The sequence below is a fragment of the Rhipicephalus microplus genome, chromosome 2, assembly GCF_043290135.1.
Source record: "Rhipicephalus microplus isolate Deutch F79 chromosome 2, USDA_Rmic, whole genome shotgun sequence".
In the NCBI taxonomy this organism is placed as follows: Eukaryota; Metazoa; Arthropoda; class Arachnida; order Ixodida; family Ixodidae; genus Rhipicephalus; species Rhipicephalus microplus.
Window position 1 is genome coordinate 74199624 of NC_134701.1, and position 72089 is coordinate 74271712.

General features: G+C 44.9%; 1 protein-coding gene and 1 long non-coding RNA gene across 3 annotated transcripts; both read left to right on the forward strand.

The window, feature by feature from the left end:
* The first annotated feature begins 7337 nt into the window (after positions 1 to 7337).
* LOC142784995 (uncharacterized) lies at positions 7338 to 9458 on the forward strand. The gene is made up of 3 exons (XR_012888809.1): positions 7338 to 7477; positions 8795 to 8880; positions 9245 to 9458. It is a non-coding gene; the product is annotated as an uncharacterized LOC142784995 (long non-coding RNA).
* A 19989-nt stretch (positions 9459 to 29447) lies between these two features.
* Positions 29448 to 40019, forward strand: LOC119169462 (uncharacterized). 2 transcript variants are annotated; one of them, XM_075886562.1, is made up of 4 exons: positions 29448 to 29631; positions 32373 to 32643; positions 34508 to 34658; positions 39094 to 40019. In XM_075886562.1, the coding sequence occupies exons 1-4, from the start codon at positions 29477 to 29479 to the stop codon at positions 39222 to 39224; spliced, it is 708 nt and encodes a 235-aa protein (XP_075742677.1). In that variant the 5' UTR covers positions 29448 to 29476; the 3' UTR covers positions 39225 to 40019. The 2 variants fall into 2 exon arrangements, with proteins under 2 accessions (XP_075742677.1, XP_037276422.2); XM_037420525.2 differs by having other exon boundaries at positions 29449 to 29631; positions 34449 to 34658.
* The last annotated feature ends 32070 nt before the right edge of the window (positions 40020 to 72089 follow it).

Below are 72089 nucleotides of genomic sequence, written 5' to 3' on the forward strand. Positions count from 1 at the left end.
GCGTGTCCATAACGGCGAATGTCAGAAACTTTAAGATGGGGCCGTGGGAGCAATGCAGCTCCCCTCTGGTCAGTGTGTGGTGCCTATAGTCTGACACCAGTCGTGACCAGCGTTTGTCGGCACGGCCCGACGGAGACCGGCGCGAAATGCGACATACTGCATTTCGTGCTGATGCCATAAAGTAACATTACTCTATGCCGATGCGTTACCCAAACAGTGCGATCCCAACTTTTCGTGACGAGGGGACGCCGGACGCGCTGAAACGCGCATGCGTCAAAGCAATGCAGCAAGGCACGCGCCAGCGAGTACATGGCAGAACCAGCGCCTGATGTGGCAACGCCGGCGTGACGCGACGAAGTGAACGCAGGCGAGCATGCGCACCGCGTCATGTCGAAATGTATTGTGACCTTGACTGTGGCGAGTAGTCATGTTTTCACATGACACGCATCTCATGATTATTATGTTTGCATCAGTCGCATACCATCGTCATGATTTGGCGTCGTTTAATACCAAATTTGGCATTTATGAAGCTAGCAAAACCACAGCGAGTGCATCATGAGTGTGGCATGTGGTCATGTTGTTACATGACACGCATCTCGTGAGTATTATGTTTGGATGTGCCATTTACTTATGTCGTCTATTCGCGTCGCGTAATATTGAGTTTGGTACATGTGGCGCTATCGAAATGGTGGCGGGCGCAGCATGAGCGTTTCATGTAGTCATGGTGTTACATGACACGCATGTCTTGCTTTTCATGTTAGCGTCTGTCGCTTGTGTTGGCCATGCAATCATGTCATACCATAGCAGTTTTGCAACATGCCTAGTGATCAAAACCACCGCAAGAGCTGCAAGACTATGAAATGTAAATCATGACATACATGTCACGATTTTCATGTTATGACTAGTCAAGTACGTTCATCGTACAGTCATGCTATGCCCTACCGAGTTTGGTATTGATACCATTATTGAAACGGCCAGGAGAGCTACATGTCATAGGTGGCTAGATAGATAGATAGATAGATAGATGGATGGATAGATAGATAGATAGATAGATAGATAGATAGATAGATGCGCTCAAACTCGCCGAAGTTCGCTAAGAAATGTTTCGCATTTGAAAAGTGTGTCGCATGTTTCATATGCAAAGAAGCTGCCACGTAACGTTCACCGCATCAAACGCCTAACCGTCACACTGGCACCATCACATTCACGAGTTGAACTCGGACCTTCTCAGAATCAACGAGTTTGTATCGCAGTTAACGCGTCCATCAGTTTGATTGACAGAAGGCCGCGGCAAATGTCAAGTCCACCCACCACTTTCGCTCTGCCGAGGAGCAGTGCTCACGCCACAACGCCAGAAGCGCACGGTTCATCTACCAGCTTTATCGAGCAGACTGTGCACACACGCACGCAGTAATAAAGGTTATGTCACCATGCAGCGACTATAAGGGAGGTTTAGAATAGCGCACCACGAGCCTTCGCGGTGCGGTCGCTGCCACTAAGCATGCGTCGTAACGTGTGTCGCCGTTCGCATTCGCGGCGCGTCCACAGAAAACCCGAAATGTCAGAGTTATAGAATAGCGCACCGCGAGCCTTTGCCGTGTGGTTGCTGTCACTGCGCATGCCTCTTAACGCGAGTTGGCGTTCGCGTGCACTGCCCGCGCGTAGAAAATCTGAAATAGCGTGTGGCGATCGCGGCCCGCATGTGCCAGCAAACACTGGATTAGAGGCTACGGTGTCGCTGCGATCGTGTGATGCGGTTTGCAGCAGGGCAAACGCTATTCTGAAATTCATATGGCACCCGCAACACCCGCAGTGCTTGGAGATGGTATTCTACAACTCCCTATTGTGTGGCGATCGCGGCCCGCGAGGTCCTTAAAGTGTTTTGTGTAGTTTCCGTGCATTTGGCTTTGCGGCCGGGGCGAAAGTTCCAAGACTTTTTCCTAGGGGTAGCAAACACTATTCTGAAACTCATATGTCGCCAGCAGCTAAAGCAATGCCCGCAACACCTGCGAACGGTATTCTAAACCCTCTATGTCTACAATTCAATTTCACCACGCTCACGTCATATTCAATCACAGTCGCTTTGCCGACTAGATGCGAGTGCCCCTGGTAACCACGTGTCTTTACATTTATCCGCAGTACTTGATAGAAGTGAAACTAGCAGCATGAGAGTGCTGCGTACGCAGCCTCGCTGCTTTGGAGATCGCTTTGCCGACTAGATGCGAGCGCCCCTGGTAACCACGTGTCCTTACATTTATACGCAGTACTTGATAGAAGCGAAACGAGCAGCATGAGAGTGCGGCGTGCGCAGCCTCGCTGATTTGGAGAATGGTAATTTCCACAAAAGTGGCGATATGGGCTTGTTGGTGAAACATTTGCTAAGAAAGTGTTCCGATATGTAGATGATTTTATTAATTTCATTGACAGCTCGGGGGAAAGTTTGCAAAGTGAGAGTACTAGTGTGTTGAATGTGTTTCGTGATGGTCTTAAGCGCCTTGAAGTGACAGTAGAACGGCCTAGCGACGGACGAATAAGGTTTTTAGATTTAAGTGTTCAGTGTTTTGACAACCAGCTATGCTGGTGCTATGATCCGCGTCCTCAGAAAGTTTTACTCCCATTTCCTTCCGGTCATTCCAAACTAACCAAGAGAGCCATTGCGACAACTTGCCTCAAAAACGCATTGAACAAGTCATGTGCACACCTTATGAAGCAGAGCTTCCATAATCAGATCAGACGTTTGCAAGGATCGGGCTTTCCAGATCATGTTTTAGTTTCAGTTACAGAAAAAAAGTTGAATAGGATTCGTGCAAGGTCAAGCCAATCTAATGTTTATGTCGATTCACCGGCAAAATGAAGTCGCATGGCCATAATTCCTTATGTTCACCAGCTATCACATAAACTTAAGAAAGTGGCACCTCGGGACAATATTAGGGTGCTCTTTTCAGTACGTGATAAACTTGGGAAGTTGTGTGTGCTGACGAATCCGTCACGTGGGGAAAGGGTGTTGTGCACAAAAAGGCATACACACAAATTTGTAGGGTGCATTTCGTTCGTCATTTATCTCATTCTGTTCACATGTGGGAAAAAATATGTCGGCCAAACCAGTAGGTGTGTGAATGAGCGATTGAGAGAACACAATTACAAGGCGGATAAGCTGCCGCCAGAAGGTTTTCTCGCTCTTAACATTCACGCGTGTCGGTGCCGGCCTTTGTTCCAGAGTACAATCATTGTTGGTCGGCATAAGGATCAGATGACTCGGTTGATCATAGAAGCCGAACCTATTGATGCTCTTGGAGATGTATGTATTAGCAAGCCTTCAATTGCCTTGTCACCCAAGGAACTGGCGTTCCTGCGTACGCAGTGATACGTGATTTTAACCGTGTGATTTTTTGTTGTCCTATTTATCGTTTTTTTGTAGATAGATGACATTTTTGTGCATTTATTTGAGTACACGTGCTTATCTGCTTGCTCGCCTGACGATTACGGCTTAAAAACGGCTTGGAGGTTGAAGATAAACATGTTGTTGCTAGTAGCGCTCTGTCCTCTCAGTCTATTCTTTCCTGTGTTCGTTTTTTCGCCTCGCGCTACATAAATTCCTTTCAAAGGTAATTTCCATGCTGCAGGTGGAACGAAAGAACTTGTGTGAAAGAGGACACACGCCCACGAACACGCCTGTAGAAGGCGTGCGCTGAGCTGGCAAAAATGCAGCACGACAATCACGCTGACGTCGCGGCACTGCTAAAATGTTGAGCGAGTGGAGGCACTGACGTGCTCGCGCGTGGTGTTTCTATGATAACCGCCGCAAAAGTCTCACGTGCGTTTCCAACGCTACGCGCGTTCGTGTAGCTATTTTTATCAACGCTGCTATCACACGCTCCGCACTGTATTCATGCCATGGCCACCGCAAGCTAGCTTGGACGATGGCACCTATACTCTCTTTCTCCACTTTCGTTTAGCACTACTAAAGTTACGGGGTGTGAGAAAGCTGCCCGTTTGCGCAGTGACACATAGTCCAAAATATAAGTGTCTCGAAATTGTCAGGATTCTCCGAAATTGCCGTTTGTTTGGTGTGTGTTACGTCACATCAATACACGATACGTTTTTCTTCGTCGCATTTATTTCCTACTCTATTAAATATTTGTGTCGGTTGCCGGTGGCAACTACGGTTACAAATCAACATGGCAGCACCCATGCAGAAGTGAGCGCCCGCTTCGATCCGAACTTGCTCCTACTAAACGCCTACAGCACTGACGCTAACAATTAAATGTTGAAATCAGCCATCTATTTCTTTCATCTTACTCTGAGGATGAAGAATCAGGTACGTTTGGTCGTTAAGCGAGATATGCTGCTTGCGCATACCTCTATATGATAGCAGGCATTGGAAAAGCCTAACGCACCGAAGCAATGGCTTGGATTGTGTAGCCAGACTGAGAACGCTGCATAGGTCGTGCTCCAAATAATGGACATGCAACCTCGCACAGTGTTCCGCATGCACCCGATGCTCCAACGGTGAAACAAAAAAATATAGAGAAGAAGCATTAAAGTGAGAGACGGGAAGGAACACGCCGACAAAGTAGCAGTCATGCCAGAGCCATGAACAGCGATGGAGAGCCACAAAGTAAAGTCATTCACTGGCATGAGCGTCTACCGATCTTCCGTAGAGCCACAAATCATATTGTAAAGATGCAAAACTTCCTGAGGTTGAAGGGTAATGACTTGTTTGAAAGCTTTACTTATTTTCGAAAAATTAGCAAACTACCCATGTTACATGCGATGAGAGTGCAAGGACAATTCAGCTAGCACACGCCGTGAAGACGGTGAGCAGACGACACGGCGTGGATGAATAGATGCGGAGGGGTTAAGCACAATTCTTATTGGCTGAGGGACCCTGTAGCCTCTACAGTGCAGAAGCTTCGGAAACAGAATATAGATAATGTAAGAACTTCTGGAACAGAATATAGATTACTGCAGGCCTGCTCGCTGTGTCGGCCACGGGCTCTGACGTCACTTCGTTTTGACCAGTGTGTTTCACTGCACAGACGTGCCTACCTTTTCTCTCGTCATTCGACAGACATGAATTACCAAGCCCTACGAATGTTTTCGTGGCGTGCTAGTCTTCCTACTGGCGACTTAAGAAGACCATCTTTTTCTTTGTCTGTGAACCGCAGCGTGGACATGTGATGCGTTTTGTGCACTGGATATTTCCAATTTGTACAGCAGGAAATTGGAACGGTTGGGGGATGCTGCGTGGTGAATTGTCGCGGCAAAGGGACCGATGCTGCGAGTGTTCTTGTTTCCCAAAGACAACCGAAGAACGAAATGTGAGCGTGTCGTTCGTCACGCTTACATTGGCATCCGTTTTCTTCGTGACCTGAAGGTACACAGTAAAAATTTTTGCACCCAAAAGGGTGTAAAAAGGGTGCTTTTACGAGAAAGCACCCTTTGCAACACCCTTTAACACCCATAAATGGTCGATTGAAAAAAAAAGCACCCCTTTGTTTGGGTGCTTGCCTCGATAGCACCCTAAAATAGGCTCTAAGGGTGCTTTTGTGCCTGAGAAGGGTGTAGGTGCCGATTCATCAGATGGAATATGCAGCATAAGAAGAACACATAATTATAATATTTGGGATTTTACGTCTCAAAAACCTCGATATGATTATGAGGGCCGTCGTAGTGGAAAGCTGCAGAGATTTTCACCATTTGGTGTTCTTTAATGAGCGCTCATATCGCACAGTGCAAAGGCTTCTACCTTTTCGCCTCCGCCTTAATTCGACTGCCACGGCCGGCATCGAACCCGCGACCTTCGGATTGGCGGCCGAGCAGCGCAGCTACTGCACGAATATGTGGACCTTGCGTTAAATGACGGCCTAATTGACTTAGAATGTGTGAAGGTGCTCTCCGAATACAGCAGAATGTCAGCAGAAGCAAATCGCGTTTCATCTATAATGGCAATTAACTGCAATCCATGTTACGAAAGCTTTCCTTAGCGTTGGTTATAAGCTGCATGTTTGCTGTGGATTATATACACACAAATAATGTTCGCTCGAGTATGGGTGTGTGTGCGTGTAAGCGCGATTGTGTGTACACCCGTGCATGTGTGCGTGTAAGCGCGATTGTGCGAGTCCGTGCTTGTGTTAAGCGTGCCTGTGCACATGTGTACGCCCATGCATGCGTGAGTTTACGGTCGCGTGTGTGTGTGGCCGCTTGTGTGTATACGTGTATGTGTGTGCGCCTGTGAATAAGTATGCGTGTGCATCAGCCCGTGCGCCCTCAAATTTCGTGTGTGTGTGCGGGGGGGGCACTGCTTCTTAGTGTTTAAGGTCCCACACCTGTTCAGACTGGGAGCCTATATGGGAGGTGGCTTAAGAAATGGTGGTGGTCAAGGCACTGCACACTAACTATTCAGTACATGGAAAACAGCAGCACATTTTCGTACCTCATCATTGCTTACGAACTTGCTGTGGTAACTGATTAGCTCCGTTGAGGCGCTTCTACGCTCGAAAACGTGGGTTATGACCAATTCACACGGAAAGCTGTCACTGCACTTATGCACAACCATCGTTTATATTAACAACGTTTGAAAAGAACGTGCCCTGCCTTTGCTACAGGTGCTTAGCTAGCTCATTGGGCAACCATATGGAATTATGTGCTGATCATGTGGTCAGCAAAAAGTTTGTTATAACAACCTCGGCACGTTTCGTGGTGCATGACAAGCCTTCTAAACATCCGCTACTGTGGATTAATTTGTTCCAGCTTCGACTACGCATTCAGTGTTTGCGGCACCATACGCGGAATCGCCTGACACAGACAATGCAAAAAGAAATTTCTCTGGAAAAAGGTGTAGCGATGCTCTCCCGCTAATGCCACCGAGGACGAAATAATTATTGTTTCTGGCCATTCCATGGTGCACTTTGTTTTGCGCAAGTTTTGCTTCACTATTTTTTGCCCACTGCAATCGCATTCCGTCAAAATACTCAAAGAACCCGAGGCTGGTAAATAACCTGCGTCGCTGTGCGACTGGCTGGAAGGAGAGTGGCCGTTTACAAGGAGTTATTCCGCGTTGAACGGCCGTCCGCCGTATGCGCCATAGCGTTTGCCTTTCGGCGCCGTCCTGGCGGGTTTCCCGCTCCCCCCCCCCCCCCCCCGCCGCTCAACCCGGCCAGCGTTGCTTCCACAACGGCGGCGTAGATAAGCGAAGAGTTGCGTCACCGAACACCTGCGTCGACAGCTGCGGCGCCGCCACGCCGCCGCCAGTGCCTCCTCCTTCTCTCTCTCACTGTTGCCTTCTCTGTCTCATCAGTCTTTCAAATGCGTTGCCTTGGTCGGGGGTCTTGGTCGGGGGTCTTGGTCGCTGTGTGTGTTCTAGCGAACAGGCGCATAGTCAATGGTGGTCACGCATGACACCGTGTTCGAAGTGACGCTCGGATTAAGGAATATTCATGGAGTGGCGGACACGGACAACGTGGGCCTGTTAACGGTGAGTGTACTGTTTTCGTAGGTAGTAATCATACAGCGCTAGGTGGGCGCCTGCAGCAGCTCTGCCGAAGTAGGCTGCCAGCCATTTACAACAGCATGCGTTCGCGGGCCTGTTGCAGATGCCCGATTAAACGTGGGACTTAACGAGTTCACACTGCTATGCGCGATGTTGTGTAAGTGCCTGCATCACTCATACAGTGAGTGATGTGATCACTTAACAAGGGCGGGATTAGTTGCTGATCGCACATTGTCTCTACACTGCGCAAAGTGATTGATATTGTTTTAAGATGTGCTTTGGGCTACATCGTAATAACATTTCTATTAATACTCAAATGTGCAACGTGCTTCTGTAGGTGTAAGCGCAAAAAAAGAAAGAAAAAGCAAAAATTATGTACAGAGGCGCACTGTACGAAATGGCTTTTTTTTTTTCTTGAAGACGGTATAGTTGGAGGTGCTGATATGCCGCGATGCTCCCAGCACGTGCGCCTCGGTCTTTTAAGCTATTTAGGACAAGTGCCACCAGCAACAGGGAAAGATCTAGCAGACTTCCAAAGGCGCGTTGTTGTGGCCATCGCCGTGCGTTGTTTTCCCTCGTTTCTGTTTGCTGTTTTCGTGCTTCGCTTTCATCTGCGATAATGTTCGGCGTTATAACAGAATCGAGAGAGTATACGTGACTGTTGGAGCTATGTGTGGTTGCTCTAGCATAAGTCATGGCTGCTGCAACGTAGTCGGCGCCCGCGCGCGTTGGTGTCGTTCGAGCGCTCTTACTTGCGTGATTGTGTTTAACTGAGTATTTAGGCACGGGTTACGTTTGTAAATCTCGTAGTCAATAATCGCTAATAGCGTGCCCCTGATTGCCATCAGAGGATGGGCTTGGTTGTCGAAATATGCCAGACGCTTTTTCTGAAAGCAAGCTTTAAATTTTTTTTTAAAAGAAGTACTTTCATACGTGCAAGGCAGTGCCTATTGCAGGCCCGCAACTCTTTATAAACTGGACGAGCTATCACATCTTTTATCAAATTACAATGAATTAAGATGATTGAATTATAGATGACGAATTTCTGTGCTAGATTAGGTGCACAAAACACATGTTCGCAGCCCTACGTCTAGAAAGCAGGCAAATAGGAAGCACAGCGTCAAATTTGGATTAGATTCCATTGACGGAGCGTCTTGTGAGTGTAGAAAGAACGAGAAAATTGTTCATTTTTGATGCCCTTATAGAGGCAGTCAGAATTGCACTGATTGGTGACTTGTAACAATTCCTCAGATTGTTAGAGGCGTGATTTAAGTAAGTAAATCTTTTGCTTTTTTTTTGCAGACCTCTTCGCTAGTGCCACGCCCAAGATCATTTGTTCTCATGTAAAAGAGAAAGCAGAGATGTCTTCACTGTTTGTACATGAAGAGGTAAGTTTCTTGTGCGTTTTTCTTAATGCTACATGTTCTAAACGTTGTACTTTAAGAATTGTTTTTCACACTGGCTCACTACCCTAGAAGGAATTTGATTCTTAAGTGAGTTCAGGCTTTCGTAAGTGCCGTTTTTGAGCTGTAGTCTTACACTTCACCTGATTTCGGGAATTCGCTGTATGCTGGAAAACTCTTATCTTTATCATACGAAATTATTGGAATGTATAGGTTGTATGCTTCGAGTTCAGTGTAATGTCAATTACACGCCATCTCGAAGGATACACACTACACACTCTTTATATATGGTGCTGCCAGAACAGCACGAAAATTTTTTTATGAGAAGTCATATTTGCTCTTATTACAGGATGAGAGGGTGCCGCTGACGTCCTGCGTAGTCTACCCTGGACTCAGCCTAGAGCAAGCCTACTTCCTGAACCTCCACATGGATAACCGAAAAATCTTCCGTGTCAGTAATGACGAAGAAGGAAGGAGTGACAGCACTGATGAGTTGATTTTTTTTTTATTTTCAACATTGTCTACGGCCGCAAGGCCTTTAACAACCACCGTGATTGAGCGGCTTTTTCTCGGCGTGAGGTTGGAGTTTATCAAAGAAGTTGTTCAGGCAGTACGACGCTGAAAATTTAAGTGTCACAATGCCTGAACAACTTCTTCTAGTGTGGTCATGGTAGATGAACAAATATTGTTATTTGTGTAAGTTATTTTGCTTAAATATAGCTGGACCATTCCATGCCAAACGTCCCAGCCACTTTGGCGACCATCTGAATTGTATTTGAAAAAAAAATGTGCTGACTTACTGCGTTGAAAACAGTGAACTGCTAGAATACTTCAGTGAGAAAAAAAGTTTTGTTCATGTGGCTGGCTTATAACTTCCTGGCATAATGCCGTCTGTGTGCTGTTTGTGGAAAATTTTGTTTTAAAACTACCGCTTATTTTTTCTAAAGCAAATTCGGTCTACCTGTTAAGTAAATGTGCTTCTGTAAGATATTTGAAGCTCAATAACAATAGTGCAATTTTTTGCCACATTCGCTTCCAAGAATAAAGCCAAAATGTGTTATGTATGCATTTTTCATTGCAATATTGCACTTTGTATGAATATCTGAGCAGTGAATACTTACTCCACAGAAGGTATATTCTGAGGAAAAAATATCTTTATACCTCTCAAGCTGCTGAAATATACGAGAAAATATCACGAATTTCACAAAATCGTGAATTTTGTACGTATTGAGATGCAATTTGCTCCGTGTTGTGATACAATGAAAACTCATCATTATACCTAAACTGTAAGAAAATGAAATTCTTTTCCGTAATAAAAATCTTATCGCAAAAAGGACAGGAAAGGGCGCTGTCAACTGAATTTTATTGAAGGTGCTACGAGCGTTTTTATACTGAGCACAAGACCAGGGTTCATCTGCAACAACACATGTGTGACCATGACAAAATAATTTTAACCGAGAAAAGAATACTCTTTTTCGGAAAAGATAAATGAAGGTGTACTGATGCATTGATCTTTGGCCTTCCTGATAAAGAGTTCTAAAATCTCTCATTTTTCTGCTTGCTTTTTTTTCAAAAACCGTGTTTTATGAAACCTAGGACTACACTTACATTCTTTACGGTGTCTGGCCATGAGACTACTATAGCCCTTCTTAACATTTGAAGCATGCTGTCTTGCTTGATCATTGAAGCATTGCCCAGTTTGTCCTATGTTTACTTTTCCACGTGTTAGCGGTATCTCATACACATTAGATTGGCATTCAGTAAACCTATTCTATTGACGAATGGTGCAAGATTGACTATTCCTGTTGCTGTAAGTACATGCACTTTTGAAAGCTTGCAAGGGGTGGAAAACAACAATGTCATATCTGCTGGCTCTTTTCCTAAAATTGTGAGACACCTTATGTACGTAGTACCATGTGACATGCAAAGGTGATTGGTCATTCTCTGTTTCTTTTGGTCCTGTTTCCTTTAACTTCACTTTCTGCAGGAGGGTTTCGCAAACAAGTGTGATGATGCTGTTGGGGTATTGGCTGGTGCTATCAGCCCAGGAGTGCTAAGAATGTTCTGCCTTTTGATAGTGGGCATTCAAAATTAATAGAAAGAGGAATTGATACCACATGTATTCAGGCCACCCTTCAGAAGTCATATTAGCACAAGGGTGAGGTCAGGCTTAAAAACCAGATTAAAAGACTAAAAGATGCTGGGTATCCCAACAGAATCTTCACACCCGTTCGCAAAACCCTTCTGCAGAAAGTAAAGTTAAAGAAGACAGGACCAACAAAAAACAATGACCAAAACCTTTGCATGTTATACCACATCACGTGTCTCACAACTAGAAAAATAGCCAGCAGATATGATATTAGCGTGTTGTTTTCCACCCCTTGCAAGCTTTCAAAAGGGTGTGTACTAAACAGCAACAGGAATAGTCAATCTTGCCCCATTCGTCACGAGAATAGGTTTACTTAATGCAAATTTAACGTTTGTAGAAATATTTTTTATCAGGTAAACCAATGATCAGTGCATCACTACACGTTCACTTATCCTTTCCGAGAGGGAGTATTCTTTTCACAGTTAAAATTATTTTGTAGTGCTCACACGTGTCGTCGCGCATGAACACGGTTCTTGTACTCCGTATAAAAGCGCTCGTAGCACATTCATTAAATTCAGTTGACAGTCTGTGCTCTTTCCTGTCCTTTCTGTCTCTTCCTAAAGTTGTCGCGCTGTGACTAGCACACAACCACGATGAACCAACTCTCCCAAATTAAGCTCTTGTTACGTAACACGTAGACCAAGTTTCGTATGGAAAGAAGGAGCGGTGCTTTTAAAATAAAATTTTTCACATACAACACCTAGACGGCATTCCAGAAAGTTCAGAAGGCAGCCACGTGACCAAATATTTTTCCTCTCCTAAATATTCCAGAAGTTCACTATTTTCAATGCAGCACGAGTTTTTCGAATACATTTGAGATGGTTGCCAAAATGGCTGGGACATTTGGCATAAAGTGACCCAGCTGTGTCATTAGCCATAATTATGCATTACCTCTTTTGTTTTTTGTGTGTCCTGACTCAGTTTTGTGTTCGTTTTTAGAATATTGTGTTTCTGATCATTGTATTGGTTTCTTAAGTATTCGCTAAAGTTATATGTGCGAAAACCCGTATATGTTTGCATGTACATCATTTCTCATAACCAATTGTTATACATCCAGGAATACAAAGCTTAAACCACAGTGATTGTATACATTTGAAAACACTATCCATATATATTTTTGTGTGCATCACTTCTTGGGAACGATTGTGTACATGAAGGCGTATATAGTGAAATCATGGTGATTGTATATATTTGAAAGAATCATAAGTATATATTTGCCTGTATTTCATTCCTATTAACCAATTGTGTACACGAAGGAGTATTAAACTGGAAACCACTGGGATTGTAGATACTTGAAAGAATTATAGGGATATATTAGTATGTATTTCATTTGTAGTCTCTATGTACTTGAAGCAGTATACTAAACTGAAACCAGTGTAATTGTATGTTGCAAAGATTTGTCAATAAAGTGAAACTGAAAAAATATAATAAACATTTCAGGTGTTGCATGTGTAGTGTACGTATACATGAACGTATATCTGGTGAAAAAGTTGTGTGGCAGAAGAAAAGTTTATGTTTTATTTGCCTAATAAATAAACGCAATATGCAAGGGCAGCAAGGCTTCATTTTCTGTAACGCGCATTATGCATATACACTGAAGTATATATAGATCCAGCACAAGTTCATACACGATTGTACGCGTTTATATTTTTGCCCACACGCAATGAATGGAGCTCGACAGGTGGTGCACCATCGATAATCAGGACCACTTTCTTCAAGTAGTGTTTAATCAGTGCATGCTGATATCTAGGTGGCAGTATTCGCCACCCCTGCCATGGGCACTCAACACCCTTGTGCACCCTTCTCGCACCCTCCTCAGAGGGTGCTAAAAAAGTGATGGACATCGAAGGCACCCTTCCTTAAGGGTGTTTTTTTAACACCCTACAGTTTTTTTACATGTACACCCTATTCTAAGGGTGCATGGTAAAGCACCCTTTTGGAAGGTGCTGAATTAACACCCTCAGGGTGTCGTCCACGGGACAAGCTCATTTACACCCTTCTGGGTGTAAAATTTTTTACTGTGTACGTGTGTCCGTGCTACATATTTTTAGGGGCGGAGCTCCTTAAAGCGGCACAATTTCGTTCCTCGTTGTCGTAGTCGTAGTCGTAGTGTGTAACCAGAGTTACATTTTGATCTGCAAGGTGGTGCCGGTGGGAGATTTTTCCTGTGCTTTGTTGAACAATAAAAATTTCGCGGCGTGCGCGTTAATTAAAAGTCGAATGCTCCTGTCTCTCATTCCCCATTAGCAGCCATTGGCATGTACATTGAGCACTATCTGACAAGAAAGAATTGCTACGTTATACTGGCTGGGTGTAACCTCCTTGGTTTTAGACAGGTATAGCGAGCATCGGGCCGCAGTGCCATGAATATAGTGAACTAGTATATACCATGAACTCGAGGTGGTTAAAGGTGGGAAATAGACACGAAGCACAAGCCGTAAGAAAGTGTGCGTGTACCTCCTCTCGTTCAGTCCTTGAAATGTCTGCTGGATGGCGGTGTTTCTATATGAGAAATATATGATGAAAGATGCGAGATGGTGGTACTTGGAGTGTTGAATAGGTGGACGAACGGACACACAGATATATGCATGGACGGACGCACGGATGGCTGCACGGGCGGATGAACGCATGGACGGACGCAGGAGCGGATGCATGGACGCACGGATGGCCACACAGGCGCACGCATGGACGGACAGAAACAAGAACGAATGGGCGGACGTATGCTTCGCCCCACTCTCTATCATTCACTCCGTGGATATTCTGCCATTTTTAAGCCGTTCCAACGGCACCATCGCCACTAAGTTTCTTTTTGCTGCAAAATTAAGGTGTTATGTTTGCTTCTGACGTGTTGGCATAGGCTTTGACATGAAATAATAAATGTGCGTAGGAAAACTTTTTCAGAACAGCCATTTTTTCTTCAGGTTCAGTAAACATTTTGCAATTGGTGATCAGCGCCGCGGACTTGTATTACCTCTGTTCATGGGGGTGATAAAAATTGAAAGAATGCTCTTGCTTTATTTAGTGCCTCAGTTTTGTGCATAGTATTTTCGTGCCGGTGTTTATATCGTGTAATCGAAGTATTATTGTGGTCAGCACCTAGTCTAATATACTTTCTTGAAATTTAGAAGCGTGTAGACACTTACGATGAAGTGCTTTTTTAATTGGTTTTCAGGTGTGTAATCCCTACTTCAGCTTGAAAAAATCGGCAGATCCTACGTACAGTGGGGATCGATGATATGCGAGGCACGAATGAGAAAGGTTGATATTTCACTTTTAGGTCAGCCCAACGTTACAAACTGAAGGTAAATGATGCCGTACATGACTTCCGTGTCATGACTATTATGTTTGGATGCGTCGTTTACCTTCAACACCTAATCACGTCAGGTGTGACCAATCGTAGTACATGTGGAGCTAGCGAAGCGGCTGCAAGCACGCGACGAGCATGGTATGTTGTCGTGTTCTTACATGACATTTGTGTCATGATTATCATGTTTGCACCAGTCATAAACTTTGTCATTCATTACGTCAGATAACACAAAATTTGGTAGATGTGGAACTAGCAAAACGGCCACGAGCGCATCATGAAGGGCCCAATTTACTCTAATGTAGCACTGACGCGTGCGCACGCTGGAAACCGCGACGCTATGCGTTATCAAAACGCGAGCCCTCTATAGTCTGACGCCAAGCGCGACCGGCGTGACCAGCGTTCATCGGCGCGGCCCGACGGCAACCGGCGCGAAATGCGACATGCTGCATTTCGCGCCAATGCGTTACCAAGACAACACTGCGTCTCCTTTTTTTCGTGACGGAGGGATGCCGGACGCGCTTAAACGCACATGCATCGAAGCAACGCAGGGCGGTATGCACCTTCGAGGAATATTTATGGCAGGACCGGCGCCTGGCGTGGCAACGCCGGCGTGACGCGACAAAATGAAATTCTGGGAGCAGACGCACCACCTCACGTCGAAATGTATTGGCGCCTTGACTGTAGCATGTAGTCATGTTCTCACAAGACACGCATCTTATGATTATCATGTTCGTACCAGTGACATACCTTCGCCATCCAATGGCGTCCCGTAATACCAAATTTGGCATATGTGAAGCTAGCAAAACCACCGCGAGCGCATCATGGGTGTGGCATGTAGTAATGTTACATGACACACACGTCGTTATTATCATGTTTGGATGTGTCGTTTACATTTGTCGTTCATTTGCGTTGCGTAATACCGAGTTTGGTACATATGAAGCTAGCAAAACGGCCGCGAGCGCATCATGAGCGTAGCATGTAGTCATGTTGTTACATCTCACGCATGACATGTTTATCATGCTCGCACTAGTATCATACCTTCGTCATTCATCGCGTACCGTATTGCGAAATTTGGTATATGTAACGCTAGCGAAACGGCCGCGAGCGCATCATGAGCGTGGCATGTAGTCATGTTGTTACATGACACGAGTGTGATAATTTTCATGTTAGGGTTTGTCGCTTGTGTTCACCATGCAATCATGTCATAACATAACAGTTTCGCAACATGACATGTGAACGAAACCACCGCAAGAGCTGCAGAACCTTGAAAAGCAAATCATGCAATTCATGACAGACAATTCATGATTTTCATGTTATGACTAGTCAAATATGTTCTTTTACAGTCATGTTATTCCATACCAAGTTTGGTATTGATACCATTATCGAAACGGCCAGGAGAGCTAAAAGTCGTAGGCAGCTGGATAGATAGATAGATAGATAGATAGATAGATAGATAGATAGATAGATAGATAGATAGATAGATAGATAGATAGATAGATAGATAGATACGACCAAAGTCGCTGAAGTTCGCACAGAAATGCTTCACATTTAAAATAAGAACCACTACCAAAAATATAGAGGAGGAGAAGTGAACAACAAGAGAGAAGGCAGGGAAGTTAACCAGGCAAAAATTATAGCAATACAAGAACCGGCAGTGTGGTGTAAATGTCAACGCAAGGTACATGGTTTAATATAGACTCAGTACTAACAATTCTCCCAGGCCCTAAGTCACATTACCGACTACGCACCACTGCAAGCGGGGCCAGAGCAAAAGAGGAAACGCTGCTTCTTGTGTCGGTGACAAGAGATTTTTGGTAAATGAGAAGTTTTATTTTCTCTTGAAATGGTCATCGGCCTGCATGATAAGGTGCTGAATGCCATACTTGTGGCAGCAGCACGCACTCTCCTCAATAACTACTAGTCTATAAAGACAGATGGGGAGAACAGTGCAAATAAAACCGCAGAAACTTTGCAATTGAGTAAGGAACAGTTTTTCTGCATGCTATAGATACTGTGTGTGTACGTGCGTGTTTAATAAATAAAGAACAAATAAAATTTTTCCGCATTTCCTTTTTTCAATTTGTTGGTCCATCAAAGTTGGCTCCTGTAGGTCAACCAGACATTTGATAACTTGATTCTTTGGCTTGTTTGTGGTAGAAATCGCTCACAGGTGAGCCTCCGAATGCTTTAAAGCGCAGTTCATTACATAAACCAGTGCCCTTTATTACGCAAAATGCATATAAAGCTGGTAAGCATGTAACACGTTTTATTCCTTAAAGAGAAACGATTGTGGCAATGAACGCACAGACTCCCGTAAACGCACTCACTCGGACAAAACGAGTGATGTCACGGTGGCTGTGAGCAGGCCTGATAATCTTCTAGGTGGCATTGCCTCGGAGCCAACTCGGCTGCGCGAGAAGCTCGGGCCATCCTGCATTGAACCCCAGGGCTTTGTGGTTGTAAAGTGAAATATGGTGACTTTAAACACATCTATTTTTAAAACCACTATCCCTCAAGAGGAAGGTATATAACAGCTGCATCTTGCCGGTACTTAGCTACGGAGCAGAAACCTGGAGGCTCACAAAGAGGGTTCAGCTTAAATTGAGGACAATGCAGTGAGCAGTGGAAAGAAAAATGGTAGGTGTAACCTTAAGAGACAAGAATAGAGCAGAGTGGATTAGGTAACAAACGGGGTTTGAGGATATCATAGTTGAAATCAACAAGAGGAAATGGATATGGGCCCGGCATGTAGTGCGTAGACAGAATAACCGCTAGTCAATAAGAATAATTAACTACATTCCCAGAGAAGGCAAGCGGGTTCGGGGGAGACAGAAGGTTCGGTGGGCAGATGAGATTAATGAGTTTGCGGGTCTAAATTGCAGCAGCCAGCACAGGACCGAGTTAACTGGCAGAACATGGGAGAGGCCTTTGACCTGCAGTGGACGTGGTCAGTCTGATGATAATGATGATGATGAATTATTTAACCATGTTAGTGGAAGTTATTATTGTGAAACTTACATACAACAATTACGTATTAGTTACAGTGCATAAACTGTCCAATAGCAAACGTTTGCGCTCGTGATACACATCACCACATTGCTCTTGAAGGGCCACCGTATGCGTATTGAAAACTTTGGAAGATCCCACATAATAAAAATTGCCGAATATTGCATTGCAGCACCAGAAGTAACTCCGCCCATGTTTTCACAAGAAAGCAGATTGAACTACCCTTTATCGTCTTCTTTTTCTAGCTCCATTAAGCACCATTATTAAATTTTATAAAACGAATTAAAATTCTTTGGAAAGATATCTTGACTATGATAACAAAAATCGGGAGCTTCTACAAAAGTTACACATCTGCATTTCAAAGGACATGAAGATTGTTCACATCTGCGGGCAATACGCTAGTGTTAGAGAAGACCAACTTTTTAAACAGCAAGTTAGACATCTTAGATACAACAGAAAAATACAATAGCCACGGATCTAATAGCCAGTAAGGTGTCATTCAATTTTTTGTGGTGGCGAGTGTCATCATTATCGCAATCCGCTATTTTGTTTTGTTCTTTGCATCGCACTAAAGAAGACGACGACGAAAAACTTACAACCTATGCTTGCGCTGGTGTATTGAGGAACGTTCGAACACCTTTTTCAGTTTCTGGCTTCATTATGTCCCATTTGGCAGCTAAGCTTCTTCATGTCCTCTTTATAGGACGCGAGGCCGAAGGGTTAATTTCTGCAGTTTGTGAGACCCTATTACAGTACATAAATCGTGAGCAAACAGAAAAAAATTTTTGTAGAAAATAGATAAGGTGCATTTGCACGTTATGCCATACGTTTACAAAATTTTGCATAACCTACAGATCTGCGTCAACGCATGGCATTCAAGTTGTACACACTGTTCGCGCCGTGCAAGCTCTAAAGGTTATGTGGCATGATGAACAGCGTTAAGCGCCATGGCTGCACAACCACTCACAAGAGCAGGTTCACTGAGTGCATTTACAAAGTAGTGAGTAGGATTATTTTGAGTTTCAAGTTGTACACTCGAAAAACTGGCTGGTGTTTTAATGAAAGGGTGACGGAGCATGACTATTGTGTACTTAATACGACCAGAGGCTCTCTGGCTGACCACTACAGGTGTTGCGACTACCTTCCTGACTTTCGCTGCACAAAGTTTCTATTAATGGCAAGGGATAAGTTATAGTGTGAGAATATTGAGGCTTTTTCATTCATCAAGCAGGTGACAAATTCGTGAGCAAGCCCTCCATAACATTGTCTGACGCTGAACTTATGTATTTTAGAGGTTTTCTTTGTGGATTCTTATCCTCTGTGCTCATGTTTAATCGTAGACGTGTTTCTCATTCATCACGCATGCTTGAGTTCCTTGACTTTTTTTATTATTTTTATCGTTTTCAGTTTACTATTTTCTTTCACGGTTAAAACCAGCCTTGTTATCTTGCTTTTATATCCGTCACAATCACGTGTCTCCATTTTTTTGCAGCACATATATATGCACAGGTGACGGCAACGAAAGATCAGTTGTTAGTGAGTGCTCTCGGTCTCTTATTCCTTGTGTTGTTGCGCAGCACTTTTCAAAATGTGATTGATTGATTGATTGATATGTGGGGTTTAACGTCCCAAAACCACCATATTGTCACAAAGACAGAGGTACGCAGGTACAAAATAGGGCATTCACTTTCGTAACCTAAGGGCCAGAAACGCGAACACCAGAGCACGCGCACATAGAACTACTTCGTTGTCCTCCTCAGAGGCTGGCTACTATAGTTGCCAGCCTACCTTGCGTCAATTCCCCTCTTTCAAGAGCGACCGTCCCGGTCGATTGACTGAGATGCTAGAGGTGGCCATGAAAAAAAATGATCATGTCCACGAAAAAAAGCCCACGCTGTTGTGAATAATAATAAAAAAATTCGAAGTGTTCATAACTCGCGGACGTGGTACTGTTTCATCCGTACCACATGGACTACCTCTGGACGTGGACGTCTTCGGTTTAAACTGGTGTCGGAGCTTTGGGGAACTACCTCGTAATTCACATCACTGAGGCAGCGCACAACTTCGTAAGGGCCAAAGTAGCGTCGCAATAGCTTATCCGAAAGCCCACAATGTCGAACTGATGTCCACACCCATGTGTAGTCACCTGGTTGATAGTGGACGTTCCTTCGGCTTTGGTTGCAACGGCGAGCGTCGATATCTTGCTGCGCTCGAATGCGGTTTCGTGAAAGCTGGCGGGCTCCCTCGGCTTTCTCGACGAAGCCGTGAACGCTGTCATTTCCGCTGGTGTCCTGGACTACGGGGAGCATAGCGTCTCACGGCGTTGCGACGCGACGGCCATAAACAAGCTCGAATGGTGTTAGGTCTGCGGTCTCTTGCACAGCGGTGTTATAAGCAAACGTGACGTACGGCAAAATTTCATCCCACGTTTTGTGCTCCACATCAACATACATAGATAGCCCGTCGGCCAGTGTTTTGTTTAACCTCTCCGTCAAGCCGTTCGTTTGGGGATGGTAAGCCGTTGTTTTCGGTAGTTGGTGTGCATCAGCTTGGTGGCTTGTAATGAGAACAGCAGGTGCACCATGACGCAAAACAATGTCGTGGACAAAGAATCTGGCGACTTCAACTGCAGTTCCGTTGGGCACAGCTTTGGTTTCTGCATAGCGAGTCAGATAGTCGGTTGCGACGATTATCTACTTATTTTCTGAGGATGACGTAGGGAAGGGACCAAGAAGATCCATTCCCACTTGCTGAAAGGAATACAGCTGTAGCCAGTAGTACTTCTGTCGGATGCGCGCTCAGGTCCTAGCAAAGCCTACGTGACCGGCCGAAGGATCGTCGTGGCACGCCTTCAAAACTTCCTCACGCAGTGCCGTTGGAAATGTGAGGAGGAAAGTTTCCTGGCTGCTCTCAAGATTTCTCTTGTAGAGAACATTGTTGCGCAGGCAATACGTCGTTAAACCACGCGAGAGCCGGCCTGGAACGATAACGTCTTCTCCTTGAAGATGATTTATGACAGGGAGTAGCTCAGTGTCCGCCTGTTCAAGCTCAGACATCCGCAACACATTGACGATGCCATGAAATGGTAAATCTTGTTCGGTGTCAGAAGACGTCGGGGAAATAGGAGCACAAGACAGGCAGTCAGCTTCTGTATGCTTATCTCCTGATCGGTAGACCACCGTTATGTCGTACTCTTGAAGGGGGATGCTCCAGCGGGCGAGGCGGCCTGGTGGATCCCATAGATTGGCAAGCCAACAGAGCGAACGGTGGTCACTGACCGCTCGAAATGGCCGGCCGTATAGGTAGGCTCGAAACTTGCTAATGGCCCAAACGACTGCTAGGCACTTTTTTTCGGTGGTATAGTAATTAGCCTCTGCTTTTGTGAGACTGCGGCTTACGTAAGCAATCACACGCTCATCGCCGTTCTGCCATTGAACTAGAATGGCTCCGATTCCTACGTTGCTGGCGTCTGTGTGGATCTCGGTGTAGGCATTGTTGTCGAAATGTGCCAGCACTGGAGCGGTCTGCAGTCGATTGCGTAGCTCTACGAAGGCTTGTTGTTGTTCTTCTGTCCTTAAGAAAAGCACATCTGGCCATGTCAGTCTTGCAAGAGGTTCCGCAATTTTCGGAAATTCTTCGACAAAACGGCGGTAGCACACACAGAGTTCCAGGAATCGCCGAACAGCCTTTTTGTCTCCAGGACGAGAGAAATCGGCAACGGCAGCCAAAGTTTACGGATCCGGTCGAACACCCCCCGGGCTCACCACGTGCCCGAGAAACTTGAGTTCCTGATAGCCGAAGTAGCACTTTTCGGGCTTGATAGTAAGGTTCGCTCTCCTTAATGCAGTGAGGACCCTTTTTAGCCTTGAAAGATGCTCGTCAAACGAGCTTGAAAACAAAACGACATCATCCAAGTATACAAGACACGTCTGCCACTTTAGTCCAGCTAGTACAGTGTCCATCATGCGTTGAAACGTGGCGGGAGTGGAACAGAGACCAAAAGGCAGCACTTTAAATTCAGAGAGCCCGTCAGGCGTCACGAAGGCGGTATTCTTACGGTCACCCTCGTCAACCTCAGTTTACCAGTACCCTCACTTGAGATATAATGATATAAAAAACTGGGCGTGGCGTAAATGGTCTAAGGCGTCATCAATCCGTGGCAGGGGGTAAACGTCGCATTCTGTGACTTTGTTAAGCCGTCAATAGTCGACGCAGAAGCTTGGTGTTTTGTCTTTTTTTTAATAAGACAACAAGTGACGCCCGCGGACTTGTCGAAAGTTGAATGCCGTCATCATTCAGCATTTCTTCAACTTTACGCTTAATCACCTCCCTTTCGTTCAGGGACACACGGTATGGATGTTGGCGAAGAGACCGTGCCGACTCCTCCGTAACAATGCGGTCTTTGTAACGGTGGTACGCTCAACTTTCGATGCTGTTAAGAAGCAGTCCGAGAATTCCCTCACAAGGTTTAGCAGCCGCTCTTTTCATGAATCTAGCAAGCCTGGAATACTTCCATTTTTTCTTCGTCGTCCACAGTTACCGCAATGTTTGATGTCACCACTCTTCGTACCACATTTGACTGAGTCTGTACATCTTTTTGCTGCCGTCGCTGTCGTCGGAGTGGAGGATCTTCCGTAGAGTCAGCGTCAGCGGCCTCACCTCCGGAGGTCGCTGAACTCAGTTTTCCCGACTTGCAGGACTGGGTGAATGGCGTCTCGGGGCGCCGCGTGAATAGGCTGGGCTCGGTGACCTGTAGCGAGCAGGCGACGACGAGCGAGGCTCTTGCGACCAATGTTCGATGCTGCGACGATTCGAGGTGAAACTCTTTATTTCCAGTGGTCGCTCGCCAGGTCGTGGACGAGGGGCATTAGGCGAAAATCCGCGGAGACCCACACGACGGTATGGACATGTTCGGTAGACGTGTCCGGCTTACCCGCAGTGGAAACAAAGGGGGCCTGTGGTCAGGTGTACGCCAGATGTCACTCTTTCTCGGTCTTGCTTCGGCGATCAACGGTGAGCTGTGAGGACGGAAGCCTACCTCTATTTGCTGAGCGTGTCGCTCACTGGGATAAAATACGCTGGTTGAACTGCACGATGGAGATCGTCGCACTCCTTCCGCGTAGCTCATCTCGACGCAGTGCCTCTGTTGTGGCACCTCCTCGGACGGTTGGGAAGCGTGAACGGCTTGCCGCAGCTCGGCGCGTACCATCTCCGCAATGGAGAGCTGCTGTACAGGTGAAGCAGCCACCTGCATCTTTTGTAGCTCTTCCTTAAGGAGAGCTCTGATAAGCTCTCGCAACGCGCTGATGTCATTGCCGAAAGTGACAGAAGTGACCTCACTTGGGTGTACACCACGGTTACACTGCCTGGCACGCTGTTGAAGGGCCCTCTCCATGGCAATAGCTTCCTCTTGGAACTCCGCAAGTGTCGCAGGCGGGTTTAGAATCAGGCCGGCAGAAATCTCTTCTTTAACACCACGCATTAGGTGGTGAACTTTCTTGGATTCGAACATAGAGGGCTCCACAAGCCTGAAAAGTTGATCCATGTCCTCTATGTAGGTCGGCATCCTTTCGTTGGGGCCTTGAACCCTTGCCTCTATTGCACGCTCCGCTGTCTCTTTCCTGTCCTCTAGGGCAAACGCCTTGAGGAACTGCCGGTGAAACTCATCCCATGGCGTAAGCGCTGCTTCATGGTTCTCAAACCACGTTTTTGTGGAGTCCTCCAGGAAGCAGTACACATAGCGTAGCCTACGCTCTGTGGTCCAATAGTTGATGATGGCAACCCGATCGAAATGCTCGAGCCAGTCGTCGGCATCTTCAAAAGCAGCTCCGTGAAATGTCTTCGGCGTCTTGGGCTGGTTGATAACCAGGTGCGCTGGTGCGGGCGTGGTGACGTTAGGCGGTGTTTGATTCATAGCCCTCTGACGTTCAGGCAGTTAAACGTGCTGTGGCTCGAGTCCCTGGAGACGACGGCTTGAACGTACGTGCAAAGAGGTAAGCTCGGCTGAGCTATTCGATGGACTTGCGTCAGGGGTGCTCTCAGGGGACTGTATTATCTACCGTACCCCGCACCTCCTCCAGAAAACGTCACAAAGACACAGGTACGCAGGTACAAAATAGGGCGTTTACTTTCGTAACCCAAGGGCCAGAAAAGTGAACACCAGAGCACGCGCACACAGAACTACTTCGTTGTCCTCCTCAGAGGCTAGCTACTAAAGTTGCCAGCGTACCTTGCGTCAATATAATTATGAGAGACGCCGTAGTGGAGGCCTCCGGAAATTTCGACCACCTGGAGTTCTTTAACGTACATCCAAATCTGAACACACGGCCTACAACATTTCCACCTCCATCAGAAGTGCAGCCGCTGCAGCCGGGATTTGATCCCGCGACCTGCGGGGCACTTTTCAAAATGTGTTTTTCTGTATCTAAAGTTATTCAACGTCTAAACTACGCGAAACAAGTTCATTTCACCTTGCCTTTTGTTATTTCTTTCTCAACTCTCCACGTGTTGAATCCGAAGGCTTCATACTTGGTCAATACCCCGTAGTGGGTAAACATGAATGAGTGAGGGGCAAGCGGGTAGACAAGCGCTCGTGTAGATTTGTGGTGTTGGCTAATTTTCCTATGTTGTGTACGCCACACTCACAATGGTCCCTATGTTACCACTTCAGTCATTGAAGAATTCGTATATTTTGTAAAAGTGAATTCGAGGATAAGGGAGCAGAAAAGGAGCTAGCGTACTAAAGTTTGTAGAAATAAACAATGAGTGAAAACCTGATGTGCTTCTTTTATGGCCCCTCTCGAAATAAACCAAAATTTGGTGTTTTACATTCACGATTGGGCTTCATATCATATTACAGAACTATGGTTCCTCAATCGCGGTCGTATTTTACACAGTGCGCAGTTTACGTTTAGGAGTCGTACGGTATATAAATAATAAACCACGAAATATTTGCTTCAGCGCAAGATACATGCTGAAGAAGAAGAAGAAGATTAAAGGGTTGTCGCTCGCAATTGCTGTTCTAGGGAGATCGGCTTCAATTTAATTCGATATTCTATCGCAGCGTATGAATTTTCGGAGCAAGTTACGTTAGATACAGCACCTTGCTATGGCGTACTCACCATCTGACAGTTCGGGGCGGCGCAACAGCTCCATCAGTCCAGTGATTAGCAACTTCGTGCTGACACCCGAGGAGGTAAGAGCTTTCCAACTGGTGCATTCACTTCCGGTGTGCCACTGTAGCTTAGGCGAGGTTGCTATTTCACAGCCGTGTGCAATGTTTTGCGGCACTTGACGCTGTAACTTCTAGCTCAATCATAAAAACGTACCACCAACAAACAATGCGGTTGGAAGTCACATTTAAAATAAAGAGTTTCGGGTGCATTCGGCCGATACAGCCATCTCCAGGATCACCTGAGGAAAGGAGTATATCTACTTTTACCGTTACGCGTGCTTGAACCTGGTGCCTTGTGCTCCCTACCTTTATTATGCGGGAATGTTACAAAATCTGCGGGTAGGGTGGTAACAAAAATAAATTAAACTGGAAACTATATTCGTCGAAAAATAGAGATTGAGACAACACCATCGGTATAATTTAAGCGTGTTTTCAGGGAATCGTCCGACTCATTTATTGAAAAAAGGTGGCTGATCTCTCTAACATATGACTCTTTTAAAACATGAAAACTTAGCGGGATTTAATAGGAATGGTTGCAGTTCCATCGAGTGTTGAGAAGCACAATTCATACAGTGTGAATCATAGTTTGACCGCCATGGCAACCTTTGACATGGATGCACGCACTCATGTTGACGCCTAGCGACGCATCCTTCACATTCACAACCTAACGACTAAATCAGAATCTGATAACCTTACTGAAAACCATTATCAAATAATAAATAAGAAGACACTGCTTGCATTGTTATGTAACTTTTTGCGCATATTAAAAACGAGGACAAATAAAAAAGGAAACGATATTATTGAAGTGCTGGCCTACGGGGACAATTTTTTCTGCCCTTGCTTAGTGTGCCTGAATAGTTCCTCAGTGAGATCTAACCAAACATCTCTCAATTCACTTTATTGGTTCTTGCTTAATGCCTATACCTACAACGGCAAATAAAAAAGCAAAGAAATGAACCCAACTGCATTCATTGCGTCCACTAGAGGGCGTTGATGTATTATGAAAACAAAACAGGCATGACCAAAAATGTCGATAAAATATGCAATATTGGAGAGATGGCAAACCAACCTATAGGGAAGCACGTTCTATACAATGATTATTCTAGAAAAGTTTAAACACTATGTTATGTTTTGTTCTAATGTTTATTTATTCACAGCTTAAAAATGTTGTGACAATAATCTGCCTTGAAATAAAGAGCCAAGCCATTTCGAGATCAAACAATGAGAGTAGTTTCTGCCTTCCTTTCTCTGCGCTTTCTACATGTGCTATATCCCTTTTTGGCCAATAATTTATTCATAAAACACGTCGACAATGTCCGAAATAAGCGGTGAGCTTATCAATCTTGGTAGGAAGCGCTGCAACTAATACACGGAACACACCGTGTATTGTTCCATGTAATAGTTGCAGCACTTCCTACCAAGATGGATTCATACCAACTGGCCCGATACAATTGCTTATTCAGCTTATTAAGATTTCACGCTTCTCAGCTGCACGATTACCTCAGCTTGCGTAATTGAAAACCCACAAGACGAAGTGGTATAAGTAGACAGCGCAAGAAAGTCATGCGAGGCAAGGCAGAACGGGTGTGCGAATGCATTGCAAAGCAAGGTAGTAGGCAAGCAGCGACTGATATTGTTACCTATTGGGGTTTTAAGCCATAAAAGTATAGGATTATGAGGAATACTGTAGTGAAGGCCTACAAAAAGTGGATGATACTGTGCACTTTATATTCACCTAAACCTAAGTACATGGTCTTCTGTTAGCTCAGCCCCATTGAAATGCAGCCGGGATTCCATTCCGTGACCTTCGAGTTACGTTAGATTACTGTAACTACTAGACCACCTCAGTGGGTGCAATTCACAGCAAATACCTCGCGAATTAACCAATCGCGAGCTTATTTAAGAATGACGTCACGTGAACAGTTTTTAGGCGTCACAAATTGGGCCGAAAAGGCGAGACGCCAGAAGATAACAATGCGCTCGTTTTGTTTATTTTTTCGTAGTATTAGGAGGTCCTTGAAGTGCGGCATGTCTCGCCATTCTGGGTTGTCATGCTAACGTCTTAAATGCGGCACGCGGCATCGCTGATGTAACATAAGAAAACAATAGTGACGTCACTGTGGCTCTGCGCTCGTGCTATTGTGTTTTTGTGCTTATATATTCTTTTTTATGCGCTGTACTTCAGTTGTATTCAAGCTGGCAGTGTGAATCGCTGGTAATACGGGGTGCTTCTGGACGTCTGCGTCTCTCGTTGCACACGTAACGTCGGTGACTCTGTGAATAAATTCGTCGTGCTTGTGTTGTCACTTGCAGAGTCAACCTATAATAATTAATTAAAAGTGGTACAAATGGATAGGTAGCAACGCTGGGACAGATTTTTGCGTACGCAAGTAATATCACCGTCTAATTTTATAGTTATAAGGCACATAAATATCCGCACACTGAGCGGTAGGCCTCAAAATGTGCGTGTGGTCTGCCGTGTAATGGGACAATAAGAGCCAGGCTACAACCATTTCCTGGAATATCATAGCCACACCATGATCTTGCTTTATTCAAGGTTGGCCAGACATTACAAGCTTTACGAATTTATATAACTGAATTGCACAGTAAAATATTGTGTGCTTGGATCTCGCAGCATCGACGTTCCTCGCGGCCGCCGGTCGCCGCTTCGTCAACAAAGAAAGTGAGCAGGTGGTCAAGTCCGCTGATTCACCACTACCGTCTGGCGAACGCTAATGGCCCTGTGCGTCTTCGTCGTTCCGCGTTCGCCAAGAGGCCTGGAGGCCGCGTTCCGCGATCGGTCTCATTCCACGCACCCGTTCAACTCAGCGCCCTGACCAAGAGCGACGTCAAGATTTCCAAAATCACACCACCATTCCGTTTGACCGCACCACCGAGTACCGCGTGTTCCTGGTGTCGGTTACAGTCGTGACATTGACCATCACTATTCTACAGCCATTGCTGCTGTTCAATTTTCTCATGCAATGCAGGGAACCACGCTGTTACAAGCCAAGCATAGCCATACGCAACTCAATTGAACCATCGTACGCGCCCTGCTACGACTTCTATAAGTACGCCTGCGGCAGAGCTGGTTCGAACCACTACACTAAGGCTCACGACACACTAAGGATCTCTGCGTTTCACTTGATATCGACCACACCAACCTCGTCCGGTCAAAGCATCGTTGAGAAGGCCGCCATACTGCTTCGGAACTGTATGAAACTTGTACACCAGACGCCAGAGGACATCGACAAGATCAAGACTGTACTTAGGGCAGGAGGTTTCTCGTTTCCTCAGACGCCCGCGACGTCGGTCTACTTCATCGTACGCGGCATCGTGGACATAAACCTTAACATCGGCATCGGACCCTTGTTTAGGCTCACGGTCGGCCATAATCTTCGCCTCGGGCGTGGCTACATGCTGTACTTCGCGCCTAGTTACCACATAGTCCCATTCGTCAAGTTCCTTCAGCAGCTGCAGTTGGGCAACAGTCTCGACGTGTACATCAGGCGCTGCGCTGAAATAATAGGCGAACGTAGCATGTCCTACTCGCGCGTCATCAAGGCTATACAATCTGTAAACAGGCAGTTTTCTCACTTGCCAGAAAGTGATGCCCTAAATACCCAAGTTAAATTGAGCACCCAGTATCCACTGACAGAGTTCTGGTTCGCACTTTCGAAAGTCCTTGGCAATAAGTTTCAGACCCTGCAGAACGTGCGCACTACGTGCTTGGTAGTCGACGACGAGTACGCGGAGTTCCTGTCTCAAAATGTGTTCACGTCACTGGATCCTATCAAGATTTCTGCCTACGTTGGTCTTTATATCGTGTGGTTCCTGAGCCCCTTGGCATCGCACAAGCTCGCGTACAGCACGTACGTCGCCAACTACACGGACAGCTTGAAAGATTTGTGGCCACGTTGCTTCAGCGACGTCCGCCAGTAAGTGCATTCACGTAGCGGGCACCCTTTGTCGTCACATCAGTGTGTGATCCTCAAGGCTGATTGTCAATTTATTTGCTCGCATTCCTTCAAGTGTAAGTCTTTAGCTTGTTAACGCAAATTATTGTATTGTGTATTCTATTTTACCTTTTTTTCATTCGGCAATTTACGTGTTTTGAGAGGATATTTCAGTGCTCTGATGTTCAATCCACGTCATTACAAAATAGCCTATCATTTGGATTAGTTATTACATATGCACATTTGAGTAGCTTTATATGCTTTATCATCAAGGGCCCTTTTGTTTTGTATATTACTGGAAAAATTCAATATGAGAGCATTGTAATTAAAACGTCAAATACTAGTTCTTGCTTTTTTAATGTGCATGGCCAGTAATACGTGCCGAGTTTTTATGCACGTTGTGAGACAAAAGTACTCAGTAGGCTAATTATTTAAAACAAATAATATTTCTCTGTCATCTACATTCTTATTTTTCAGATTGGTCATATCATAGACTGAGGTCAGTTTAACAGTATTTATTCTGCCATTGATATAACGATAGTCAGTAACGTTAACCACAACTTAGTGCCGACAGCTACAAACACATTAAAACCTTGCTGCAACCTCATTTGTCACTTTTAGTTAACGTTCATTTATCTTTTAGGCTGATCAGAAACACCTTTTTCTCATTGAAGAAAGGTTATTTGAAACGGCAGAGATGACAATAAACAATAAAAAACGGCCCGTAAGTAGACGTCTGAGTCTTTTTTTTATTCTACACGTCAAAGTAGGAAAGTAATGTCAGCAAAAAAAGGAAGGCTGAACATTTAACCGAAGCCACAGCCTATCTTTTTGACTGGAAGGTAGTCGAGGACGGAAATTTTGTACGGTCTTTCGTGACTGTCTAAACAAATGATTTTGAACCTTGATGCAGGTTGATGCCTTTTGCTGCCGAAAGGTTGTACCTGCAGAACCATTTAAAGCGTAGTGACGTTGAACACGTCGAAGACATGGTACAGCGTATCTCCCACTCATCCAGAGACTTTGTCACCTCACTTCACAAGGCCCGTGAGGGGAGCGAGACCAGGATGGTGAACAGGATAGTGGCCTTAGGACTCGTACCATACACGTTTACCACGACGAGTGACAATGTTGAATTGGACCGGTGAGCTATGGCGTTTGCTGCACTGTACACTTTCAGCATTGCCCAGGGTTTTAATAGCTAATTTCTTCTATTCACCACGGCCCGTGTACTGTGTATTGTCAGCGCACGTTAAAGAACACCAGGTGGTTCGAATTTCTGTAGCCTTTTATTATGGCGTCTATTATAACCATATCGTGGTTTTCTCACGTAAAACCCAGATAGTCAATAATAATAATAATAATAATAATAATAATAATAATAATAATAATAATAATAATAATAATAATAATAATAACAATAATAATAATAATAATAATAATAATAATAATAATAATAATAATAATAATAATAATAATAATAATAATAATAATAATAATAATAATAATAATAATAATAATAATAATAATAATATATTATTATTATTGTTATTATTATTATCATTATTATTATAAGCTTTTTTATATTATTCAACGCAGCCTATATGTGTTACGGTGGTGCGTGTGCGACAGAAATTTCAGCCTTTGAAATTAACCAGGAGTTGAATATACAAAAACAAACACTCTTTTGCTGGGATTATTTCCTAGACAAAATTTTAGCCAATGCTGACACTGGGCATAGCGCCGAGTGAAGACAGCTGGCCAATGGCGATGAGCCACACGAAAAAAAGGTTTTCAAAATTGATTGATTGATTGATTGATTGATATGTGGGGTTTAACGTCCCAAAACCACTATATGATTATGAGAGACACCGTAAAGGTTTTCAAAATTGAGCACTATAATTGACCGCACCTACGTAAGAGAACCCACCTTTTTTAGGAGACTGTGGAGATAAACTAGAGCGTACTCGAACAGGAGAGCGGTTGGAAGAAATTTCGAAAAGTGAAGCTGGACGAGGATCAAGCCGCTTTTGGCGCTGCGATCGGCACTCTTTAATGTTTGATTGTTTAAAAGTTGCGCGAAACTTCAGTGGTGCAGTGGTAGAATGCCTGCTTTCCACTCAAAATGCATCTATTCGTGTCGTATTTGTAGATGTTATAACTCTAATTTTAGGGTTTCTTGTTCTTGCTGCGTTGGTTTTCTTTCGTTCCTTAAAACTAGTTTCAGTGCCTACATTTATAGCTACAAAAAGTGAAGTGTAATATGAGCTGAAATAGAAAAAAAACTTGATAGTGAGCGTAATTATTCGCGGCTCCACCACACGGCATAAAACAAAAACGTATAAAGTATAGCGTGCAAGAATTTCGCTAATACGAGACTGGAAACGAGAGTTCACATTTCGCGTTACTTTTTTCAGCAAATACGTAGCGACTGAAGCTACTTTCAAGAAATAAAGCAAAGCCAGTACATATGTACATTAAGTGCCACTGTAATGAAAAATTCGACATTTGCAGTAGCGATTTGAACACGGCCTTTTGAGTTAGAGGCGGGCACTTGTGCCATGCACGACTTTGGCGGAGCCACGCGCAACTCTTAAACAACAACACATTGTAGGCTGCCAATCGCAATACCACAAGTGGCTTGATCCTGTTTGGCTTCACGTAGTGCTCCCGCTAAATAAGAAAAAGTGTCATGAAAACACTGGTTTGAAAGCAGTGGTTGCTTCTTAACAGTGACATCAAGAGCTCGACAAGTGAAGGCTGGCAATGGAGACGTAGCGCCATACTTCGATGTGGCCTATGTGAATGTAGCGTTAGGCCAGCTCTAGTGCCGTATAATCTTCCCATGCGAACGAATACGTTTTTTTTATCGATTAATTTGTTATCCGCTCAAAAATGTTCACCCTATATCCTCACTTCGCACCTATCGCACTCAACAACAGCTACTTCTTTTGATGTCTGTGCGTGGAGGACCCTGCGCGCCAAGCTCACAAATAAAAGCGCTGTCCGTGAGTGCGTTGCAATATGGCATGCTTTGTGTCACGGTCTCTTTAATTGAAAGGTGAAAAAATTCTTTTGTGAAATTTATTTTTGCATGCGTGCAAGATCGCAACGTTTCTTAGCACGTAGCACAAGCTTCGCGCAGGTTTCTCGCTGAAGTTAGATTAGAAAAGTTGATCAATTTATCACTGCTATTCAGACAGCTCTGTCCATGAACGTAATGTCACCTGTTCCACAGGAGTCTGATTACTACTGCGTGAATGTGGAACGCACAGCACCTACTAGATTCTTTAAGCCCTCGGCTCAATTTAACTGAAACGCCCGGTACTTTGATGAACATTATTAATTTAGAAGCATGCCATGCCGCTTGAAAACAAAGTTATCACTGTGTTAAGGCAAAGCCATGTACTGCCCATCATTTCCATGCAGGCCAGAGCAGCTACATATTTTGAGCTTTCGCAGACGCTATAGGCAATGCTATCGCGTGAAGACTTAAGACGCCACCGGTGTCGTGCGGGAACCCTGATGTGATATTCAGTTACGGTTCAGACTTTGTCTCATCAAAGCCACTTGGTTCTCTGTAGGTCAGTTTCTTGAGGAAAATATGCCGCCATAGCAGCAGTTTTATTTCAAATGAACTCGGCGAAATTTGTAATAAAATGAGAAATCATAGGCATTTGTCAAGTGTGTCATGGGCATGTGTCAAAAACTTGTAAAGTTTTACTTCAGGTTTCCGGGAGGGGCTTAGATGGCACCAGAGTCCAAAGCAACAAACATAGCGTGGGCTACAATTTCTGTAGAGCCCAAGGGATAGACTGGGGCTTCGCGTATTTACATGACCATGGCGGTAGTTTCATTCACATACGTGATTTTGGTTTTGCCCAGGCTGTATGCGCACGTGCCGGACCAGAAAGACGCCAATTACCTGGACAACTACCTGCACTTGACCCGAATAACCGCACAGTATATGGTGAGCCTACTGCTGGACACCAGCGCTAACACGAGCAGGTTCTTCATGCCGCCATTCAGGATGGAAATGCCGCACCTGATCACCGTGTACAACACCGTTCACCTCGGTCTGGACAGCGTCATGCCTCCGATCGACAAGTCTTTCTCGCTCAATTATGCCGTCATCGGACACAGCGTCGTACAGCAAGTATGTGACTAGTTCAAATGATTCCATGAAGAGTGTAATCAGCAAAGTAAAAATACGAGAATATTCCACGTAGCCCGCGAGTGTAATTCATCACTGTCCACCCATCTCACAACTTTCGGAGTGTCGTATGCCGTACAAGTGTCATGCTGTGGCTGATTGCACTCGTTACCTTCCTGCCCCGCCACTTGACTCACGAAGCCTAATTCCTCGAAAACATTTTTTATTAGACGAAGCTCCTCTTAGTCTAACCTTGTCACTGGTCAGAGTAACCGAGAGAAGAAGAGGCGAAAAAGAAAATAAGGCAAAAGGAATTAATGACCATTTCTCGTCTCATTTCCTAGATGGCGTTTCTCTGCCGCCACTTTTCGAAGTGCCGCTGTTCTCCGATTGGCTGCTGCGCGTACTTTGCCTTAGTGCGCGGAGAACGAGTGCTTTTTTCAGTCTCTGGGATAGTCACCATATGTGACGGATCGTTAGTGGGGCATGGACGAAGCAGAGCAGCGAATGCGTTGAAGATGCTTGCGCTCGGCTTTCTTGGCTCACGTCTCGTCAGTGTTACCGGCGCGCCGTCTACCTTCTATAACGTGATCGGATGCATGGACGAATGCACGGATGGGCGGACACATGGACGAATGGGCGGACGGGCGCTTCCCCTATTCATCATCGTTCACTCTGCGAATATTTATTTATTTTATTTATTTATTTACAGTACCCTACAGAGCCCTCGAGAGGCATTGTGTAAGGGGGGCGGTACAGATAATATGTTAGCAAAATATATATACATATTATCTACACATACATAGGCAAAATTGAATATAATAGAAATTCTGTTCAACTTATGAACATGTAAGGAAAATACATACTAGAAAAGTGAGTTACAGTATGTGAAGGTGAAATACAAAAAAAACTAATATGACAGTAACTACAACCTAGCAATAGTGCAAAAACATCGGCAACAGTTCTATAAACACTGATGGTTACGAAGATGCAATAGAGCACTTTTTGGTGCATAAGTATTTTTTAAGAGTATGATAGAACTTTGTGTGGTCTTGTTCTGACGCAAGATCATCTGGCAAATCCTTCCACAAACGAATAGCTCGTGGAAGAGCCGACTGGTTGAAAGCATTATTATTGCCATACATGCGTGATAAGCTAAAGGTGTTATGTAGTCTGCTCGAAGTTCGATGTGCTAGATTAAGGTGAACAGATGGCATCATGCTGGTGTGGATGAGTTTGTGAAATTTTGATAAAAGTGAGATGTCGCGGTGAATTTTCAGTGGCTCGAGTGGAAGGCTATGTTTAATCTGTGTTACGCTGGACGGGTAGCTGTGATTACGCGCTATGAATCGAAGATGCAGTGATTTTTTTGTGATAAGTAAGGAGTCAGTTGCTCATAAGGCGACGCATCATCATTAGTTATCTCGGGAAAGTACTAAGGCTGCTTCCTATTGGAATCGACATGTTGTATTTGTGCCCTATCGCGTGTGACATCACTTTGTGGACTCGGCTCTACACCGTGCTGCAGCAGCCGCTGCTCCTTGGGCGGATCGCCTGCTTTTGGCGAGAACTTTGTCGATTGAGGAGCCTACAGGACGCCGTAAAGTGCACAAGTCCTTGAACCTATGTCATATAAGTGCAGTTTGCAGCACCACCATCGGTCACACATCAGACCAATATTCACAGAAATAAATTGCGCCATATGCAAGCGCGATTTCGAAGAGCTACATACATAACAATGCATGGAAAAGTACTATAAAACTTGGTACTCGAAACACAGAAACTCATGCCTTCACTAATAAATGCAGGCAGGCCAATTGTTCCTGCATGGTCCAGACATCTTCAACGAAACGGGCTTCTATGACAGGGTGTGGACTTCCGGCTACATCAATGCGCTGAGGAGGAGGTACCAGTGCCTGAGGAAAATGCACGTGGAGCAGAGGTGGATCGACAACAATGTACCAAGGCGCGTCTTGGAGGCTGTTGTCACTGCAGAGATTCTGTTCAATGCTTACAAAGTGAGCAAGGATTCTATGAACTAGACATCAAATCTTCGGCGTAATAGACCTTTTTCAAGCACACTAGTGCCGCCAACGGGTGCGCAAGCGCTAATGGGAAAAGCTGGTACGCCGCTGCAATGAGAGAGCAGGTCTCACGCTTAAACTTTCCGTTTGCATCGTACCAGCGCTTCTCAGATCAAGTTCACTCGCCAATGTGGGATATATAACTGCGTAGTTCACTCACATACTTCAGTTATAGGTGCTATGGCCCGTCTACGATTCGCACTTGTCCCGCTGTTCAACCAGCTGAGCTGCTCGGAAGCGTCAGTTCGTTATACTGTCCTTTAGCGTCAGTATGCCTTCGGCATAAGTGAAAAGCGGTACAACTTGGTTGCCTACAAGGTGCAAGCCCTGTTCATAAATTAACAGATGTATTCGGAATCAGTGTCCTTAGACGCTGTTTACGAATAAATGTGGGGTTCTGGTATATTTAAAAAGTGCTTTATGAATAAGCGCAATTCCTTAAAATAAAATACGTTAAATAGACCACTGCGCGCCGCTTGCAGCTAATCCATCTACTATAGCATGTCTTTGAACTGTAACTGTAGGTTGAAATCAAGCCGACAAGGCAAAATAAAGAAGTAGGACCAAGAAAGAATTAAGCACACCTGTAAAGTCCACTCACGGATGCGAGGTTATCGCACGTCCAACACATTTAAGAAAAGCGGGACGCATCACGCATGTCACAAAGACGTATATAATGACTAACAGCCAAGGCTCGTGTTTAGAGTTAAATAATGTAGTTAAGTTTCTTATGTTGTAGCGATAGCGAAGGTTAATTGACCTAAACAATGTTCGATGTCCTTTATAATACGTCTTCGAGATTTCTTGTGTGGTCTGGTTAGTGTAACTGTGCAAGACTACTAGGCCTTCAAAAATGAAATTGCATTTGGAGTACTGAAAATGCGAGGGGTGATGAGATGGCTTCATTCAATGAATTTTGATGCTCTCTGAGGCATTCTTGATACATCAATTAGTCTGACCGATGTCTATATGTGAACACAAGAGGAAATCGGTTAGCAACTCTTTCACAACACATGAAAGAACAGTTGGCATGGCTCTCATAGTACTTTTCTCTGCCCACTGCAGACTCCTGATATCTTTTGCGTTCTACGGAAAAAAAATGTTACTAAGCTAATAGTGCTGAGAGCACCACTCTTACCTGGTATCGCTTCCACACTTGCTTTCAGACTGGGCAGAACGTACGCATGGGATAACTCCAATATTCCTCGTTTCTTCGCGCATGAAGGTTATCTGAATTATTGGTTGCAGTACGAATGAGCTGTTCACAAACTGACGCACTATAATATAGGTAGGACAACGCAACTTATTGCAGCTAGAAACTATTGTTCAGGTAAAGTGCCATAGTAATTTTGTTTTTCTTTTTCTTCACCGAGCGTAAGTAGAACATCATTATTCCTCATTGAACAATATTTCAATGCACCGACGGGAAATTGAACAGTGCTCTGTGTCACAACAGAATCGACTGGCAGCAAACATGCTCCGCATAGACACTTAGGCATCCTAAAGAAATTACAAATTATCAAAGCAACGTATCTGACACGTGAATTCTAGTTTCATCCCTTCGTCTTTAAACATGTTCAGAATGTGTTTACTTTTTCTTTGTTCAGTGCGTTCCTTGTCCATATATATAAACAATTCTGTAGGTGTAACACTTTCTTGCAGCGTTGGGTTAATGATCCAATCAAACCGCGATGGTATTGAAGGTCCTAGCGCTTGATAAGCAGTTCATCGTCGAATAACTATGATTTCTGTGCTCCAGATCACAATGCTCCCGATAACATGTTTTTACCACATGTATCGGTATAACCAATAACTCGTATGCCGCTCATCATCTACGTTTGATGTACACTCATCCAGATGTATACACTGACTGCGTTATTCATTTCACATTTCATGCGTAGATATATGCAGTTGCATTCGGACCCTATTGAACTAGCAGCGGCATGCCCTATCCGATTTCTGCTCGCACGGCGCCAATGAGCAGCAGACGGAGGAAAAGCCGGTTCTCTCGGCTTACCAACTTTTCTCATAGTGTGCCACGTGCCTTCGGGGTGTTGTGCTAGTGCTTGAAAAAGGTCTATTAGATATTCCGAGAACATCATTCCAGAGATTAGTATTCTCGCTCTCGATGTCATACAGGTCTGGTCTGTCACCCGCATACGTCGGTAAAAGTAAGTTAAGCTCATTCAGGCTCCATCTAAAAAGATATTTTACGCTTATCCCTTATTTGGTCTCAGACTCACAGAAATATAACACACTTGGCCCGGACCAGAGGGCTTAACCAGGGGTGGTACACCATGCACGATCCCCCTCCCCCTCGAAAAAACTTCCTGCTTACGCCCTTTTCCTGAACTCATGCAGACTCCGACTCGCAGCCTTATAGTGTCTGTTTGAGTAGGTTCATGGATGACATCTTCATTTGAGCACGAAGAGTGAGTCATGAGTGATTTTGCCATCATATGGCCGCCCGTCAGGGCTCTCCAAAGCGGCTGTACAAGTGCCGCTTTCAAGCAGAATTACCTGACTCCTATTCCTTAGACTACGCGCCTGAGCTACATAAGAGCTAACTATGTGGTCTCTTCATTATTCGCGAGACTCCCTTCAGACTGGCGGAAAACACTGAACACATCCCGCAATGTCAAAGTGCGCTTCTTGGGCTCACGTAATACACCCATCTAGCAGTGACGTAAGCAATGCCAAGCTCCAGATTTGTTGTACTCTGTTCGGATACTTTGATCTTAGAAACTGAGCCCGACGCCGGAAGCCCAGGGATACATAGCAACTTTTATGCTTATTGACTGGTTATGTACTGTTCGTCACTGAGGGCAAGGTCCAAGGCTCTTTTTTTCGACACGCTCAAACTACATTGACGTAAGATCTCAAACATTTCTCTCATATAAATTGCACCTGTAGGTTCATATGACCCTCCCATAAGCCATAAGCATAGGCGTGCCCAGTGCTCAACATTAACGATCCCCCCCCCCCCCTTGTTTCCCTGCTATTCGTCGTTCGAGTAGAAAACACATGCATGCTTCTGAAATAACGAAAAACAATAATTGAGAATGAGGTGATGGCACGCTTCTCAAAATGGCCTGCTTTTGGTCACTGGCTTTCTGGGAGTAAAGAAGGGTAGTACACTACTTGGGATGCAACACAGAAGCCTTCGACTCCCGTTATCCCCAACCCCTCCATGTACGTGCTTATGCTCACAAGTAAAAACACGTTTCAAAGCATACAGGCTGGTCACCCTAAACACGGTTCTTCGAAGAAATGCGACAGCTTTGAAACAATAAACGAAAAATGACATGAAGTATAGCAATGGTGGCATTCCGAGAGATATGTCCCACGATTGTACAGCGCCCTCCATCCCATAACATGAAAAATAATGCTGAGATTAGTGCAGATGACGATCAAAGAACGTCTGTATAATGCTCCTACTTAATCCGTCCGAAGAATGAATAACGTCTGGCGGACTAAGCGTTAAGCACTAAGCGCAATAACACACTCGTTCCCTGGGTTCCCGATTGGGTACCGTTGTTTTAAAGGCTACAGATCATCAGAATTCCATATCCAAGTGTCCAAATGCGTCTTGGCGCACTAAGAATGAGTTGTGTTTACGGAGCCATGAGAAGTGACAACGTGTCTCTTGTAATATTCGCAAAACGAACGAACAAAAACGCCTGAGTGCTGCACAAGCGCACCGCTGCGTCTTCGTGGTGAGTGAAAGCATTTTTTTCTTGGGTGTAGCGTAAACGATAGCGTTTATAGAGCTTTATTTCACTGTGGACACCCTGTAAATCATACTGAAAGTCATTTCAGTCTGATACTTTTGTTCCACTCAATTTTAGAGTGTTCGAAAAATTAGGAATACGCAAATGGGTACCATCACAATATAAGGCAACCGTCAAAATTTTCAGATTCATAGTTTTTAGGCGTTTGTTTTCAAGTGCATAGAGTCAAATAATACAGTTTAGCGAACACCTTTTTCCATTGGTGCGTTGTTGGAACTGCGAATTTCAGTCAGAGCAAGCCTTAAGCATTGCTGCTTCTCCATTAGGCCGAAACTGCGCTTCTTATGGCTCTTTTCTCATTAAATATATTCTTGATTGTACACTCATTGTATGGTTACTGTTTGGAGAACCACAATTATAGTGTGAAAGTGGAAGCACAGGCATGGTAGTAAACAATTAGGATTTATTGTTTCATAACACTAGTAAAGAAACGAACAAAAATGGTATGAAAGAAGAGATGCAAAGAGACACACTGCACCATGTGAGTCCTTGTGTGTCTTAATTTGCCCTGTCTCTAACCCGCACTGCAGGTAACTTATTCGACATTTTAACATGGTTTTCCACCACCTTGAACGCAGGGTTTCCGCCAGATGCCGCAAAACGCAGCCCATTTCCGCCAAGAGGTGGCGCAGTTTGGTCTCACACCCGAGCAGCTTTTTTTCGTGGGCCTCTGCATGAATTGGTGTCAACGCAGCGTCGAGCAGCGTAGTGTCGCCGAACGAGTGTGCCGATTCGCGCTGCCAGCACTGCGTGCTTTCGGCGATGCCTTCGGCTGCCCGCAGATGGAGGCATCTTCGAGCCTGAACAAGTGTGGTTCCTAGGCTCAGCGGGTGGTGTTATCCTCCACGTCACTGGCGTGCCACGTTACCTGCGACGTGAAAGGGAAGGTCCCTTCTCCGTCTAAGTTTGAGTGATTCCGACTAGGTCAACCATTTACAACAATTTTAATTCTTCAGAGAATGGCATCCGCAGGGAGAAAATACATAAATAATTGAAAAAAAATAAAGTAAGCACGAAGGCTACCATTACAAGAGAGCATTTTTTGATAGCTTTAATATAGTGCCAAGCGTTTCATTTTTCCGGTCTTCATCTATAAATGCATGGCCACCACCACTACTGTAATGACTCTCGCGTCAAACTATAGAAAATGGAGAAATAATAAATAGTTGAAAATGTTTGAGCAAGTTGCCATGTTGTAGAAGAAAAGTATCCTGTATGTTAAAATTTGACAGAACTTGGCCCTTTTGACACTTTATATAAAAATGCTACACTATACATACGGAGGTGTAAGGCTCTGGTGTATTATTTATAGGTGCGAATCACCTCATGTGCTCTTGCTGTCGGCTACTCCCATTGTAGCCTCTCACAGTGTCTTCTGTCGTTGCCTGTTACGCTAAAACAATGGGCAAAAGTATGAGAACACATTGTAAATTCCACAGTGTGTTCGGCAAAAGAGTGTTGCCATTATAGTGACCGTGCCATGTCCGTTTTTACAAGGAAAGCTATTTTGAGATCAAAACAAGGCTCCCGTTCAGCGCCGTAGTTGTCCGCTGGCGCCACCACCACTAGCGGTGTCCGTCACTACAATCTCACACAATTATAAAATATAGAAAACCAAACAACCAAAGGGCTTTCAACCTTGGTCCCCTGCGTGCCAGCACAGTATACTACCACTGAGCCACACCGTTTCTTGCAGCTCCTAGCCAAATTTGCATGAGGCAAGCCTGATGTAGGGAAATAAATGGCAGTACTGTGAGTAATGAAGCAATTTAGAACATAGAAGAAACAACGAGGCCTCACTCATCGCCAATTGTGTAACGAGTTGGTCATCCAATGTTCCAAATCATCACAAAACACGCGTTCTTAACGACTTGATAAATGTGGCGCATACCCAATGCAGGCATTACTCTTCAGACATGATAAATGCGTAGCGGATACCACGTTTCTTCGAAGAATGACCAGCAATAGCACAGTGAATGATAGCATAGTGACTACACAAAAATGATTCACGTTCCGCAGAACCATAATAAATTTAGTTTTCTTCCTTCCTTATATATGACGTACGGGGTACTCAGCAAGTGTACTTCTAGTAATACACGAGTGTTGTACACGAGTCGGTCCCACAAGCTCTTAGAAGTACGACGGAATAATATAGTGCAGGTATTCTTTCACCATATCACACGAATTACGCAGCCAAGCTCCCACGCAAAGGTAAGCTGCACGAGCACCCTACTCATTGCTGAGAAACATGGCGGTTGCTCAGTTCTGCTGTAGGAAATGATGTCACGTGCACCTATATACGTGTGAAACAAATGCGAACTGTTTTTATGCAAAATGGTGAGTTGCAACAAATGTTCTTTTTTCTATTTCTTTGCTATTATTGGCCTAGGTGCTAATCAAGCAATGAACACATGTTTGGTGGTTGCAAGCATTTCTGACGAACTATTTTGATAGTGCAAACACTGCACACTCTAAGTAGGGACTAATACACGTATAAATAATACATATAGTTACTATACATTCATTTCAATTTTACATTACTATCATCTGAATCTGGTGTGACAATGTTTTTGCAAGGCACAACGGTGTGCCTGCCTCGTCATGCACCATTTGAGCCTGCTCTCAGCGTACTCAGCTTTGAAAGGTACTATTATGAGCACAATTTTTCTTTGTCAAGTTACTTTGTTGAGTTACTGTTGAGCCACGTTACTTTTTCCCAAGGGGCTTTCAGTGAAACACAGGTACCTCTCCCCTTCTAATGTTATCTGTGCCATGCTTTTTGAATTTTATAAAAACGGTGCACTGTATTGCCAACCGAATTTGATACAGTTGATCTCTGTTATAAAAGATGACCAGGGAACCCATTCTTGTCCTGGTTCGTATGAAATGCATTTTGAAAGCAGGGCATATATATATATATATATATATATATATATATATATATATATATATATATATATATATATATATATATATATATATATATTTTCAAGGGGAGGGTAGAGGAAGAAGAGGCAGAATAAGAACAGCTGGCCCAGGATCGGGTGTTGTCTCTTGTTCTCTGTCTCGCTCATCACAATGGCGCAGTCGACAAAGAAGAAGTCTTACGTCCCGGCTTCGTAATTCAGGACAGCCGCAATGAGCGCCGCTTGAGGACGGCGTCAAGGCCTCCTCGGTAGCTGCTTTACACGTTACCGGTACCATTTCACAAGGAACGCCGTCCACGCTTCCTTGGCAATGGATTCTACCGTCAGCGGAAGCCGACAAGTGAACCCTCTGAGGGAAGCCACCGGTACGTGTCTTCGTGGTTTCGTCGGCAGTCCGTGTTTCTTCCTCCAGGAACGCCGTTCACGCTTCTTTGACGATGGAGTCAACAACCCGGCCGCCGCTTCAGCTGCCCATCGGCCCATCAGTGGATGGTGTCCATGCCTCCTCTGTGGTATCAGGGCATCACACAGTGGACACTATGCTACGACTTCGCGGCCGTAATACGCACAGGCCCCTGTCCTTTGAGGATGTTGTTCAAGCTTTCCACGGCCTGCATTCCCTGTCCGGTACTCTTCCAACATGCGAGCTGCCAAGAAACGCTGTTCATGCTTCCTTGGACGTGCGTGTCACCACTATGAGTATTACTAGAACCACGTACTTCACGGACGCGAACCAAAGCGGTTCAGAAGCCTCGTGCGACAGTGCCGTGGAGCTGCGGCGTACCATCGCACTGCTCCGCGCTGAGACTAACAAAGTGACAGCGTTGATCACAGAGCGAGCTCCTACAATGTTGCCAGCGTTGTGTGACATTAACGCAGTGTTGGATGCAGCTGCCTCATATGACCTTGAGGCAAGCATACCGCAGCAACGCAGGCAGCTTCAGCATTCTCTGATCGAGCTCTCACACCAGCTCGACTGCTTCGCGTCGGTGATCTCTGCGTTGCCACCTGCCACCTCACAATCACCAGCCGTCTGCGAACTACCGGAATTCCACGGGATCTGGAACGACGCCGACCGCTGGGTGGCAACCGTCAACGCGATGCGATGGGCGAGGCCTGGACAGAACTTCAGAAATGGACCATGGCTGTAGACCGTCTTCGGAAAGGTGCAGCGTCGTGGCACCGGTATGAAGGCTTCAAGCAGCAGTCCTGGGTGGAGTGGAGCTTCAATCTCATAGCTGTCTTCGGCCGGACACTCTCCGATCTCCCTTCCACCACCCAGTCCAACCTGACCGGTACCGAGGATGGAGTTCAAGAAGGGTTTCATCTCGAGGCTCCAGCTGAGCACTCCAGTTCTCCACAAGAGCTTCCAGACTCGTCGCTGGTACCGAATCCAAATTCGTGTCAGCCATCTGCCACCCTGTCCTCTTTCGTGGGGGGAGATACAGAGGGGCACAGAGTAGCTGGACCCTTCGTCAACGCGCCGACTACCATATATCGAGCTCAAGTGGGGCGGCAGCTTGACGTCTTATTGCAGTCCTCCAGTCTGACAACAGGCAACAAGACCACACACCCTAGAGCCTCAGCAATTGGCATTGCGGCCTTCGAACCCGACACCTCCTGGAAACGTGGAATCGTTCACCCCTGTCCTGCCGGATGGGTCACGACATGACGCACCTTACTTGTCTACGATACCAACAGTTCCCAATGATAGCATCGAGGTGAGGCCTTCGTACACCCCTGGTGTCTGCAGCATGATGTGCAGTTATGGCAGCGTTAACTTGTATGGACGCCGCGGTACAGAACAACCAAGGAGCATATTGATTCCTTGTGGCCGCAGAACAAGAGGAGCCAAAGATGGCAGTGCAGAGTCTCCTGCGTCAAAGCATGATGGCCGAGAATCGCAGCCTGTCCAGAACGCCGAGGGGATTGAAGACCAGTGCCCCAAACTGTGCCGACTGAATTACCTGCTGCTGCGGCCGCCTCGAGACAGCCAAGGTCGCCCACCAGAGTGTTCGACAGCCCCGCAAGGCAAGTCATGGCGTCCACGAGAGAGACCCCACAGACACAGCCAATACCGCCGCCAGAGACGGTATTGGCAACTCAGGGCTCCGGGCCTGCGGGCCGAAGACGACCATTGCGAAACACTCAATGGGGTCCACTAGAGCCATAAGCGCCCGACTTTCTAAGCTAGACACAAAAACCGGCACGACAAAGTCAACGGCGTCCACCAGAGACATCATCAAAAACCGGCACGACAAAGTCAACGGCGTCCGCCAGAGACATCATCGCTTTACTTTCAGCGCAAGATGCACCATGGCGTAGACCAACCGGCTCGAGGCAGCGAGTGTGTCCAACAGAGACGCTTTCCCCAGACCATCACTCCTAGTTGCATTGTGTTTCTGGACGACCACCACGATGCAGCCAAGCCCACCCAGCAGAAACTTTGCCGCCAGCTCCGTGCGCGCGCAGTCATGGCCGAATGTCAAGACGATGAAAGACGCTGGGACTCGGGCGCGTAGGCAGCTAAGGGAAGGTAGAGGAAGAAGAGGCAGAATAAGAACAGCTGGCCCAGGATTGGATGTTGTCTCTTATTCTCTGTCTCACTCATCACAATCTATATACTTATATATATATATATATATATATATATATATATTGAATAGACCATCAAAAAGTGTAAAAAACTGTGCTCACTTTCAAATTTTTGTGTTGTGTTCAATACGAATAATTGCTTTTATTTGAGTGCTCTTTTTTAAAATATCTGACATTTTTGCAGCTATGTTGTTCAATCATTAGTTAATTTTTTGTTAGAAACTTCATGGGCACACTAATTTCACTAATATGCCAAGTTTAAAACGTATGTGCAACATTTTTGTGTACAGTGAGAATTTCAGGCATGGCTGTACACATTTAGCGTTTCTGGTATTACGAACTTTGGAGTTCAGTAAACTTACAAAGTGCAAGAATGAAAGTTCTGCAAAGTTCTTGTTTTGTACAACGATATCACTATGTTTTTTACATATGAAGAAAAATAATATAGATAACATCATTTTGTGTCCGACACTTTCTGGCAACGTGTTGGCATATAATAGGGGCTAGCAGCCCATGAAACGGGATATACCTTCAGGCACTAAGATGGCCCAAGGTTGCTCCTTTCCGGCTGGTTTGAGCAGCACGGACTCCTACTGCTTATTATTACTTAATATGTGGCCCTTCCCGGTCAATTGAAGGGAAGCCTTCAATTGTGTACGATTGTTGTACTTGTTTTCTTACAATATTCAAATTTATCTACATAATAGCCTCAGCTAGCCTGGGTGACAGTAATATTGAAGCACGAGATTCAAGCAGTATTGGTTTAAAGGAGGTACCAGGTGACCACTGCTTGAGTAGCAATACTCAAATGCATTGCGGCATATATCGAACTCTTATCAGTCTGTAGCGATTTCACCACTCCCAATACGTAACTTTGGCATTGCCTCATAACAGCAGAATAACACCTTAGTGGCTCGTTATGTAATAATGTTTAAGGCATGACATGAGCCACCTCCTTTGTAGGAAGGTGTAGGGTACTGGTGGGAAATTATTTATACTAAATTTGTAGTATTTTTTTCAACGACGTGCACCCCTGACGAAGTTGCAGAGTGAGGGTATGAAGTCACCAATCACTATTTGACACCGCTCTAAAGTAGTATTGACACAAAGTTCTCACTTATTGTTTTTTTTTGCGTCAAATAGTAGACCAAGCTCCCGGTAGCGTAAGAAACCCAGCGGTAAGCGTAAGTGTACAAAGAAAAATTATTAAGGCATGCTTTGAAAAGCTAGTTTTGGTTCCTACTGTACGCTGAGGTCACGACTTGGTATAAGCAGTACCATAAAACGGTATTACTTGCACGCGCTATTCTTCGTGGAATATCCTCGTGCGTGCGTCACGTCTTCAATCGTCATCAAACACCGTTTGATTGGCGTCAAGCTTCTGTCTTGGCCCCCACTTGCCTCAGCGCTGCATCGGACTAGAATGTGTGAAACTTGCACCTAATGTCCTCCGTTTCACTCGCGCAAGATAGTTCACAGGGAAAAGTAGTGTGCCATGACGAAACATTCGAAATCAAACGATTCATTTGGCCTCTGATAAGTGTATGTATTGTATTCGCGTGCACGTACACTATTCCAGACTCCGCTAACTCGCTTCATAAGTACACTCGATGGGAGTAGCAGCTTTTAGCATGTACGTATACTTCTTTACGTTAACGTGTTACCTGTTACTCGGTTTGCGTTTACATTCTTACCCACACGCATATTTTACAACGTTTTAGCTGCCCATATGCGAACGGATACGTACGTAAGCAAACATATGCCTTTTCGTTTTCGCATACAATAAATGTTGATGCTAACTGTATTTAAACAAATTTGAATTCAGACAAGATTGAATCAGCACTCCTACAAAATCATGAGATGTATCTTAATTGTGTACAGTACCTTCGTATGCGCAAAAAGGTGAAAAAATACAGGGCTGCTGCCACGATGGTTTTGAGATTTTGTGACACTTCATGCAATGACAGTCATGAACACTTTGGTTTACGTGTAATGTTTCTGAGCAGAAAATTGTTAAAACGCTAACTCATTCCTAACGATGTCACTGCGTCTTTTTCACGCTAGGCGTACAATGCAAAATGTTTCTGTAATAACAATTTTGTGATATCCTAGCTTATTTTGACCAAGCTAAATGGCGTCACCTATCCAGCCATTGGGGGTTCAGTTGTTACCGATTTTGATGCTCTAGGCCATCCTAGCTCTAGTAATCCGGCTGAAATGATGTGATTGCTGTTTATTTTGATTCGATGGCTGGAGTCTCCGCAATGTGGATATCGCCAGTTCCTACGAACGGAAGCGGATTACCGAGATAAGGCCACGTGCTTAATTGTTGCATCTTCTAAAGTGACATGTCACATACAAAAGCAGCTTTTATCGTAGTCCGAACGGCCGATGGTTCCAGTGCGAGTTTAGTATTGACGGTAGTATTTAAGCACCCCAGTGGTTTGAAGAACTCGAGCTCAAAGTTAGGCGTCATGAACACCGTCTACACTCCTCGGCGTAGCAGTTGGTAAGACCCATGGTCCTGTTGGAGGTTTTAAGTGTACGGCAGGACATCATTTCGACACATGCGGTAATTTCAAGACAGCGTTCCAGAAGCAGTTCGGGGACAAACTTACAATGGCAGCACATAGGCAATGCGTCCAGCCACTAAGTGAGAGCTTCTACGACTACTATTTGACGAAACTCCGCGTAAATTCATGATATCCCGTTCAACTGATAGATCCTGAGCGCAATGAATATGCCCTACAGAGTGCGCGCGACGCACCCTGGGCAACAACTATCACTGCACAACGACTACTAAATGTGAGCTCATTTCTTTCCTACGCCACCCATCTCGACCAAGCCATAGAGCTTACCATGGTTTTTTTTTTTAAAGTCAGCGGCCCATTGCAGCCAGAACATGGACTTCACGAGCGCCTATTCTGCCTGTGCAACAGACTGGTATTATGAACGACAATCTTTCATCAATAAATCCGGCTCAGTCACCAGTATCATTTCAGATTTCTTTCTTATCTTCGGAAGAGCTATAAATTGGTTCTTCTGCAATCAGCTACTCAATGGTACATCTTCTTATAGCCCTGGTAACGACCTAAGCAAGGTCGAGCGCTATATTTGTCGCCACACTGGCCGTTTTGTACCTGAGTGCCCTAAATGCAGATGGAACGCTCAAATATGCAGCCATCAAACAAGTTTTCCTACTATGGCATGCTTTCATGCAAGCTACGGAGTCCCTCTAAGAACCACTACACCGGCTTGCCATTGTGCGCGTGACCTTCCAATTCGTTGGTATAGCAATCGTTTTGCCTTTACGGCAAAGTGGCGACTTTTTTAAGGTGAACTTGACTTTTGTGGCCTATTTAACAACTATATGAATCAAAGATCGGTAAGAACTATAGAAATAGAGCCAATCTCACAGCTTATTGATTGACCACTCAACCGGAAGAAAGCAGCAGGTAGCCCAAGAGTGGTGTGCAATGCGACGGCGGTGAGCCGAAGGCCACGAGTATGGTCAGCAAGAGAATACTAGGTAGCGGGGAAGACAACGGCTGCTGCAAAAGCACCCGGTAGCGATAGAAGGCCTGTGCCAACGAGAATGAGCCAGTAGATCAATAGAGGGACGGAAGTTTTCCTTCAGTGTGAGTCTGTGTCTCTAGAGCTTGGACATCCATGTGCACTATTTGGCTGCAATTTAACTCAAACCGTTATGCGCTGAGAATCAATGTATTAACAAGAGAGCGTGATCTAACCACAGCCTAGAAACAACCTAGAAACTACCTGCATCTGCCAGGTAAGGTCAAGAAGCAATCGTCAAAGTCTTCAAAACGGCAGAGTTAAGCGGTTTCAAGCTTCACGCTGATTAGAGCAAGCTTAGCATAGTTTTTTGTTATTTTCGCGTTCTCACATGCACAAAGGACACTTGACTTGTCGTTGCTTTTAAACGCTTACGAGAGCGCTCCCGCATACAGCGCCAGCCTCAGCAGGGTCATGACTATTCTTTATTCGTCAGGCTCCCTAAAAGTATTGTTTTAACGGTTTTATTCCGTTCGTAGAGCGCGCTGCTTCTGCACGGTTCACTATCCAGTGCCTGACAGAGACAGAGTAGAGAGGGCATAAACCAATCAGGCGCTCCCATCGTAGTTTTTCTCTAAAATTGTGAACGGTGCAGTTGCGTATCTCTTCATTCGTTACGTCCGGAAAAACTTGCAGAGCGACAATGTTTGCAACGACGATGTTCACCGGCGGTTCTTATCAGAAATGTTTTCATGACAAAATCACGGCGCAGGTATTTCACGCTTGTTGAAGTGCACGCATCGAGGCACAGGCTAACCGTAAAAGAGGTCATGATCGGCGGGCGCATTACGACGCAATGAGCGGTAACTCCTCCCAACGAGTATCGATGGATCAATGCCCGATGAAAGACACCAGGACGTGATGGGTGCACAATGTGGAGCCAACAAATCACTGCAACCTTCTATGGCTCTAAACGGTAATGACCGAACACAAGAAGTTCCGATAAGCTTCATTCGCCATTTAGTCGAGATCTCTAATGACTTCCTACACTCTCCGGTCCTGACACACCCCAATCTGCTCTCAGAGATACGTTCTGATGGCGGTGCTCTGCGCTCTGTTTTTATCCCCTTGCCAATTTGCTTTAGCTAACAGCTCGTGAGGTAAAAGTAATGAGAAAGTCATCGTGAACGCTGAGTGAAGGTATCATGGAATGTGAAGGGCCTATACGAAATATCCCCGCGGAGCAACGAGGGGGTGACAATGGCAACTATACAGAGGTAGGAAGAAGGTTTAGGAGTCAAGGCGAAAACTGCTTGGGCAAATGAAAGGAAAGAAACATTCAATATACCGAGTGAAGGAAGTAAAAGAAAAAAATAGCTCAAGAAATAAGATAGCAAGTGTTGCTGTCAATCAAAGTTTTACTCGAAATTCCAGCCATAACAGTTCTTCAAAGCTGAAAAAAGGAGCTCAAGCTGCATTTATTTTTTACTGTTCTAAAATACTGATAGCCACGAAAAAACTTCCCTGTGATGTCTCAGCAATGTTTCAGCCATTTTCTTTATTGACATAGCTGCAACTAGCGATGAACAACTAGCGATGAGAAAAAGCTAGCAATGAACACTGATTTTATTACGGTATGAAAGCAAGTGATCAAGGTTACAAGTGCGTTACAGTGCTTCTTTCATTCAGCATGATAAGTCTGCAGCTACAATAAGGAAAGTGAGGAACGTCTCGCCATAGAAGCTCTGATATAATTGTGAATTACAGTGATCATGGGAGTTATATATGTGAACATAGCGCCTTGATATTACATTCAGTTGGCCTGACTTAATACGAGCTTGCCTTATTTTTGAGAGGTACTAAGGAACGAGCAAGCTTCCTGATTGTAGTCTGGAAGGCCGCCAAGCATTCAGAACGTAGTTCAGGGTGAGGACTGGCCTACATGCGCTATATCATGATAATATTATGTTTAAGGCGGTTAAAGTGCCTTTTCATACGTTTTCCTAATACCGCTGACGCAGCTGCAGCTGCGTCTTTCAAAAACGAGAACGTCTCTTAAGGCATTTTAGGAAAATAAGCATAGGTCATGTAATTACCTATCTATATATTCTTATGTGTTTTTACTGTAACTGCCGTTAGCAGGGCATGCTAAAGCACCAGCATGTTATAAAGCGTTGGTTCCTTTTTTTTTTCGAAGTGCTTTCTCCTAAAAGCGGTTTTTTTCGAAGTGCTTTCTCCTAAAAGTAAGGGTAAAGCTCCATCAAGCAATTTGTTTTTGTTTGTTCATAAAATTGATAGCACTCTCGAAGCGATCATTTTTTTCTCTTACGCAGTGCTAGATTAATGATTGCGATGTCCACATTTTCGCCTTTTTAGGATAGTTTTTCTTTTGATCAGCGTCGCCTTTTGCAGAATGGTTGCTAATGCACGTTGCTAATGCACTTTTAAGGCGCCGAGAAAACTTCGCCTTAACGACCCGAACATTACGAACAAGGAAATATTTTTTTTCATATGCGCTATTAACCGTGATTGCGCGTAGCCTGTTTTACTTTTCAGCTTGAACTTCATGCCACTTTTTTTGATCGAAATACCTCTCGGCGAGTAGATTTGCCAAATTTTATACTTGATTTTTTAATTCGGTTTAGAACTGTTTGTTTCTATCTCGTCTGCGATCCTTTCGGGCGTCGGCTTCATTGACTTCGAAGACACTTTTTTGACAGCAGTGCGATGGAAATACACGCTTGTATCAACCTTTAGGAGGGTGCTTCGAAATAATTATTTTTTATGTTAGTAGAGCCTTTACTGAACATTACAAATGACATGTTTGCGTACGCTAAATTTGATATTGTAATTTTTAAAAATTTATGCAATTCAAAGCACTGACTCACGACATTCTTATAAAGTAAGGCACAGTAAAAACGGAATGAATCAAGTCAATAACTTCAATTTATCGGGTTATTTTGTTTAGCCTTAGGCCTAGAGTAATGCAAAAGTGAAAAAAAAGTACCAAGACAAATAACTACCCGTTGGCTGGGATTTGAAACCACCTTATGGCATTACGTGTGCTATATGGTCTAAATATTTGCGTTGAAGCATACACTGTCTCTTACACATTTCTTCAGAGTCTCTTCCATAATATATTTCCATCGAATATCACTTTCCTTAAACTATCTTTTCGGGAGGATGAGATAATCTTGTCGGTAAGTGATACCCCACCTTAGTACAGATTCATCGTGACACATTCAATTGCGGAAACGGTGAATAAGCTCCACTACAATTGATTGATTGATATGTAGGGGTTAACGTCCCCAAAACACCCTATGACTATGAGAGACGCCGTAGTGGACGGCTCCGGAAATGTCGATCACCGTGGGTTCTTTAACGTGCACCCGAATCTGAGCACACGGGCCCACAACATTTCCGCTTCTTTCGGAAATTCAGCCGCCACAGCCGGGATTCTATCCATCGACCTGCGGTTTAGCAGCCGAGTACGTTAGCCACTAGACCACCATGGTGGGGCCTCCACTACAATTTTAAAGTGCCTGTTTTATGATGACCACTTACCATGGGCCTGTTATCAGAATTGCTTTAGATTTATTTGTCATCCCTTTTAAAGTTAGGGTGTCAGTAGACTTCTGTGATGCTTTTACGTGGGACACGTGCATTAGCATGGACCACGTGGTCGTTCACTTTTCATTGGGTATCATGTATGAAAGCGACATCTGCATCAGTGAAAGTTAGACATACGGTACACTCGCTACAGTATTGTGGTGGCTAAGGCAATGGGCTATTCACCCGTGGGTAACACCATCGAAACCCAGCCACTCCAGCCGCACTTTCGATGAAGGGAAAATGCTTGAGACCCGTGGGCTTAGATTCAGGCTCACGTTAAAGAACTCCGGGTAGTCGAAATTTCCGGAACCCTCAACTAAAGATTCTCTCATAATCGTATGATGGTTTTGGCACGCAAAACCCCGAAATTATTATATTGGCCATACGGTACGCTTTCCCGCAAGGCGTCTTGCAGTAGGTGGAATTGATAACAGACGTGGGGCTAACGAACCTTCTTATACGTTACTTCAATGTTAGTTAAGGCTGGCTTCAGGTAGCATGTGACATGTTAAATTGTTGCTTACAAGATCCCTATGACGAAACAAATCAAGATAGTACTAGGAAAAAAACACTTTTGTAAAAAAAAGAGCAGCAATGTAATTTATTACCCACTCATAAAAAAGAATGTCATGCGCTTCAAAATGTAGCTGTTTGTATAAATTTCAAAAAAAAATAAGAGGACCCTAAAGATTTGCCTTTAGGAGCGACGTGATAGCGACGCGATACCGACGTCCTGTTCCTAGTGCGTACTTCAAACACTAAGTCCATGAAACCTTTTCGAATTATGCACCCACTACGTGTCCTTAAGGGAACAGGCGCATTAGCGTGCGTGCCTTTTGTGTTGGGACCATGGAGCCATTATGATAATCACATATGATAATCACGCCTGTTGGCATTGAACGCTTCACCACGCATTAGTACTGCAAAATATCATGTTGCATGGTGAAGCATATATGCAGGGCACGTCTGTTTGTGAAACTATAAAGCTATTTTTTTTTGCATTCCCAATGAGAAGAAGTTCTTTTTGCTGTTTTTACAAGCGCGGTTGTGGCCGTGTGGTGCAACAAGCTCTTGACGCGCAAATGAGCCGGGTTCGATCCACAATCAGACCCCGGCAACTATGGTTCGGTAGGCACTCTGTTTCAGCATTTTTTTATCATATATTCATTCTATTTGCATTGTTCTCGATTCTTCGGTCTCGCATAGGATGATGACTTTTCGCTGACAACCAACGACGCCGACACCGATGCCAACACCAGAATTTCTGCAAAAACGAGCTGTTTAACGATGTCGCGCTAAAATGCGTGCTTTGTTAAAAATCCTATGTGTTCTTTTCATGTGTATTTCCCATGAGGTGCAAGAAGGTAGGCTATTCCAGAAAATGGTGTGTACACATGAAAAACAAACAGTCCATCATAGTGAAGAGCAGTGTGATTATGTCCTTTTGCACCAAATAGGGGGAAACAGCGCTCGATCCTTTGATAGGAGGAAGAAAGCAACACTTCAAACGTTTTGACGATTTCACTAGTTCGTACTTGGGCTTAAAAGTCAATGTGAGTAGCTCAACTAGACTAGACATCAGCTAGGAACAAACTGGCACACGAGCAATAATATTGCCACACCAACAACAAAACTAAATGTTACAAACATTCAGTGTCAATGCTATTGAACCTACCAAAAATATTGTGTAACCACGCATGGTCTCTCTAATTAAGGTCGGCAAGGCATCTCTCACAACCATGCCTTAATTTGGTGGTGTCATGAATAACTATATTTCTTTAGCACGAAGAACCTCTGCAGTGCTCTGTGAGCCGAAATTGCATAAAATAGGGGGAGGGGGGGGGGTGTGTAGCGGTTTCTAAAAGAACCGGCATTCATAAGGGGCGTTGTACCGAAAGAATTTTTTTAAGTCGGTTCATTATTGATTAAGGGAACTCATTCAAACGCCCTCCAATTGTGGTGAGGTAAGGTAAAAAAAAACGCAAGTTCAAAAAATGAAAACAAATTTCTCGAAAAAGAATAAAATTGAAGCTTGCTGCCGAAATCACCCAACAACAATAAAGTTGGAATTATTGCCTGAATATAACCTCTAGTAGAGATGAAAAAAGGTAGACTAAGGTCAATGGCTCTGATTGTTTCATCCGCCTCTCTCAATATTTATGTGTAAAAGCGCTTTGTGAAACCTGAATGCCTGTGAGAATACACACGCTAATTCGTGCAAAGTGCACATTATTGAATTGCTTCGTAATGTAAAATGAACGAAAAAAAAGGGAATTCTTAGGGCTCGTTTTCCCAGCCTTAACCACAATGGTATTCAGAACAAAAACCTTTGAAAGTTAAGGAGGTGTTATTTCAAGTAATTATGGTACAACTCTAAAAAAGCAAGTTGTTCGAAAAGATTGTTTTTCTTTTTAACAGGGACCAAACCTGCTAATTTGAAATGTGTCAGATGCTCCACCAACTTGTCCACTAGTTCCAAATAACGTGCCTATGCAGGCGGACAAGCCCTTCAAATTCCGTCTATTATTTTTCTTCAAAACAAAAGTCTCTTTGTGGCAAGCCGGATGCCCTCAGGTAGTATACGAGGGACTATTAAGCATTTTCCACCTAGTAAACAATTGCGTGCTTCACCATTCAAGCAGGTAGAGAAAGTGTTCCGCACTCGAAATCATGGCTACTAGCAGCGCTAACACTCCCAGCACATAGATGGGTCGTCCACCCATGCATATTTCTTGCAGCCTGTACGTTTGTGTATTTGTATGTTTATTCCCCAAAATTCAAGTTTTCCTCAATGAGTGGTTTTATATGAACAAGTTTTAAAAAGAAAATTGGAAGATCCCAGGTACAGTGGGAATCGATGATATGCGAAGCACGAATAAAGAAGGCTGTTATATCACTTTAGAATCACCACAATGCTACGAGGGGGAAGAAAATTATGCTGTACACGACTTCCGTGTCATAGTTATGATGTTAGAGTTTGTGGTTTACCTTCATCTTTTCACGTCACGTAATGCCAAATTCAGCATATGCCAAGCTAGCGAAACAGCCGCGAGCACGTTATGAAGGTGGTTTGTTGTCATGTTCTTGCATGACACGCATGTCATGATTATTATGTTTGCACCAATGATATACCTTCGTCATCCATTGACGTCACGTGCTACAAAATGTGGTATATATGGAGCTGGCTAAACAGCCACGAGTGCATCATGAAAGGCCTGATATACTCCAACATGACGTTGACGCGCGTTCACACTGGACACAGCAACGATATACGTTAGCAAAACGCGAGAACTCTATAGTCTCACGTTAGGCGCGACAGATGCGACCAGCGTCCATCGACGCGGCCCGATGGCAACCAGCACGAAATGCGACATTCTGCGTTTCTTGTTGACGCGTTACCCAGACAACATTGCGTGTGCCTCTTTTCGTGACGGCGGGACGCCGGATGCGCTGAAACACGCATGCGTCAAAGCAACGCAGTGCGGCGCGCGCCTGCGAGTATACGACAGGACCGGCGCCTAGGGTCACAATGCCAGCGTGACGCGACGAAATGAACGCCGGCGAGCACGCGCACCGCGTCAACGCGAGATTTATTGGCGCCTCGACTGTGGCATGTAGTCTTGTTCTCACAGGACACGCATCCCGTGATTATCATGTTTGCACCAGTCACAAACCGTTGTCTCCCATTCACATCCCATAACGCCAAATTTAGTATATGTTACCTTAGCGATATGGCCGCGAGCGCATCATGGCGTGGCTTGTAGTCATTTGGTTACATGACACGCATGTCATAATTTTAATGTTAGGGTCTGTTGTTTCTGTTCACTATTCAATCATGTCATACCATACCAGTTTTGCAACATGTCTAGTGAATGAGACCACCGCAAGAGCAGCAAGACCATGGAGTGAAAACTATGACATTCGTAACATACATCTCATGATTTTGGTGTTATGACTAATCAAATACGCTCGTCATGCAGTCATGTTATGTTATACCGAGTTTGGTATCGATACCATTGTTGAAACGGCCAGGAGAGCTACATGTCACAGGTGGTTAGATAGATAGATAAATAGATAGATAGATAGATAGATAGATAGATAGATAGATAGATAGATAGATAGATAGATAGATAGATAGATAGATAGATAGATAGATAGATAGATAGATAGATAGATAGATAGATAGATAGATAGATACGCTCAAAGTCACCAAAGTTCAGAAAAAATGCTTCGCTTTTAACAGGTTTATGAAAGATGCTGCTACATTGATTCTAAGGTTTTCGAAGTATTCAGAACCAACACACTTTTGATTGATTTGTGGTGTTTAACGTCCCAAAGCCACCCTATGAATATGAAAGACGCCGTAGTGGAGGGCTCCGGAAATTCCGACCACTTGGGGTTCTTTAACGTGCGTCTAAATCTGAGTACACGTGCCTACAACATTTTCGCCTCCATCGAAAATGCAGCTGCCACAGCCAGGATTCGATTCCGTGACCTGCGGGTCAGCAGCCGAGTACCTCAGCCACTAGACTACCATGGCGGGGCACCGAAACACTTTTGAAAGTGGCGTTATCACTACTGAGTTGCCTCCGTGTATGTGAATGTTGGAAGGTTTTTAAAAGATCACTTAGACCAAATTTTGAAACTTGAGATGCCTTTGTTCTTGGGCTTGATTGATATGTGGGGTTCAACGTCCCTAAACCACCATATGATTATGAGTGACGCCGTAGTGGAGGGCTCCGGAAATTTAGTCCACCTGGGGTTCTTTCACGTGCACCCAAATCTGAGCACACGGGCCTACAACATTTCCGCCTTCATCGGAAATGCAGCTGCCGCAGCCGGGATTCGATCCCGCGACCTGCGGGTCAGCAGGCTTTTGTTCTTGGTCTATTTTGCATGTGGTGGCACTTCTGACCAATTATTATTGAAGATATTTGCCTTTATTTTTTATTTTAGTTTTAGAGTAGTCATTCTCAGTTGATTCTTAAATTTTTCCAAGGTTTCCTTTTTCACAGGGAAGTAGTGTACATCATTGATGCTGTGAACTTCCTGTTCATTACTTTTTGTTGCAAAAAAAGCACGGGGACGTGTCAGCCAAGACTATTTCCTTGCCTGCTCTGTGTTCGACTGTGATGCTGTATTTGTTCGTTCTAAAATTTATGACTTGCAGTCATCTTCGAACTTGATCCAATCGTTTCTTTAGGTTTGCATGCAGTAGTTTATGATCACTGATTATCTTCGTTTCTTTTTCGAATTTGCACTGAATAAACTCATTTAAGGCAAATATGATGCCCAGCATTTCCTTTTTTAATTGTGTTTATTCAACTTATCTCTAGGTCAGTGCTCTGCTAACGAAAGAGGCTGGCTGTCCATCTTGAAGCAGAGCTGCCTTTCGTGTACCATAGCTTGCACAACACTGGAGTTTTTGACGATTGCGTGAATCGAGGTAGGCTGGAACTGGAGCTCTTCTCACAGACTTTTCTGGTTCTTCGAACGCTTCTTCTCGCGACTTCCCTCAGTACTATATTGCATCCTAGACAAAGAGTTTCCTGAATGGCTATAATAAACGCAAAATTTTCGGCAGGAATCGGCAGAGGTAGTTCATAATAACGCAAAAGTGCTGCACTTTTTGAACATCCATCAGATTTTGCATCTGATGAATTGCGTTGACTTTATTTCTATGAACTTTGAGTCCTTCATTGGTCATTACGTGACCTATGAAGACGACTGATCTGGTTCAAAATTGTGTTTTATCCTTGTTAAGGCGAGTTTCGATTTGTTTGCATACCTGTAGCGGGTTCTCCACTTTCTTGTCGTGGTCCGCTTCACTTCAGAGTCTCTTTCAATCTCGAACAATCCAAAGACAATAATTTATTTATTTTATTGTTTTTTTATTTAGGAGTACTGCAGCCTTTGAAAAGGCCCAGAGAGGAGGGTAAAGTACAATAAAGTACAAGCATACAAAATGAAGTGTGCAGTTATCAAAAAGTATGCTAAGAAAAAAGTGAATCTAACAATAGAGAAACAAGCACTGAAATTTAGAACGTGAACGAATATACACAATTTGAAGATCAACAATACATAACTATCTAGTCAATGTACAAGGGTATTTATAAACAAATCAAAAAAGTCAGCTTCACCGCAAGAGCGAAGCGACGAATGCGGTAGCAACAACTTGGACTGTAACGCTCAGAACAGCAAGCAGATCAAATCGTACAGCGCGCTGCGCACGAGAGCAAACTAATAACGTTTACTCCTTGATGCTCTAACCACTGTTTAAACAAAAACGATGCACCAAACGCAATAACAAGTACCCATCAGTGCAAACTAACATGTCTCTCAGTTGTTAGTTCGCTGTGTTTGAAAAGCGCACTCTTTTAGCAAACCGCACCAGCGTCAAAATCGAAGGCGCGTGGTTCTTCCTACCGAAGGATAAGCGCGCGCGCACAAGCGTCTAACTCCACCCCCCTCTCCTCCCCACTCGTGGGGTAAAGTACGCGTGGGAGATCAGTGCGCCTACACTGCACAAAGTCACCTGCAGTCGGCACGCACCTCGACGAGCTGCGTGCCGAGTGCAGGCGGCTTTCTTTTTTTCTTGCGTTTTCTTGTACATAGATACGTACACATATACGGTGCATGACGCCGACACCAGCGGCAAAAACCAGCCAAGAGTGTCCATAGAATCGCTATCGCAACAAAAAATGCATAAGCGAAAAAATTGTATTTGAAACAGGAAAGGCTAGGTTCAAGAATTAATGCATGCAACAGAGTCGGTGTTGTAGAGTGCTGCTCCAAGACGTAGGCTGTACCAGTCTGCTACTGTTCAAAGGAAAAATGAATGTTAAAATAGGTTGGTTTTGGTACGGTAAGACATTGATTTGGCAGAGGGGTGATGTCTCTTTCGGCAACAAGTGAGAGGCTTAATATAAGGTTCAGGAGAAGGAGACAACATCATTGTACAGGAAGATCAGAAATTTAAGCCTGTCAATTTTTGTTCCGAGTTGCAAAGACTGAATGTTGTGATACGCCATTAGTTCACTGTGAGATTCACTGCAACTGTATTTAGAAAAGATAAACGTTACTGCTTTACGTTGGACGTCTTTTTTAGCGCATTCATGTTAGTTTAAGTGTTAGAATTCTACACGATAGCTGCGTGTTCTAGCTTAGGGTGGGCAAGCAAAGCATAAGCTTTTAGACTACTCTCGGCAGAAGCGTGCTTCAATTTGTGTCTGAGGTAGCGGAGTCTTTTGAAATCTGAGTCACAAAGGTGGGAGATGTCGGATTTTCAACTGAGGTTATGAGTTATTATGACCCCTAGGTACTTCATCAACCTCTTTTTTATTCAACTTTTTTAAGAATGTCATCAACAATGCACAGAACACCGGGCAGTCCTTTGAGGTCCACCTGAAGCCTGTTTTGTAATATTCTGCTGGGTAGAGTGAATCCAAACGGCAACCTGAGCCACCGTTAATGGCCTTTTTAGAGTTTGGAAAGTACTCAGCAAGCATGAATCGGCATCGACTGAGCATTGCCAGTACCCTTCTCGCAGGTGCAGCTTTGATAAAATTTTGGATTTCGCAAGATCGCGTACTCATCGTGATATATGAGCACGTGTGCCGTTCTCTCTTGAAAGTCTGATTGTACGCTTGGGGGTCTGCGCATAATCGCATTGGTCCGTTTTTCTTAGTTGCGACAACCATTCGGCTGACCCATTGCGTAGACTCTTTTACTTTTTTGATCACGTTACTTTTCTACAGGTTTCTCAACGTTTCTTTCACTTGCGGTTCAATGCTGACACGCACTCTGCAACTTTTTATTGCTTTCAGAAGGGTATCTGGCTTAATGACCTGATTGGCTGTTACAGGGAGTGTTCCTCAAGTTTCTCCAGAGACGTCAGGGTATTTTTCAACCCTAATTCTGAGCTGCTCTTCGGGAAATTCTTTATATCTGCATTGAGAAGACGCACTTTTTCGTCTGTTTTTTTTTCGAATAGGAGAAGTGAAGTTTTATTTGACGACTATAAATTCTACAGGATGCCAATGTTCTTTTGCCGTGATGATTCATTGTGAGTTTCGCCCCAGCAGTGCACTTTGCTTCCATTCCATGCTCTCAGTGTCGTTGTGCATGGTTCCACTTGTGCGTTTACGTGTCTTGCTTCAATAATGTACAATGCTGCTGTACTGTCCACTTGAAATTTTACCATCTTTTCATTCGCAGTAAAGAGCGTGTGGATAGAGCTTTTCTGGCTGCTCTCAATTTCCCAGATAGCTTTGTCCACGCCTGCTACTGCCAGGCTCGTAACTATTTTGTAGTTTTTAGAAATTGCTGCGAAGTTATTTAATTTCTCGCACTTGCCACATATTTTCCTCTAAGCTGGGCATGCTTCATGTTGGTGCTCGCGAACGCCACAGAAGTACTTGCACTTTTGCACTTTTGCACAGAAGATTTTTGTGGCATTCTCTTAGCATATTTTGAGATATTCGCGGCGTAGAGACGAACGAATTTTTTTACTGCATGCACTTATTCGGTGTTTTTTGAAATACCCTCTTTAAATGCTCTCATTTGAATTCCTAATTCTTCATGAGAACGACACACAACTGCAACCTTCTTTAGTGTCGGATCATCTAACTTGAGAGTGTACGCCCGAACCGTTTCATCGAAGATGCCACAGACGATAAGGTCGCGGATCATTTATTCTCAATTGTTTCCAAATCCACCGTCACTTCCTGTGAGTTTAACTCAGTTACGAAGCTGTTGAACTGCTCTTCGACACCATCGCAAGCAAGTTTCGAAGACGTATCGCGAGTAGAGTTCATTATGCTACGGCAAGAAGTGCACGCCCAGAAGGCTGTTAAGAGGAGCATAGTTGAATTCAGGATGTGATCTTTCTGCATTTTATTCGCCGAAATTCAAAGTGTTGTATATAACTACATATATATTTATTTATTACAAACATTACTGGCCCAATTGGCATTAGGTATTAGAAGCATCACAGGAATAAATACATAGATTGGCACAACTTACATGCAAACAAAAACCGAAAAAATTGTCGAATTATCATATATATATATATATATATATATATATGATAAATAAATATATATCCAAAAATAATCAATATATAAAATAAATTGTCGTGAGCAAAAATCGTACCTACGACCTTCGAATAACACGCTAGAAGCTCTTTCTCTCTCCCCTCTCTCTTTTCTCTCTCTTTCTCTCTCTCTCTCTCTATATATATATATATATTTATATATATATATATATATATTCCTGCTCATGGCAAGTCATTTTTTCACCCACTTTTCGAGAATAGTGCAATATAGGAAACAAAACAATAAAATTTAATTTATTCCTAACAGTTTCAGCTGGTGGACCAGCTTTCTTCGGAGGATATAACCGAAATGATACAAGATGGCGGCCCTCTGTGACGGGAACTTGTATCATTTCGCTTAGATCCTTCGAAGAAGGCTGGTACACCAGCCGAACCTGTGAGGAATAAATTAATATTTATTATTTTATTGTTTTGTTTCCTATAATGCACTAGTCCCGAAGTTTATTATATATATATATATATATATATATATATATAAATATATATATATATATATATATATATATATACATAGTCCAGTAGATCCTCCGTGAGCGGTCACAACGTGGTTTATTTCGGCGTTTCGGCCTAGAGTCTGGCCTTCATCAGGATTAAATATGCAGTTTGTTGGTGCTCAGCTTTATACAATCTCAAATCAGAGGGCAAGGAAAGAGGAAAAAAAGACAAAAAAGAAAAAAAGGAAAAAAGAATAAAAGAAAAAGGAAAGAAAAGAAGAAAAAAAGAGAAGAAGAGAAAAATAATATACGGTGGACGCCCCTTGGGTGCCCCCCTTCCACTCTTCCCTCCACTTCCCTCTTCATCTCTCTACCCCTTCTCCCCTTCACCTTTCTGATGTCAGCGGTCTGTGTATGTTTCCGTTCACTAACGCATTCCTCCCGATCAGACGGCCCCTCCTGGCACTGGCGGTTTGGTGTGGGGCAAAAAAAGAGCTTTTCAGGAAGTCCTAAGCCTTTAGCTGCTCGGAGTCCCGTAAACAATTCGTCGTAGAAGGAGGGGTGCCGCGTATTGTGGCAGAGGCTGGTAAGCGGACATTTTAGGAAGTTAAAGGCTTAGAACTTACTAAAATGCCCGCTTACCAGCCTCTGCCACAATAAGACAGATTCTGATGAAGGCCGGACTCACGGCCGAAACGTCAATAAAATAACTTCGTACGTGCATCTTCTTTCCTATACCAATAATCTTTCCCGGACCCAGCATTACTTTTATTTTTGGTATATATATATATATATATATATATATATATATATATATATATATATATATATATATATATATATATATATATATATATATATATATATATATATATATATATATACATTGTAGGGAACTATGCGAACGACGACGAAGCAGCATGAAACGACAAGCCACAGCGTTGGTGCACGCGCGCGACCCGAGCTTGCGTTTTTTTTGTATTTTCGGCCTGTTGGCGTTCCTCAGCCTTCCAGTAGGTCTGTACGTAAAGAAACTGCGTGACATCTGGTGGAGGTGCGGGGTAAGTACGTCAGACGGAGTGAACAAAATAGTTCCGGCAGGAGCGGCCGTACAGGTGAGGGCTACAAGGGTGGATCTTCTCGGTGCTATTTCCGTGTCTACAACAACGCCAAGTTTGTAAGGTTCAGAAAGAGAATCCACCAAACAAGAGGTTGGCAGCGGTGTAAGGGCAACTTCTGTACGTGAGCAATATATGATGGCCCGATGACGCGAAAGAAAGTCCCATTCAAGAATGACCTCGTGGGAGCAGGATGCCAGCACAAAAAATTCAATGGCATAGAGTTCACCTTGGATAATGACACGTGCAGTGCACACAGCTGTAGGTTCTATGCACTGCGAGTTGGCCGTGTGGAGCATCAGGCCCGAAAGAGGCGTCGTCACCTTTTTCAACTTGCGGCATAAGGTCTCACAGATTATGGAAACGGCGGCCCCTGTGTCGATAAGCGCTTGTGCGGTGGTCCCCTCAACATTGACGTCAATAACGTTTTGCGGCGAGAAAGATGGAGGCCTTAAGCACTTCGAATTGTATGCAGCTGTTGCCTTCGGAGCTGCAGCAATCAGTTTCCCTCTTCCGTAGCAGGTCGGCGACGCATAGGTGACAGAGAGCGTCGTCGGGGCGATGGTGGCCGATAGTTTGCGAAGGGTCGAGGACCGTCAGTGGTGTACCTTGATGGCGTCCTAGACGACGACGCCATTGGCCTGCCCACGGTGTCGACTGGAGGGGGATCTCGGCGACAGTGGCGGGCGACGTGTCCAGTGATACCGCAGGCGAAACAGATGGGTCTATTATCCGGCGTCCTCCATGCGTCTGAGCGACGGTAAAAAGGAGCTGAAGATCTCGCGTAGGGATACGGCGCAGCAATTGGGGTTGTAGGCACGACATAGGGTGGCGTGGCAGGTTGAGCATATGGCATACGCTGTTGCGTAGGACGAGCAGCGACGGCGGCGTACGTGAGAGGCGTAGTGACAGGTGGTTGCTGATGCACCGGCGGAAGGGCTTCAGCGACATGGGTCTGAATGACGTGTTGGAGGTCCGGTGCCAAAGCTTGCGTGGACTCATGTGTCAGTGGCAGCAGTGACAGCTAGCGCGCTGAGACTGTAACTTGCTCATGTAAATATTGTTATGGGACAATGTCCCACAAATGTGGTTAGATAGGCGTGAAGAAAGACGACGTCATTTTTCTGTAGAACACAGCACTCCTTCTCCATCTTGGCTTGCGCGTTGGCGCTGTGAAAATATATCTTCAAGCGCCTAGTTTCGCGCGTATTGTCACGTAACATTTTGGGGGAAGGTGCTGGGTTACAACGCACGATGAACTTACGCAGCGGACGCCGAGTCGCTGCTTCCGACACGTCCACTGGCAGCAACACTTCGTCAACTGCCGCGCCCAATGCATCAACCGCACCGACCTCACCTGTTTTTCTCGTGGCCGCTCCACCCCGCGATTCCGGCAACTTTTCGGGAACGGAAGGCGAGGACGTGGATTTTCGGGACGTGGAAGGCGAGGACGTGACGTGGACGTGGACGTGGACGCGGAAGGCGAGGACGTGGACGTGTTGTGTCGGTGAGGGGCGTCCGACGGCGAGGGCCCGACGACTGAATGCGAGACGCAACGTGCGCCGGCACGCGCCCCCGACACGCGCAGTAGAAGTGAGTTGACCGGAGCCTGTGGAAGCCCAACAAAGACTGAGCCGGCCAGCGACCGTTTATTGAACGACACACAACGGACACGCGGACACACGTGATTGGCTGCATGCAATCACGTGTGTGCCGTTACAGACATGTGTTGACAGAGTACACACTAGGGCGCACTCAGTGCGCACGCCCCTCACAGGTAGCGCCACGACATCACATCAACGTGAAGGAAACGGAGACTGACATGTGGAGAATGGGCATGATTAACAAGTCCGCACTAAAGATCTATCGAACTTTTAAGCAGCAAATTGCCAAGGAAAGGATCTATGATAACACTCGTGGTACTTCTCTAATGTTTGAGGCCAGGACGGGAGTACTGCGAACCAAGACATATCGGGCCAAATACGAAGGGGTAGACACAGTATGCAGTGCGTGTGGAGAGGAAGAAGAAACTGCCGAACACTTGATAATGTTCTATAAAGGGCTTCACCCTATAGTTCAGGATGATGGCGCAGAGTTTTTCAAAGCACTGGGGTTTAGGGACCGGGAGGGCAAAATAGACTTTAAGCGGGTAGACTTAACTAGAAGGAGGTTATGTGATCGGTGGTTAAAGTCAAGGCACGAGTGAAAATTAAGCACTTCACTGCAAAGTACGAATCCTCAAACACAATTTTTAAGGGAAAAAATGTAGTTTTTGGTTCATTAAGTATGACGGCCGATCTAAAGGGTACAGCCATATTCATCCATACATCCATCCAAACCCCCCCCCTCGACAAAATGAGCATTATCACAGGGTCACACTAGGAAAGTCCCAGGATCTCCTCTAAGGAATGTTCACGCCACACGAGTGGCGGGGAGAAGAACAGTTCGCGCACAGGCACAAGTGGCCTAACAGATAACAGATGGCACAACAGATACGTCACACATCTTGTGAAACAAAATACACTGCAAAAAAACACCGAATTGAAAGTCTCCTTCGATGTCGTGGCTGGGCCCACTAGCCACGGCATTATAGGAACAACTCTTTTGACCTTAAGTGACAAAATTTTTGAGCCAGTCAGGTCGTTTTGTCTGACAATGTGGACGCATAGAAGTCTCAGTAGAACTTGCTGAAGTGCGAGCAGGTTCGGTCGTCTTTGAAAACCTTGCAGCCCCTTCAATTTCCCCCTCCCCAGGGTTGAGATTTAGTGGATTACTTGAAAAAGGTACCCGCACTGCGTCCTGCTGACTTCCCAATGTTCCTTGGGGAACAACTGATTCAGATACTTCACTATAAGAGATCTCTGACGAATCAGAGTCTGGCTGAAAACTGGGGGTAGAGCCCTGCAACGTAGGTGCACCAGGGGACTGACTGCCACAAAGATCTAAACTGGAATAGGAGTAAATAAGTTCTTTGGGTGTAGTAGAAAGGGTGGCAATCTGGAAAGAATCCCTAGGAATTACAGTTAACTTGGACGCATTCCACAATTTTCCGTCACTGAGGAGAAAAGTGGACGGCGCAACCTGACCCTTAGCTGTAAGAGGCCTACTATACTGGAAAAAGACTTTGCTATGGAGTCTTACCTTACCAAATTGCCGACCTTTATGCGGGTTTGCTGCGCACCTTTCCTTCTGTCAAAATACCCTTTGCTCTTATTGTATTTTGCTGCAACCTGATCACGGACATGAGGCAACCCATTGGGCGACTTCGATACTTTAAGACGAATCCTAAAGTTGCTAATGTCTATTTTGGATTGAGGTTGTCGACCGTGCAGCAAAAAAGCTGGAGACAGGCCAGTTACCGCATGTGGTGTGACCCTATATGAACTCAAAAATTGTGTGATGCTCCTCGAGGCATCTTTACCTTCAAGTATGGCTACCTGCTAATGTTCCTTAAGAACCCTGTAAGACGTTCTATTTGACCGTTGGCCTGGGGGTAATAATTGGACGAAAATGTATGACTGATGCCCTATTCCTTTAGATATTCCTGAAATTGTACAGAGACCAATTGTGAACTATTGTCAGTTACAAAGAACTCTGGTAGCCCTTCCCGGCTAAATGACGATTCCAATCCGTTAATGACATCCTCTGTGGAGATAAAATTCGTGCCAAGAACCTCAGGCCATCTTGAATAGTAGTCGACTAAGGTAACAAGATACCTGGGAAAAGATGTATTTAACAGGCCGACAATGTCCATACCCAACTTTTGTCACGGCCCTTCAGGCCATTCAACCGGCTGCAACGGTGCTACACCCAGCTTGGCTGGCTTGTCTGTCAGCTGACAGATGTCACATTGCTTGACATGTTCTTCTACAGAACGATCGATTTGGGGTGACCAATACCTTTCACGCAGAAGTTGCTTAGTACGTACTATCCCTTGATGATATTTATGTGATAATTGGAGGAAAGTAGGTACCAGAACACTAGGAATGACTACACAGTCACCACACATGAGTAATCCGTCTACACAAGAGAGCTCATTCTTAACATGAAAGTAAGCCAATAACTCATTGTTTATATGCTTCTTAAAAGACCAGCCCTTGGATACACATTCACAGAATTGATCTAAGATCAGGGTACTGGCAATTTGCTGTCGACGACATTGACCGCGAAAAGTCCGCTTTTGTCACGCCCGATGGTCTTTACCAGTTTATGGTCATGCCCTTCGGGTTATGCAACGTTCCGGCCACCTTAGAGCGGATGATAGACTCTCTTTTGCGTGGGTTCGAATGGTTGATTTGTCTATGTTACCTTGACGACCTTATCGTCTTTTCTCCGACCTAAGAGACCCACTTCGACCGCCTGTCCTCAATACTGGCTGTTTTTTGCAATGCCGGTCTCCGACTGAACTCGTCAAAGTGCCACTTCGAACGCCGGCAACTAACCATGTTGGGCCACCTTGTCGACTCCTCTGGTGTATGCCCGGATCCCGATTAACTGCGGACCGTGCGGAACTTCCGAATTCCTACCTGCACCAAAGAAGTCCGCAGCTTTCTTGGTCTCTGCTCGTACTTTCGACGTTTTGTGAACAACTATGCGGAAGTAGCCCTTTCTCTCACAAACTTACTGAGAAAAGATGTCTCATTCTCATGGGGTGCTGCAAAGGCTATGGCGTTTTCTACACTTATTGCATTGCTAACAGAACCACCTGTTCTGGCCCATTTTGACAATGCCGCCCCTACAGAAGTCCGCACCGATGCCAGTGGCCACGGAATTGGTGCTGTTTTCGTCCAGCATCAAAGCGGCTGCGCCCGCGTTAACGCCTACGCCAGCCGTCTCCTCTCGCAGGCTGACAGGAATTACTCAATCACCGAAAGGGAACGCCTTGCTCTCGTTTGGGCGGTAGCGAAATTTTGGCCCAATTTACACGGTCGACATTTTACCGTCACAACCGATCACCACGCACTTTGCTTGCTCGCATCCTTGAAGGACCCAACTGGGCACCTTGGTCAATGAGCATTATGACTCCAAGAATATAACTACTTGGTGTCCTAGAAATCTGGCCGCTTACACCATGACGCTGACTTCTTATCTCGGAGTCTAGTGAACCCACCTTAGACGTTCGATGAAGCGCCAAGTGTCCTGTCTCTCTCCGCTTTAAGCAACATCTGTGAGAGACAGCGCCGTGACCCTGCCTTACGTAACATCACCGAGAAGCTTCATTCTGCGGTACCCGATCACACTACTCAACGGTTCGTGCTAAAGGATGGCACATTGTACCATTACAACGTCCACCTTGATTGAATTGAACTGCTCCTTATGGCACATTCCCACTTACGTGCGAGCGTGCTCGGCCAGCTCCACGACGTTCCCATTGCCGGTCACCTTGGGCTGTCTCGGACGTATGATCGTGTACAGCGTCCACTCTACTGGCCCAGTCTTTAGCGCTCAGTCCGCAGCTACGTCGCCTGATGCGACCAGTGTCAACGCTGAAAAAACCTTCTGTGAGCCCTGATGGGTTCCTCCAACAAACTTGACGTTCCCTTTGTTCCGTTCTTTCGACTTGGTCTTGACCTCCTACGCCCTTTCCCTGCGTCCACTTCTGGGAATATGTTGATAGCTGTTGCGACGGATCACACAACCCGGTACGCCATTGCACGGGCTCTACCAACCAGCTGTGAAACAGACGTTGCCGATTTTCTCCTGCACGACGCCATACTTCATCAAGGTGCACCACGCCAACTCCTGACAGATCGTGGGCGCTATTTCCTTTCCCGAGTTATCGACGACCTGCTTCGCTCCTGCGAGACAAAACATAAGTTCAGGACAGCCTACCACCCGCAAACTAACAGACTGACTGAGTGATTCAACCAGACTTTAACCGATATGCTCGCCATGTACTGATCGTCCGCCCACCAGGACTGGGACGTTGCATTGCCCTTCGTTACGCTCACCAATAATTCTTCACGCCACGATGCAGCTGGTTTTTCACCTTTCTATCTCGTGTTTGGTCGTGATCCAACTTTACCGTTTGACACCATCTTTCCGACAGCCGTCGACTCGACGATCGAATATGCCCACAATGCTATCACCGGAGCTCGAAAAGCACGAGAAGTTGCCCGCCAGCGCCTCTTAGCACCGCAAGATCATCAGCGGCAGCGTTACAACTCCCATCATCGGCAAGTTTCCTTTACTCCCGGTTATTTTGTGCTATAGTGGACTCCAACCAGGCACGTTCGACTTTCTGAAAAACTGCTTTCCCGCTACTCAGGACCCTACCGCGTATTTCGCCAGGTGACAGATGTGACCTACGAGATAGCCCCGCTCGAGTCTTCGTCCTCCTCCTCTTCACTGTCTACAGACATTGTTCATATATCTCGCCTTAAGCATTACCACTCGGCAAAATCATAGAAAGCACCCAGATGGTGCTTAAGCACCCGGGGATTATGTTATGAGACAATGTCCCACAAAAGCGGTTAGATAGGCGCGGAGAAAGGCGACGTGATTTTGGTGTAGAACACAACACTAGATCTCCGTCTTGCCTTGCGCGTTGGCGCTGTGTAAGTATATCTTCAAGCGCCTAGTTGCGTGGGTATCTTCACGTAACAATACTGTCACGCAGCAAAAAACGACGCAATTGTCTATAAGGAAAACAAGTTTATTGGAGCGAACGTGTGCTCCCCTAACAACTGAAAGAATACACAGGCACCGAAGCAGCGTTCGGCAAAACGACGTGCACGCTAGTGAGCGTCGGCGATTGAATGTCGCGGCATCGGCTGTGCGGGAATTTATATACCTCGGCGCAAGGTTTTCTCGAATAGTCAAATTGTATCGAGAACGCTGTGATAGCGTTTGTTCGAAACTCTGTTTGTTCGGAACGCTCGAAACGCTGTTCGATAGCATTTGTTTGAAACGCTGTGAAAACAGTGATAGCACAGGCCGGCGCAGCCAGTCCGAAAAAGCAAAACACAAATAAACAAACCCAATGCATGGTTCGTGGCATTACCCTCCCTCTAAGAGTGCATCGACCCGATGCTAACATAAGGGACAGTCCAAACAAATTAAAATAAAAGTTCGTAATCGTCCGTAGGAAGGTTTTGCGCGAACCACATGGACGACTTCGGGCTGCGTGCGTCGTCGTGATGTACGGGAGTCACAATCGGGGTTCACTTCGTACGTTAGTTCGCCAACACGTCGTAGAATCCGGTAGGGTCCGAAATAGCGCCGTAGAAGTTTCTCACTGAGTCCACGTCGTCGAATGAGAGTCCTAACCCACACACGATCTCCAGGATGGTACTCGGCGTCTCGGCGTCGGGAATTGTAGCATCCGGCATCCACCAGTTGCTGGTCCGTTATACGAACTCGAGCGAGCTGGCGGGCCTCCTCCGCACGTTGGAGATATCCTTGGACGTCGGCGTTGAGGTCGTCATCGTCTACGTGCGGAAGCATGGCGTCGAGCATCGTAGTCGGCCGTCTTCCGTAGATGAGCTTGAACGGTGTGATCTGCGTGGTTTCTTGGATAGCCGTGTTGTACGCAAACGTGACGTACGGGAGGACTTCGTCCCACGTCTTTTGTTCAACGTCGACTTACATAGACAGCATATCCACGATTGTCTTATTCAGCCGTTCCGTTCGTCCGTTCGTTTGGGGGTGGTACGCCGTCGTTCTTCGGTGATCCGTGTTGCTGTAGCGTAAGATTCCTTGCATGAGCTCCGCAGTGAAGGTCGTTTCGCGGTCCGTGATTAGGACCTCAGGGGCCCCATGTCGCAGCACAACTTGGTTAATAAATAACTTTGCAACTTCTTGTGCAGTTCCCCTCGGAAGAGCGGTGGTCTCTGCGTAGCGCGTCATGTAGTCTGTCGCTACGACAATCCATTTGTTCGCGGATCGGGATATAAGGAACGGGCCCAGAAGGTCCAATCCGATCTGTTGGAAGGGCCTCGTTGGGACGGCGATCGGCTGCAGAAATCCGGCGGGTCTCGTCGGTGGTGTTTTTCGTCGCTGGCAGTCACGGCAGCTCCGGACGTAGCGGGTGACATCATCATCATCATCATATTTTATTTCCTTAAAGACCCCACAAGGGGGTATTACATAAGGGGTGGATGTACAGGATATAAAAACATTTGCCACATAAGGGGTTGGTATACAGGATATAAAACTTTTGCTATATTCAAAGTATAAATTATTGCTACATAGGTGTGGGTATATACATTACCATAAAGTTTCACTGACAGAGATGAGTTGTTACATTTTTAGCGAAAGTTGATGGGCAGGTGATTGTGACGACGTGGTTCGGGAGGTCGTTCCAGTCCTTCACAGCACGCGGAAAGAAAGATGCGGAGAAGGTAGCAGTCCTAGTGCGGTAACGGGAGACTTGGAGGGGGTGACTGGTGCGGTGCGAAATGTACGTCGGAGGGATGACGTATGGAGGATGGCTGAGGGGCGAATGAAACAGCTTATGAAACAGGGAAAAAGTGGCTATGCGGCGTCGAAGGGCAAGTGGCTGCAATCCAGATTGGGCTTTTAAGGATGAAACACTGATGTTATAAGAATATGACGAATGTATGAATCGGACTGCGCGATTTTGAATTGATTCAAGGTCATGGATTAGGTAAATTTGAAGTGGATTCCATATAGCAGAGGCGTATTCCAGTTTTGGCCTGATGAGGAATGTGTATGCGAGAAGTTTTACGTGTTGAGGTGCGCAACGCAGATGACGTTTCACGAATCCCAATATTTTGTTTGCAGATGAGATAATGTTTGTGACATGCGCATTCCAAGTTAGATCGGCGGACAGTGTGACACCTAGATATTTGAAACACTGTACTATTTCTAGAGGGGCGTTAGTGATTTGATATGGGAATAGGAAAGCATTTTTGCGGCGAGTGAATGAGACAACCTTACACTTGTTGGGGTTAAGTTTGAGAAGTGAATTGTCACACCATTCTTGAATGTTGTTCAGATCGTGTTGTAGGGTTAGTTGATCGGAAGCATTAGTTATTGTATGGTAGATCACGCAATCGTCGCGAACATGCGGAATTTGTAAGACACAGTTAGTGGTAGGTCATTAATGTAGATTAGAAATAGCAAGGGGCCAAGGACGCACCCTTGCGGTGCTCCTGACGTTACTTCGAGAGGTTCAGAGGTTTCATTATTTACGTGCACGAATTTAGAACGATTAGCTAAAAAAGATTTAATCCATCTTAACACGTTAGGGTCAAGATTTCGTCCGGATAACTTCTGTATTAGTTTGTTGTGTGGAACTGTATCAAACGCTTTTGCGTAGTCAAGGAAAATGGCGTCAGTCTGAAAGATGGTGTCAAGATTTGTATGTATGTCGTGAAGAAAGAGTGCTAATTGTGTTTCACAGGAAAGTCCCTTGCGGAAGCCATGCTGACAGGTATGAAAGAAACTATTGGAATCGAGGAAGTTGATAACATGAGAATATATCACATGTTCCATGATTTTGCATGGGATGCTTGTTAATAAAATGGGACGATAATTGAGTGAGGAGTTGCTGTCGCCTGCTTTGTAGACTGGAACAACCTTACCAATTTTCCAGTCATTCGGAAGGTCGCCGGTGCTGAGTGACTGTGAGAATATGAGGTGCAAGTATGATACAATTGTATCGGTAATGTTCTTTAACAGTTTAGAATTAATTTCGTCAATGCCACATGACAAGGAAAGTTTAATGTTTTTTATTAGGGAAGAAATGCCGTCTGCGGAAAATGCTAGCGCAGGCATGCTGGAACCTATCAGGGTAGTTGTGGGAACGGAAGGCATACTAGGTTCTCTGGTGAACAACGATGAGAATGCAATGTTAAAAATATGAGCACACTCGGCATTTGTGGTCACTTCACCGGATTCGTTAGTTACGGAGATAGTGCGAGATGGTTTTGGATTGACGGTCTGCCAAAATTTTTTTACGTTATCACTTAGCATGTTGGGTAGGTTCGTGTTAAAAAATGCGTGCTTGGCGTTGCGAATTGCTGTAAGATAGTCATTTTCGGCAGAGTAGTATTTATCCCATGCGCATGGCGTTCCTTTAGATTTTGCCTGGCGGAAAAGGCGGTTTTTTTTGTTGCTAAGTCGGTTTAATGTCTTAGTATACCAGGGCTTTTGCTGCGTGGCACGAAATGTGGTCTTCGGAGTAAACTTATTTTTTAGTTCAATAAGTTTTTGTTTAAGAACTATCCAATTTTTAATGACGGATCGGCTACGGAAGTTGGCTTCGAAATCTGGGAAGAAGCTACTGAGTTCGTT

Coding starts and splice junctions, on each gene's coding strand:
- LOC119169462 (XM_037420525.2), top strand. CDS start 29,477: ATGGTACAGCGTATCTCCCACTCATCCAGAGACTTTGTCACCTCACTT. Junction 32,644..34,448: donor GACACAGCGTCGTACAGCAA/GTATGTGACTAG, acceptor TAATAAATGCAG/GCAGGCCAATTGTTCCTGCA. Junction 34,659..39,093: donor TTCTGTTCAATGCTTACAAA/GTGAGCAAGGAT, acceptor CCTTGAACGCAG/GGTTTCCGCCAGATGCCGCA.